The sequence below is a fragment of the Magallana gigas genome, chromosome 9 (assembly GCF_963853765.1).
Source record: "Magallana gigas chromosome 9, xbMagGiga1.1, whole genome shotgun sequence".
Classification (NCBI taxonomy): domain Eukaryota; kingdom Metazoa; phylum Mollusca; class Bivalvia; order Ostreida; family Ostreidae; genus Magallana; species Magallana gigas.
In genome coordinates, this window is record NC_088861.1 from 32,572,020 (window position 1) to 32,644,108 (window position 72,089).

A 72,089-nucleotide genomic window follows, 5' to 3' on the forward strand; every position below is an offset into this window, starting at 1 on the left:
TTACATTCATCCATTTTTGAATCACTTGTAACAGTCTGATGGAAAGTGGCTTTTTTACTGGCATCTTTATGTCTGATCTTATCTTGATCTACCTTCCTAATTGCCTTTCTTAATTCATCAAAGTCAATGCACTCTTTAAATATATGGCCAGTTATGTCCTTTAGGTTTTCTGCAAGTCTATTCCAGAACATGTTTCGCAACATCTGATCTGTATTTGTTGGAAGAATTTCACCATTTTGTATCACCTTATTCAACAGATCCTCTAATCGACAGCTCCATTCTGAAACATCTTCATTTTCTTTTTGAGATGTACTATAAAACTGGGACAAAAGATTCTCATACAATCAACAATTCCATAGACGCTGTCAAATCTCTGCAAAATTTCACCAATGTATGCTTCTGTTCCGAGTCGCATCAGGACTCTTGCTGCATTTCCTCGAAGTGATCTTCTGATGCTCTGCAGAACTGTTGATGTCTTAACACCATCTCTAATCAAACGCTCAACTTAATAACGTCACAAATCATATGACGTTTCGCCTTTCTTATCTCCAGAAAAGAATGGCAGTTTCGGAGTGTTAGTGGTATATGATGTTGTTTCTTTCGAACTAATTGATGCATCATTATCCTGAGGTATGCCCATCTGCAATGTCCTTGGTGCCGCCCAATCAACATAACTAATCAACCAGGATTTAGGTTCTTCTCCAGATTTTAGTTTTGGTTTCACTCCAAGTTCCTTGAAAGATTTAGCTAACTTTTGCAGTTCCTCCTGTGTAAAGTCCTCTTCTGACATGATGATTCAACACCTTATATAACTAAACTAACTACTTAAATAAGTTTCTATTCTAACTAAATTCTAAGCTAATAAACCTAAATAAACTGATGAATTAGCTTAATTGAATAAATAAAAGTTTCTGAAATAAATTCTGAAAAAGGAGGATATATATATATATAAATATATATATATATATATATATATATATATATATATATATATATATATATATATATATATATATATATATATATATAAAACTAATTAACTGCTATAACTTAATTAGATCAATTAATAAATCTACATCAATTAATCTACAGTTAAGAGTAGTAAGTCAAATTCAATCAATAAGTTCAAAAAGAAATTAACTAAATCTAAGTAAGTTTAAACCAGATAACTAAGTTCTAAATAAATAACTAAGTTATATCAGTACTGATTATTACTAATTACTCAAAAATAAATCCTTGATATGTGGAAAAAAAATAGCGGAATGAAATAGACACGAAATAGAAGAAACCGACACGAGTTGGTTGATATAAAGAAACCGACGCGATTACCTAAATATTGAAGTCCAATAACCTGAATATCAAAACACAATATACACAATAAATCTGTAAATATCTTACACCAATTGCATGTATACTTTATTCCAGGCATGAGAGGCACTACCTTCCATGAAGTCAAACAGACAGATTCGAGGAACTTCTATCATGTCTATGGAGAATGTCAAATAAACCGTTACTCTATAAAACCCTAATAGTCAATGATAAATGATTAAATACTCTAATAATCAATTATAAATGAGAGAGCTGAAATGAAGTGCAATGTTAGTAAACACTCTTTTCACACAGGGTATAGGGAGTAATACTAAGTTTAAGCTGCTGTAAAACAAGATATACTATTTATTGTGATATATTCAAATCAACCTGATTAATTCTTATCTGAAGAAGAAGAACAGACCAGCCAGAACTTCAATACCAATGACTGATTACCAAATATACACCAGACTTGCACCAAGAGTTGTAAACTTTGTTTTCACCGGATGTTATTACAAAGTGTAAAGGTCGAATGTCAAAGTATAATTTTTATAAAAATTAGGATTTCGGATATTTCCGAATTTTAGTTTGAGTAAAGTTTGTTTTTTTAATTTGCTATTTCGTACGTCTTTCTTTTTTTTTACAATAGCCGCGTTTCGAGTTCATCCGTAACAACGTTTTTATTCGTTTTTTAATCACGCCAGGTCAAAAATGTGCAGCAAGTAAACTTCCGGTTTTACGGCGTCTCATAACTATGACCGAACGAATTCATTTTTACGGGTTTCAAGTACCGGATCTAAATAAGTATCTGCAAGACAGAGGTATAAGTTGCAGTATATGCAAGAAAATAGACCTTGTGCGCTTGTGAGAGCTTGCAGCGGAACTTCGTCTTGAGGTAATCGTTCGTTCACTGAAGCCTGATTAAAAGCTAATTTTGACATTCGAAGTCAGAGCGACGAAAATAATAGTACCTATCATACATTTTATAAATAATTCAAATTCATATTTTTCATGGATGTTTTGTGTGTAGTATAACCGGGTTAAACACATAATCATTCTGTGCAATGATGGCTTAAGGTTTTGACATCTTCAAATGACGAAGAAGAGTACTCTGTGTTTGATGCAAGGCGCAGGACGGTGGCAGTAGGGAACGACAAAATTATTTTAGACCCTGTAATTGCCGTGACCGAGTAATAAGACTTTCATTTCCACACTTTTTATAAAATTGTTTCTATTGACCATGTTGACAAAGCTTTTTAGTATTTCAAACTAAACAATATGGGGTTAACACACACTATACCCACTTTAGTTTTCACAAAGTGAACTGAGCATTTTCATAGCATTGGAAATTTAAATACTATCTATAAAGTGTATACTACTTTTGCAGGAGTAAGGATTTGGCCAGTGTACCAGACTTTGAATCGTGTGATGTGCTGGTATACTTAATGAGATGGTGTGGGTGGACTCACGAACGACTAAGACTTTATAAGCAGGATAATGGGTATCGTTTACACATGGCTTGCCATATTGATGACGTCAAGGCTGCCTATCATCTTCATCAGGAATATATATACTTGAGGGCAACCTGCATGCCTGAGACCAGACTTATGATGTCTGGATCTTGGCAAACAAGACAACTGGGGAAATTTTGTCAGGCGGATACACTTGTGTGGCGTAAGTATATTCCAGATTGAGGTAACCTTATGTTACAGGGTTGTCTCTAAGACCCATGGATTTTCCTTCCTTATACTGACATAATACCCCAATTATTCTGGTATTCCCATTCACCCTCCTGCTAGGTGAGGAGCCCCAGACACCCTTCTACTTTTTTAAATGTTCCCTGCCATTTCAATTGTAAAGGGACAACCCTGCATTTCATTCATGGTATTCTCTGTTTCCATGAAAGCATAATCTCACAAAACTGATACGTATAGAGAAGAATTTGTAGTCACATTCTTATTATTGAATAATTCAGGTTCATATTGCATGTATTAGTAATAATTTACAAATGAAAAATAATTGAATTCTTATATATTTTTTTCAGGGACAATGGAACTTGCAAGCACTGTGTTGCTTTTATATTCTCCCTATCAAGTTTTTGTGAGAGACACAGAGACCGAGGAACAGAATTAGGTACCGACATGCAGTGTATCTAGGATAAACCTAGGAAAAAATCCAATCCCCAGAAGATCTCGGACATTGATATGAGGGTGGACCAGACGCATCCCCAAACAACATCCGCAACTACTGACTCATACAACCCGATCGTTCCCGTTCAAGGTCCAATGGCCAACCATGAAAGGGACTTCTATGAATTATGTAGAGGTACAGGGGCGCTTCTGTTACAGACACTGTATGATGAGTCTTATGTAAGTGATGATGATGATGATGATAATGTTGTACTTCCATCAATGTCAGATGCCTGCAAGAATATGCTACCACCTTATGACATTTTTTCTGTAACTGAAAAATTGAAGAATATTTTTGATAAGAAAATAATTACTGAAATTGAAGATCAAACTAAAGGACAGGATGAAAATCAAGAATGGTATGAACAAAGAATTGGTAGAATTACTGCATCACATATTTCATCAGTTTTAAATTTTAGATTTACTGAAAATGAAGAGAACTTTATTTCAAAAATGATTATGAGGAAAACTTCTAAAGCATCTATACCTTCTATGGCATTTGGCAAGCTACATGAACCAGTTGCTAGACAGCTATATTTTGATAATTATTTAAAACAGCACAAACACGCAGAGACTAAGTTATGTGGTTTATATGTAGACTCAGATTATCCATTTTTAGGGGCTTCCCCAGATGGTGTTATTAAGTGCAAGTGTTGTGGTGAATGATTACTTGAGATAAAATGTTCCTTCTTGTATCAAAATAAAATGCCCAAAGATGCTTGTATTGATGACCATTATCATGTTGTCTTCGATGAAAATGAAAATATAAGACTGAGATTTGATTCTCCATGGTATGTACAAATTCAAGGCCAGCTAGGTGTGTGCCTAAAACAGTGGTGTGATTTTGTATTTTACACAAAAAAGGGCTTTATAGTTGATCGTATATATTTTGATGAACTCGTCTTTCAGAGAATTGTTGACAAATCTCAGATGTTTTTTTTGAGAAATACCTCTTCAGAGCACTAAGAAAATTGTAAAAATAATTATATCTTAGCAGGAATGTGTTTTTAATGTCTTGCACATAAGTTTTCAACTCTTGTAAGAATGAGACATTTGCAATTTTCTTAGATTTTATTTGATTATCATTCAAGAAATTTATGTTACTTGTTACATTGAAGTTCTATTACATGTATTTTATATAACAAGTAAATACAATAAAAAATATTTCTGAACACAGATGTCATCTATAAGTAAAGTAAAACATTCCACCATGGAACATTAATTCCTTACTTTTTAACCAAAGGCTTTTGCAGATTACAAAGAAATGCACATATGACAAGCATTTGATCAGCAAGGGGTTTTAAATTTGTTGGCATGCTATTGGACAGCATATGAAATGTTTTTAATCTTCCTATAGCCCTCTCTACATGGATGCGAAATTTTGCAATGTTCCTTGTTTTTAGAATTTCAGAGGCAGACAGATATTTACCTTTACCCCAGGAACACTTCCTTGTGAATGGGGGTATTATAAGTTTAGCTCTGCGTTGAAGCAAAAGATCCCTCATCAAAAACCCCCTGTCTGCCATTATCTCATCTCCAGGTTGTATGTTGTCCAGGAATCCACTTTCCTTAGTGATGTACCTATCAGAAACATTGCCTCCCCACAAATTTGATATAAATGAAAATGCACCAGAAGGTTACACACCAACCAATGCTTTATAAGTATTATGTTGCTTATAAGAGCTAAATGTTTGAGACTGAGCAGTTGGAATTCTTGGTTTCTCAATGAAAAATTCAGTACAGTCAATAATACAATTTACATTTGGAAACTTAGCTCTGAAAGATGAAGGCATGAATTTTTTCAATACATTTCTGAAAGGCCATTTTAATAAAGGTTTGAAGATTGTAAACATGAAATTGATCCAAGTGGTGAAGACTTGAGAAACTCTGGAAGTAGATACGCCAAATAAATCTGCCATGACAAATGTAGTCAAAGCTAGTCGCAATCTGACAAAAGTTAAAACAAACTCCTGAAACCTGCTGAGCTTCCTTTTTGGGCCTGACTTTGCATTTAGACTGTCTTTCTGATATTTTTTCTTTGCAGCACTCCCTTGTCCTTCAATGTTGGTGAAGCCTTTTCCAAGATATCTTAATAGAGAGGAAAATTATTTATAAGAAAATGTTAGCTTATTATAGAACATTAGATTATGATTAAGTTTTGTGATATATTAAATAATAAACTACGATCAACTTTTTTTTCTTGTTGTAAAAAAAAAAATTAAGTATTAACATTTTTAATATCACTGAATTTTTTGTGCACCAGTCCATACCACATACATCATTTAGGATTGTCTTCGATGGTAGTCCAGTATACATTAGTACATTTTTGTCATCTTTCACAACTTTGTTGACAAAAAGTTCTCTCATGAGTTTCTCAGGATCCTCAAGTTTGGTTGATTTCTCCTCCAGAACCTTGATATCTGCAGTAGTGAGTGTTGTTTGGATTCCTATATCTCTGGTTGACATGTCATTACTGCAAAAGCTGCCACTGATGTAACAGTGGTCCATTTCTACATGAGTACCTACAGTATATTTTCAATGTAAGTTTTTGTGTAATAAGCTTACCTTTATTTAAAAAGCCAGAATCTAAAAAAAATGTTATTTTTTCAAATCAAAATTTTCACCTGTGACAGAAAGAGATCCAACTGTAGGATACTCATGATCAGTCACTTCAATTTCTTGATTAACTGGCCAACTTCCATTCAATTCTCCACTGACTCCAGCAACAAACAATGAATTATCAATATAATTCTGTGATTGCTGAAAAATAATAATACTTAAACTAGACACGATCTCGTTGCAAGCAACGAGGAGGTCTTCCGTCTGATTTTAGAACTTGAGATTTATGTTCTATCTTGATTTTGCTATTTAACAGCTAAACATGATTTAAAACAGGAAATGAGGGTCTGCATTCTAAGGGCCAGATACTATTTTGTTTCAGGTGTACGAGCTTTGTTCAACAAGTGTTTAGAAATTCGTCACCGTTCTTGAGATATCTGTTAACAAACGTTTTAGGGGCCGGTCCCTTATCTCCTTATTGGGGCTGCTTAACCAAATGTTGACGGTTGCATGTTGTTAAGTACATAATTTTAAGCATCTGTTCTTCTATAATTAATTTCAAAATATTTTTCCTTTTTTGAGATATAGGTGATCAAAGTTTTGGACTTTTGACCCCTAAAACCCCCTAATTACGTAACACATTAGATAATTATTATATTGTAAGGCTACATAACTGTAAGATAAACATATTTGCTTCTATAATTTATGACAAAATATCCCTCGGTAAAGAGCTATAGGAAAAAGACGTTAGAGCCTTCTAGGTCCCTACATTTAGGGGCCAGCCCCTTTTTTGATTTTATAGACAATTTGCTGAACATTTGTTTAAAAGTTTGTTACCATTCTTGTGATATCTGAGAAAAAATGTTTAGGGGTCAGTCCCTTATATCCTTATTGGGGCTGCTGAACCAAATTTTTAAGGTTGCATGTTGTTAAGTACACCATTTTGAGCATCTTTTCTTTTATACTGCATTTCAAAATATTTTTTCTTTTTGAGATATGGGTGATCAAAGTTTTGGACTTTTGACCCCTAAAACCCCCTAATTACGTAACACATTAGAAAAGCATTATACTGTTACGCTACATTACTGTAAGATAAACATATTTGCTTCCTCAAATCTATTACGAAATATCCCACAGTAAATACATGTAGCTATAGGAAAAGAACTTTAGAGCCCTCTAGGTCCCTAATATTAGGGGCCAGCCCCTTTTTCTTGGTATCAAATGAAAAGTTATTTCATTGTAAAGACATTTTGATAAACAATTGTTTAGAAATTTGTTACCATCTTTGAGGTATCTGAGAAAGAATGTTTTAGGGGCCGGTCCCTTATATCCTTATTGGGGCCGCTGAACCAAATTGTTAAGGTTGCATGCTGTTAAGTACATCATTCTGAGAATCTTTTCTTTTATACTGCATTTCTAAATATTTTTCCTTTTTGAGATATATGTGATCAAAGTTTTCGATTTTTCACCTCTTAAAACCCCTATTTACATAGCACATGAAAAAATCGTTATGCTGTCGGGCTTCATAACTGTAAGATAAACATGTAAGAGTATGAAAATTGTTGATTTAAATAAATAAAATTATTGTAATTAATACATCGAAACAGTACACATATAAAACGTTAGATCCACCCTTTTAATTCATACACATGTACATATACCCTTAGGGCAGTGCTTGATCATGAGTTGGTCAGTGGATATTTGTGATCTTGGTTTTTATTGGTTGTTTGTGTCAGTTTGAATTTGGTTGGTTTGTATATTTTGCTTTATGTGTTTTACCGCCAAGTTTGACAATCTTTGTCTGGACATTGACCAAAGCAGACTAAATATTTATATTGAGAAGTAATTTAATTTTGGACCAGACCTTGCTCTTTTTCTGGTAAGTTATACTTAGTATACTAATATCCTATAACACTTACTATTAATAAATTGATTATCCTATAAATTGCAGAAAACATTAATTAAGTCCATGATCACAAACTAATGAGTATGAATGAATTGGAATGAAAAGATATTTTTTATATGGAATACAGTGTTGATTATAAAGATCAATATTTGGTTTATTTATTATAGTATTAATTGATTCTCAAATCAATTGTATATAAGAATTTTATGATGATCAGATATTTGATTAAATTGGTCATTTATAAGATCAATTAGATTATACTTCAGTAATAAATATTTTTAGAATTATTCTGTTCATATTACAGAATCAGTCAATGTCAATATAATTTCACCACGCATTCGGTGTACGTATTATGAGCCTGTTCCCATAGAATGGTGAGAAAGTGTTTTTGAATATTTTTTTATCTGATTAATATATTTTATGACTTATTTTGGAGAAATGTAATTCATGTACATTATAAGAGTTACCTCCCGCTAAATGTTTAAAGTACAATTATAGTAAGATAATGTAAAAATATTATCTTGATGGAAATACATATATATTGTACTAATGTTATATTTTGATATAAATTATATTATTGTTTTATGATATTTCAGGGCTTAAATATACATTGCAAATTTTAAAGTCACTGTGTCCGGATACAAATAAAACGAACCATACAGATATCTTTGTTGTCAGTTATTTTAAACAAAGACCATAACAAACATATTTGCTTCTATAATTTATTTCAAAATATCCCTCGGTAAAGAGCTAGAGATAAAAGTTTTTAGAGCCCTCTAGGTCCCTAATATAAGGAGCCAGCCCCTTTTTCTTGGTATCAAATTTAAGGTCATTTAATTTTAAAGATATTTTACTCAGCAGTTGTTATGAAATTTGTTACCGTTTTTGAGATATCTGAGAAAACATTTTAGGGGCCGGTCCCTTATATCCTTTTTGGGGCCGCTGAACCAGAATTTTAAGGTTGCATTTTGTTAAATTATACATCATTTTGAGCATCTTTTTTTTTATACTGCATTTCAAAATATTTTTCCATTTGGAGGTAAAGGTGATCAAAGTTTTGGACTTTTGACCCCTTAAAACCCCTAATTACTTAACACATGAAAAAATCGTTATGCTGTCGGGCTTCATAACTGTAAGATAAACATATTAGCTTCTATAATATATTACAAAATATCCCTTGGTAAAGAGCTAGAGATAAAAGATTTTAGATCCCTCTAGGTCCCTAATATAAGGTGCCAGCCCCTTTTTCTTGGTATCAAATGAAAGGTCTTGTAAATTTGAACGTTTTTTACATTACATGTTTTACCAAAATATTTTCCAGAAAAGAGATAAAGAAAGAAAAGCACGAAAATTCACGACGTTTTTTTAATCTCAATTTTCGGGTCCAGGCGAGCGGAAACGGAAGACCTTAATTAAAAAATAAATGAAATCATGCTTTTAAAAGTACATTTTAAATAATCAGAAATACTAGTATTTTTATTTATCTACAATGAAAAATATTTGTGTACAAGTTTTGCTACTTAATTTTATATCAGCAAATAATCTTACATACAAGTACACTTTCACTGGCAGCCAGGGAATCCACTGGGGGAGGAACTGAGATTTCAAACTTAGTGTGTTTTACCATACACCGTTCCCTCTTAGATATTGAAGTTGTTGAACGCATCTAAATATAACAAATTATAAGCATTCAAGACTTATATATAAGCATCCTTGTCTTTATATTGTAAATGCTCAACACCTTATTAAAATGTTCAAAGCTCAAACAGTTCTCTTTTTTTATTTAATCCTACAATATACCATAAATAATTAGCATTTTCCATCTAATTTGATGCAGGTTTTTAGACAATATATCTTGATATTAACACAAGACACTCGATATACATCCATGAAATTGATGAATCATGATACCAACGTTTGGATGTTTTAGCAATCAAAACCAAAACAAACCTTCAGACTTTCCTTTAAAATTATTTTATGCAAAGAGCTCTGGGTATGGATGATTTTCTGTTGGTCTGCCTTCCTTAAAATGAAGAGAGCATACTCAGTGGTTTCTCTTTGGCTCGTAATTTTCTCTTCTCAAAAGGTCCAGCCAGCGTTTTCTTAGTGCAGGCGCTTTTTTCTGGGTTGAAATGGGGTAAAATCGTACATCTTTCATGTAACCATATCTTCCTCTTTTTCTCTCATCAGAATTACATCCCTCCGCAACACAAAAATAGGATTTTGTTTCAGACGACATTTGGTAACTATTGTAAACAATTTTTACCGGAATTACCCCTGCTGAACATTTTCTGTAAATCACGTGATCGGTGCGATAAAAAGCAAATAAAAACGGACTTTCCGGATGAAGTCGAAACGCGACTATTGATTGTATAAAAAATTACTAAAAAAATAAAGTTTATGGGCAAAGAAATTGAGAAAATATGACAAAAATACACAAGTTTTGAATTGACCTACTCAAGCAGACAACAGCTGATCGCAATCACGTGATATATATCAACACTAGTTTGTGGTGCGCAAATTAAATTTCTTACCAATCAATGATTTAGATTCCTTATGGACATATACACAACATATACACTGTATATTTCACAGCACATTTACATATTTCAACGAAAAAACCTTACTAGTGGCAGAACTTCCTTTTTCCAAGATTCAAGATTCTCAATTTTGTGAAGAGCTTATTAAGAATCAGCTGGATGATGCGAACGGAAAATAAACATTTTGCGTGAAGATAATGACCACCAAACTGCAGAAGCAAAGTTCTTCGAAAACCGCCATTTTGTAGTGCTGGCTGAATTACAGAAGCGAGACAAAGAAATTCAGCAGCTGGAAGAACAAATACAACACCTAAGCAGAATAATACGTGAAACAGAGGAAGAACTAAATGAAAATGCAAAGAAAAGTGATTCAAGGGGACACTTTCGTAAAGCTGCGGTTAATTCGACTCATGCTCACAGACGGTTCGAGTCTACCAGCAATTGGCCGAGGAGGAACAAGTACCAGGTTCCACAACACTACGCTTCTTCGGAACACGGGGACGTGTTCATTTGGGAGGAAGAGGCAAATATCACCGTGTGAAATGTTCCCCATGGACATGACACCTTTTCCCCTGTCACTGGCGTTGAGTGACTCTGATCCAGACACCCTTAATTGACTCACAGTTGATCTACGTAATCCGCAATCTAATTAAAATTAGACCTTTCATCTCGCTCTCTGTTACATATGGATACCGCTCGTGAAAGGATCTAACGCAACCCCGTTCAGGTCACGTTCTGGTGACCTTTTGCTCCAACCAATCAGCGTATCGCCTATGAAATGTTCGGTGTGACAGTCGGCTGCGTATAAACAAAGATGGCGGCGTCCATGACACCGCGAAAGGTATACAGCTCCACAAACATATGCTGCCTATGTGGATTTTCTTTTATAGTAAAAGAAATTGACGAGAACGGCAAGTCCACTGTTAAGAAGTTTTCGAAATTAAAACTCCGTTTAAGCGAAGAGAAGCGTGCTGCAATCAATCAAGTGACAACAATACCCGACAATACTGACGGTGTGTGCACGAAATGTTTCTCAAAAGTTGAAAAAATAATTAAGTACCGGAAGGAGATTTCAGCTATAATATCTCAGTTCGAAGAGAATATGAAACGGAATATGTCTAAGACACCTGGGTCTAGGAAGAAAAGGCTACTCAGATCTCCGCAGGTAACAACCACTCGTTTAAAAAAACTTTTATTCACGAAAAAGCGATTGATGATACTCATGGTAAATTCCATTTTTTGTTCCATTTAAGATATATTCATTAAATTAAAGTTTTGTAAAACATTGAATTTTCTGGTTAAGGAAGTTGTAAGCATTTTATACTTTAAATAAACATGATAAATGTGCATTTACCAAATTCTTACATTATTCAATGTACTTTGACAGGCAACTGTACCTGTGAGAAGCCAAGTCAGGTCATATTTGTGAAGGGATTGTACCGACCCATGAGATTCACACTCTATCTACATGTCAACACAGACCCTCGTTGCCAAAGCCTGAAGGTATAACAATGCAATTTATTTCTTTATTTTGTTTTCCAGATCAGGAAAGGTAAAATGTAAATTAATGTAATTGAGTAATTGTTTTTACATTTTTAATTGATTTGGCATTAGTGTCATCTTCATCGAAAGATTATTTTCATGATGATTCTGAACGGATCATTTAATTGCCATTTTAAGAATTGAGAAGTGAAAGTCTTAATTTAATGTAGTGAGTTACCATCAACAATTTTAAAAGACAGAAAGGCACTTTCGTTGGATAAGATATACTCGTAAGTTTCAAAAATGGTAGAATGACTTTAAAAAAAGATATGAAATAACTTTTCAGAGTCGTCATACATCTCTCTGAGGGAACTTCCGGGCATTGTACAGGTAAAATGCTTTGCAAGTAATATATATAATATGCTTTAATAAAGAAGAAATGTATGTCTCTAAATGAGTGATGGATAAATCATTTATAGCAGTTAAGTGAATCCTAAAAGGTAGATAAATAAAGCTTTTAAGTTTAATAGATACAAATGCAAGCAATGTTCTTTCATTTTTTTAGATTCAAGACCCACATTCCACAGGGATGTTAGCTGACAAAAGCTTGAATGCTGGTATGTATTAGGTACTTGTACAAACATAAAACTTTCAGATGAACTCATATTTCAATTCTGCACATTCCCAAGGTGTATCTAAAAGAAAGTTCTTTAGAGTTACATTATTTGATAACTTATTATGTGTGTTTGTTGGATAGTATCAGCTATAGGGCCATCTGATCAAGAAACCAAAACTGCAAGAAGATCTCTTGGCTTTAGCAAAGTTATTGAAAATGCGAACAAGGATATGAGTACTTCTGAATATGTAGACGAAGTCAAGGTGCCAAATGTTTGCATAAAGTTGGTTTTGAGTCGGTTTACATATTTTTGGTTTTTGTTTTTTGTTAACAAATGTTATTTTCAGATTTTACATGACTTATTTTTAACATTGAATTTGATTTAGTTTAAATTTAGTAGTAAGAAGAGATTACATGTCTGTTAAGGATTATAAATGATGGTAGCATTTAACCATTTGGCAATCTATCTCTGAATTGGCTTCATAACTTATAGTGAATTTTACAACCATTTTCTGCCTTACGCAGTATTGATATTTTATGACAAACATATGATTTAAAGTTAAATTGTGTTGCTCCTATTTAGATCTGCATATAGTTTGTTTCCATTGAGAAACTGTTATGACTTATCAATCAAATTTTACATTTGCATATACCGGAATATGTACAGTTACATGTATGTTTTATGTTTTTGTTTTATGTTTTGTTAATAACTTTCTTTGACTGGTATCTTGTATTTAAAAGGGCTATTATGATCTGAAGTTTACAAGTATGAATAGAATTAACTGCACATATACCAAGCAGAATCTTAAGAAAGAAGGCCAATTTTATTAAACAGTTTGTGATATTCAGGTGCATAGCTAGAATGGAAATGAAGTGTACGCATGAAATGGCCGGGGATTCTGGGGATTTACCAAAATTTTAAGTCATTTTCCTGCAAAAGATATCATGCTTCATCCCTTTTCTCTAGCAAATGCGTAGCACTGAAAAAAGTTTCCCAGTTTGAGATGGCTCAACAAAGGAGTCATTTAAATATTAGTATTGTTTATAATGGTTTATCATCAGAAAATACTTTTTTTTAAAAATTTATTAAATTGTTCTATAGTGCATGTGGTATTGTAAATGTTTCAAGGAGACCTTAAATCTTAATAAGATGTGATTTTTAAATTCTCCAAGTTGGTAATATCAGTAAAAAAAGATATTAATATACTATTTGTTTTGTTTAATATAATTTTTAGTTTTATCTCGGAGGAAATGTATTAAAAATCTTGTATAGTCGTCCACGACATAATCTTTTTATCAACTTTTTAAAAACAAAAGAATATTAGATATTTTTGCAACCCTTAGCTCATTTACTCATCAAATTTATGGTCTGGATAAACAGTATAACACGAATTAACTGCTGCACTATATATCTAGGCTAGTATGTTTTCTCTTAAATTTTGGACGATTTTTTGGCAATGATTCAATAAAAGACTTTTAATTTGATTGCACATACTTGCTGAATATAGATTTAAAATGAACAAATTCTTTTTACTCCAAATAATAATAATCTCTCTCTCTCTCTCTCTCTCTCTCTCTCTCTCTCTCTCTCTCTCTCTCTCTCTCTCTCTCTCTCTCTCTCTTCTCTGAATTCCTCTTTCTTTATGAATGACGTGTACGCACTTGTTAAAGCACCTGCGCGCCTGATATTAAATTTCAATCACTTAGTTGCTAGGAACATAGTGTATATTAATGGCCTTTTTAGGTGATGTTTGTGTTTAGTTTTTTGTTATGGAATTTAAGTTTAAGGAAACTGGGTTGTTTGCTTGTTTGAGCTTCCAGTGAACTATTGTTTCCACGAACCATATTGAAAGATACAAATGAAATTAGAAATATGTTGTTTTAATACTTTATCAAATATACAAAGAGAAAAAACATGATTTATAAAAGAATTGTGATTTAATTTAAATTTTTGTCAGTGTAGTTGACAGTGCATTACCCTAGTGGAGAAAAATCAGCATTTGTCAGAGATGATGTCATGAAACAAATCTGTAGAGAAGTTTATAGAAATCAAAATGTTATTATTAACTGTATTCTTGAAATCATATGCAGATCACATCCAACATCTATAGCAACAGTAGCATCAAAACTAATCAACAGAGAGTGTGAAGGACTGTGCAAAAGAGGAACTGGTAGTATTCTCCAAGATACAAGTTATTAAGGTTTATTCAACTTCACGTGGGACGACTTTCGCAAGGAAATTCAAATTCAGGCTCCTAACACTGCAACCCTACAATTACACCCACGCCAAAGAAACAGCTCTGCATACTTTATACTTTTGCGTCAGGAGTACATGGCAGATTCCAAGAAATGTCTAATCTACATTACCAGATAGGACTGATTTTGGCACATGGAGGATGTACAGTCAGGGTACATATCTTATCATTAGATTACTTTGTAATGTTTCCAGTGCCATGATTGAAAGCAAACAAAGTGTTATATTAAATATTGATATGTACATTATATGCATAATGCAATAACAATGTGCATCCATGCAAACAATCAGCTACATGTCTAATTAAGAAAGTAACAAAACCACAAAAGTTTATCTAAGGCTAACTATCAGATTTTAAAAATGTTATGAGTAATTAAACATTAACTATTGTAGGATATTGAGAGACTGTCCAAGATAGATATCTGTACATCACCACGCTATCCAGAACAAACTTTTGTCGTGGGAAGAACACCTTGATAGCGAGATACTGAGTTTGAAAGGGAAATGGGCAAATGGAGATACTGTAGACGTACTTTTGTCCGCGTGGTATTAATTTACGCTATGAACGCGGGAACAAATTTTTCGCGGAATTTTTTCCCAGTGTACTTAAAGTGCATTTTGGAATAGAATTTTGAAATTGCATTACATGAATAAGGATAATCGGAAGTTTCTACATTATTTAACACTTGCATATACGTGTACCCAATGTATATCGTTTTTATCCATGCAAACTGTCAAACAAATTTGTATTGAGAATTCACATAATAAATAATTTAATCTCTTAAAGAATTGAATTTTCTGTAAATTTACTTGCATGAAATTTAAAATTCTCCCAGCTTGAGATAACGGCACGTGTCAGACGACAAATAGCCTCAAGCAGGTCTGTCTTTCAATGACCAAATTAACTGAGGCTAAGACACGTGTTTTTACTGCAATTTTAGATCCCTTTGTGCTCTGACCTTTAATGGATAAAACTGATCAACTCATAATTTAAATAATTATCATGTGGTGTTTCACAAGACGATTTTAGCTGGCGTCATAACATCTTGACGGCTAACTAATGACTACCGACAAGTGCACAACCGATAATTACTGTTCACTGTGAACAGTTCTTACATTTTAAGTCCAAAGTTGGACAAAGTCTAGGTAATGAAAATCGCTCAGAACTAAATTTAATAATATTTATTCAAATGATTTTTTTTTCATTCAAAGAATCCCCGTAAATGTTTACCCGCGGATTAAATTGATATTACGATTCCGCGGAATCATGACCCCGTGGAAAAAAAATACGTCTACAGTAAACAGAAGTATGAGTTAATTGGAGATAACTGGGATAAGAACATTGTGCCATCATATAGAACCAGTCAGTGTAAGACCTTATCTCTGCATTTGTTTCATATCATAGCAGTTGTTGATAGGATTATCCCTACACCTAGACATGAAGCAGGAAAAAGACTTTCTATCAGTGATTACATACCATCCCTGAAAGAACAAGAAATCTTAATCCAGGAATTAACTTTTCTGGTTGCAACATCAGTTGTCCTGAATTTAGAACAGATCAAAAAAGCCATGGCTGACCTATATCCAATGCATTTGCAGCATGATCACAGCGATAAAGTTGGCATGAAAACTCAACAGGTAAGAGAGTATATATGAATCTTTCAGATTAAGCGTACTCTGTTAGTTGAGGTCAAATAGAATTTTCCACTCTAAAATGTCTAAGGTAATTTCAGTGATTTTTAAATATTTGAAAACTTCTTATAACACAAAACTGGGTACCAGTAATTTAAAATATAGTCAAACATAATTAAAGCCTTCTCATATTCAGTATGCACATTTAACATATAATGTTAATGTCTGTTATAGTTTCCTTTGGGTCTTTTTGACTGCAATGAGACAAAGAATCAAGAGGTGATCAAGCTGTTGAAGTTTTTGACAGAGAAATATGTACCCCTTGATGGTGATGAAGTAATTGATGAAGTCTTCTTTGGAGAATTGTGTAGTAAAATTTTCAATGCAATTTACATATCTTGAGAAAAACGCAGTGTGACCTATACATGTATAAGTTTCTATTGACTTATAATTTCTAGGAGACAGGTAACAAATGAGCGTGTTCAAGGAGCGCAACGAGCAATGGAAAATGCAGAAACTTCCAAGGGAAAACTACAAGGTTTTATATCAAAGATTGAGGATTGGCATCGCATGATGAATTTTCTTGAGGAACGTTTATGGGAATTTGATTTGTTTTGAAGTACGATTGTCATTTTTTATCATGCTGATTTCCTGTGAAATTTTTTAAAGTTAAATTGACCTCAATAAAAAACAGATTGCATTTATTTCTTGTGTGAAATCATACCTGTAATTAATAATAATGCTCAAATAATTTTATTATGATTATGCCCCTAAAATATTTCTTGCTCTCATTTATTTTATGTACATGACCGGAGTAAGACAGCTTTAATTGCAGTAAACTATATAAAATTCTTTTCTTTTTAGGCTATTTGCAAGTCAACGTTTAAGCAGGAATCGTCAGCAGAAAGAGGAACTATGTACTATTTTAAACTATTTTAAAATCCTGTTGAACGCAAAGAATGTAAAAGGAAAAGTGAAAAATTCATTCCGTGCGCACAAACTACTCTATTATGTAGTATTTGATGCATTATGTTGCTCCTTGTTCATGCAGGAAATGAATGTAGAGGATGAAGATCAATTGTTACAAAGTGATTTTCAAGAGAAGACTGATGAAGACAAAATCAGTTGGCTGAATGAAATCTGCTGCAGGATTGTGAAGAAGTACATGTTTGAAAACAAAGAAGACATGTTCGAACAACTTAGGAGTGTGCTTGATGATCCAGACCACATTGAGAACTACTTTGTAGCAAGTGATAACGATGATCGCTTTCAATGTCACTTCTGCCCAAAATCCTTTGTACAACTAAACAGCGTAAAATTGCATGAGAAACTTCTTCATCAACATACTGTGACAAGTAAGACATCTAGGAAAAGTAATCCAGAAAATGAGGATCAGCTCTACAACCACATTATGCTGATCTTCAAATTTGTGTGCTTACTGAAAAACCTGGATACTTCAATAGATATGGGAGATGGGGCAAGATCAGTTCGCTCTGCAAAGTATGAATTGCCAATCTTCAATAAAACTAACAAAACAAAATACGCCATAGGATGTGTTCATCTAACAACTCTAACAAAAGAAACGTTATCGAGTGAACAATGCCAGAGGTTAATTTACAACAGAAGCATTAATATTCAGGGAGGCAAGAACAACAATATGGCTCTAGACGAGTACCTAGAAATGCTGAACAGAGACAGCAAAGAACTTGTGAAGGGTCATCAAACCAAAACAAGCATTATATCTCAATGTTAAGAATTTCCACATCTCATTAATTTTGCAAACCAGTTTGACATTATTTCTCAAATTAATAGACGAAAATGCTTTCATCGTCTCCCAGAATACAAAGCCGACGTACGCAAAGTAATGAAGGAATTCAAGGATATTAAAGCATTTGAATATATGTTTACATTTATTAAAAACTATAAAGACGAGTCGAAAATTGGACTGCAAGGGTTTGGCGAGCAATATGGACCCTTCTTATGAAACCTATCACAATCTTCCTACCTTGATCAGGAGATATAAGCAATTGATTCCATTCAGTAGACTTAGAAATCCGAATTACTAATCCCACAATTTTTTGAGAACATACCATTTTTTCTTTCATATTTTACATTTCCTTTAAATATATATTAAATAATTGCAGCTTTACATTTTCTTGTCGGTAATTATTTTGAAAATCTGTAGTGTATTCTTTCTTTATTATACCTGAACTGTGTTTTACAAAAGAACTTACGACAAAGCCGTAAATATTTTAAGTCGCATGGAATGATCTTTGATGAGTAAGATTCATATAAAAAACATTAATTTACAATTATTTGATTTCTATAATTAACAGCCATTAAAATGACCATTGATTAGTTTGTGATTACTGAGCATTCAGTTATTTGTAGGATAAGTTCTTTTGTAAAACACAGCCCAGGCACCCAAAGACTTTTGACACAAGATGTAATCCAGTATTTCAAAATGGCAACAAAAGCATTTGAATATATGTTTACATTTATTAAAAACTATAAAGAAATCTGATTTATGACAAAATAAGATTGGAACATTTCCATTATCAAAGTTGAAAAACGATTACATATCTGAAAAATTCTTTACTTTCAATGTATCGATGAAAGTAAAAACTCAAAAGAGGCTTAGACATTTAAAAATTGTCTGTTGTTCCTTTCACAGCTAAATCATGTTTACCTATTCACATTTAATGCATTGTCAAAGTACATGTATCATGTGAACAATCCAATACAGTTAAGTCCACAGCAACAGATCATACAACATATGTATAAATGCATGAGTGAGTTAATAACACAAATGAAGTCAATTAAGACTGCATGGAACAACCAAGAAAGTTTATATTTTACAAATAAAAAAATAAATGCATGCATTCTACACAAAAGTAACATATATATGAAGTAACAAAATGGCCAAATACATTATCATAAATACCCGTATCATCTAATGAAGCATAAAAACCATCATCTGATAATTCATCTTCATTGTAATACAAAAGTATCAGTGTCACTATCTTCCACCACATCCTCACATTTAACACATTCATTAATCTCAAGTAAGGTTTCTAGCTCGATCTTTTCACACCTACCACAATTGCACTTAACCTCACATATATCGCAACAAACATGAGACTCATTTTGAATACAGTTGGTTAACTCTTCTAAAAAATGAGACAATAGATTCCTCCTTCTACAATCTTTATTATCTAAAAATTGTCTAACATCTTTGTCAACATGTCTTTTATGTTGGGAACTATACAAAATGATGGCAGATAATGGCTGACCATCTCTCCCAACCCTACCTAATTCTTGTACAAAGTCAACAATGCTTGTAGGAGGACAATACAAAATAACTGAATGACAATATGCAATATCAATACCCATTCCTAATGCTGATGTAGCGACAATTATATTCACTTCACTATCAGACCTTGAAAGTTGTTCTATAATAAATTTCTTTTTTTCAGATGGAGTCTCAGAGTGTAACATTTCTATTTGACTTTTGTTATCAAACTCAGAATGCAAATAATGAAACACATTAGCAACATCTGCAATGGATTTGCAATATATAAAATTTTTTGGTAAAATAATTGAATTAGCAGCAGATACTAACCAATACATGACAGATGCAATATCATGATCTATCTTCTTAACACATAATTTGATGTTAGGTTTGTCCGGAGACACCGAAACAAAGTTAATATCACTTGACTTCAGGCACATTACTTTCATGACCCTGTTCTTGATCTGTGTAGTGCATGTAGCACTCAACGCCAAAACGGTGGCAGATGGGTGTAAGGTGCGAAATTCCCCAACATGGCGAAACCATCTTCGGAAAACAACTTCTTCTTCATCGGTTTCATCACCACCCCTAATTTAAAGAAAAGCTATTAACAGCAATAATTCAATCATTTACTGTAACAGTTATGAAGATATGAAAGAGTTAAAAAGTTTCCTTATGAAACTATAATTTTTGTATCATCAAGATCTATTTGAATGTAACAAGCATGTTTAACTACATTTATAGGTATACACGCATTATGGTGCCTAAAGAATAGGTGCCCCATTAATTTTGTTTATGTTAAATGATTAACACAATTTACCATGGTAAGATATTATAGTTCTGGCTACAACTTAGGCATGGAAAAAAGAGCGTGATGAAATGTCTAATTTTTGTAAAAGTGTAGAGTTGTAAAAACAGGGAGTGGAAAATAATTACCACGTAGCAATTGTATGAAATTCATCTATAACCAGGAGGCCAACATTCAGCTTCTGTATATGAGAACGCCACTGGAGATCTCCAACAAGCGCTTCAGGCGAGGCAAAGATGATGTCAACGTCCCCTGCTTTTATTCTCTCATCTCCCTCTGCGGAATTACCTATTCAATAATTTATATTCAATAAGTCAAATATGTCAAATGTGTAAAAATACTACAACAACCTGTAAATCATTGCAGTGCGATTGTGAAATAAGTCAACGCTGTACATACCAAAGTATGATAGCATTTTCAGCATGTCAATGTAAAGATTTGTTACAGAGTGGGTAGAATTACCCCATGATCAGTTTTTAAAGATCTGCTATAATCAGCAAGTTTCTTCAAATTTGACAAAGAAGGACTAAAACGTTTTATTAAGTAGATGTATTGTTTTTAATGAAAAAAGTAGGGGCGAAATCTAAATTCACATACTTTTTGGCACGCAAATATCATATGTACACCATCTTAAAACTCTTGATGTACCGTCTATTGCTATCGCAAATCTACATGCTTAAATTTATGTTTGTTTTGTTTTTATAATCGGCTAATGAATGAAATCTCTCTTAAATACCTTTGTACTCTACTATGAGGCCTGCAACACCGTTCAGACGGTTGACTTGATCCTCCATCAAAGCCACAAGAGGACAGCAAACTACCACCTTCGGCGTCTCTTCGCGTTCACCAAGTCGCTCTCTCATCGCAGGAATGAACATCTGGTAGGGAAGAGACTTCCCATATCCAGTAGGAAGGACAGCTAACGTATGTCGCTTACCAAGAATCGAGTCTAGTATCTCTTTCTGCTTATCTTTTAATTCTACTTTAAACAACTGAACCACTTTCTCGTACGACGCCATTTTGGATTGATATATCGAACTGGATAAAGAAACAAGCATTTTCATTGGTCATTTTTTTATTAAGTAAGGTCATGACACGGGGTCACCAGAACGTGACCTGAACGGGGTTGCGTTAGATCCTTTCACGAGCGGTATCCATATATAACAGAGAGCGAGATGAAAGGTCTAATTTTAATTACATTGCGTAATCCCTTAATTGAAGTAACTCTCTATATTTACTTTTCTATTATTCTCTATTGTTAAAAATGTTTTGTTATCTATATGTAATTGATGGCCATGTTTAATTATACTCATAACAATCAGAAATTACTTTATTTATTATCATTTTTGACGACTTGTTGTTTTGTATGATGCCACAGTTAACATTTCCCGTGCTTTCTGGTCGGCGCGACCACGCTGCGAGGGTGACTTTTCAATTCCCACTAGAGCTATAATGAGTTCTTTAGTTTAATTTATAATCTTTTTTTTTGTGTCCGGTTTTTTATAAGGAATAAGGAATCATTCTTTGAGTATTATGAGGTGATAATTTCGGTCGGGGCGTGGTCAAATCAATTAAAGCCCGAAGGGCTTTATGATAGATTTGACCACGCTCCGACCGAAATTATCACCTCATAATATTCAAAGAATGATTCCTTATTACTTATATTTATATTATTTCTAATGTGCACGATTAAAGATCTAATAATTATAACATTTTTACCGTTGTTTTCTTTCGTATAATTATGCAAACCCCACTGGCGCCCCAGGAATACGTCATTTGACACTTGCATCACACGTGTGTTGTACATGAAAACTCACAGACATGTATTGAAGAGTCAAATTTGCAAATTTATTAAGTCGATACAACAAAATATCAAATCAAATATCATTTGATTTTTAAAAACAAATGTGTGTAGTTGCAAAATAGTAAATAACTAGAGTGTTTATTTCGTGATAGCGGAAGGTACTTTCCTCCTGCGCGGTAAGGCGGTCGATCTACACCTCAGTCGAGATTGTACTTGATGGTAATTGAACAGTTCTCAAAGCGGGAGTTATTCAAAACTCCAGATTTAATGCTCGAGTCGGACATGGTGGAACAATTAAGTTCATTTTTGACAGGTAAGTTGGAATTTTCAGAATTATAGGGAACGATTTGAAGATTCTGTGATTGTTGGCCGGAAATTACACATGAATCTTCAGATGGATCATTTATTTTGACACTTGCGGTGGTTATTGTAGATAAAGTTGCACTCGCACTTTTTTTTGGGGTAGAAGACAGTTCACGATTATAGCTACGTATGGAAGCTTCGTTGCGATGCCCGGAGAAGTACATGATGTGTCTTGCTTCAAATCCAGCGTCGTTCATGGCCTGAATTGCTGTCGCTCTTAGACAGTGAGCTGTGTAACCTTTGCACCCGGCGGCCTTGCAAATATCCGGAAGGAAATTAACATATGATCGCTTTTTCATGGGATCGGCTGTGTACCATATGTTGCAATCTTTCGGGTAAGAAATGGCATCTTTCACGCATTTATTGAAAAGATGAGACGCATTTGGGTCCGTTTTAGACAAGAAGAACTTCAACATCTTCACAGGACAAGTTTCGTTTCCAGTTTCATACATTCTTTTGTCGTTCAGTGCTTCAAGTTTGTGAATGCCCCCTTGATAGTTTTTTTGTTTTGTTTCATGCTTCAAACAAGCATATATGGAGCCTTCTTCGTCAACTTTGAAATCGAAGGAATCTACCCGAAGCTGATGATGGAATTCAAGACCACGAGACACAAAATGTATCGCGATGATGTACCACATTGCAAGTCGCAGATTGACTGGAGAAGAATATGCACTCTCCAGGTAAGCAGAAATTTTCTGTAAATCTGATTTGTGAATGATCTCCTTATGAGTTGTAGGGCGAGAAGTTCCAGTGACCATTCTATGCTTCATGAGACCGGTCAAACTTTTATTTGCAGTTTTGAATGCTTTATCGTTTACAATGTCTATATTTCGACCGATGTCGGATAAATGCCTGTTTATGGCGGCTCTGATTGCTTTCATGGTATTTTTATGATATTCGGAGGTATGCTCCTTTTTCGGGTTTTGGGGTTTTGCTTCACAGTAAAAGCGACTGAGTTTTTTCGCCAGATCCTCCTCGCAAATCTCAGCCATATCTAGAGGGACTCCAAACGTTTCAATATGCCAATCTGTAATAGAAAACGCACAATGATATCCATGTTTTGACAGTCATTTGAGAAAGAACTGTAACTGCATAATATGGGCTGTTTTTGTTTGCGTTTAATTGCTGCTTACTAATATTCACTTTTTAAAAAAAAAAGAAGCGTACCTGTAAGAATCTTTAAACCCCATTTGGTGCTTTGTTTTGTAGCCTTTGATTGTGTGAGTTCCTGAAATCCTTTAATTTCGTCGTCGGAAAGCTTGGCAAAACGAGTACTTGTTGGCGTTTCTGGGGCTGGCAACCCGGGATCATCGGATTTTTTCAAATCGGCAAATGCCTGTTGGGTTAATGTTATATCGAAGTCCGAATCGATTATTTCGGATAGAAAATTGTCAAAATCAGAATCAAAACCTTCTAATTTTAATTCTGGCAGGAGGGCTTCATAATTATCCCCACTAAATACTTCAAAATCGCCATATTTTAATGCATCTGATATATCGTCGTTCATGGTGGCTGCATTCGATCGAAATAAAAAATGAAGTGATCAGCAGACGATCATTATAAGAAATCTATTCATCAGCAGACGAGCCGTTTATATAAAATATTTAAATTGCATATTAAGATATTTTTCTATAAATTTTATTTTAAATGGTAACCTTTACATGCTCATTTTAATATTCAATCATTTTGTGTGCGAAAAGAAAACATTTCAAAACCACTACTTTTTTTATTTAGCACATGCAATGTATTACTACGCGCGCCGTGCAGCCATTACCGTTTTTCGGTTTTGCTATAAGACACGCCCATTTTGTGTCACTCATATTTTTTGATGTTATTCGGTTTTAGGGTTCAAAATTGATTTGTAATGTTATCACAGACAAAGACAGGTGAAAATGAAAATATTTTTAAATATTCAATGCACAAATTTCCAAGTACACGCCCCGCGCTTGTTTATTTCATTTGTTGATAAAAGAAGCCTTTTGAGAGAGACTTTTAGAATAACTTTTCAAAGCTGTACAGATTGACAGACATATGGCTTCACAGGTATGGAAGTTGAAAGATAAGTATTGCTAATATATACTGTGGAATCATTAGATTTCGTGGTGGCTCAATTGTCATGGATTTCGTGGGTACCTCTCATCCACGAATTAACATCCTCCACGAATTATATATTAGGGCTATAAAGTCATACAATTGTACTTCGTTTTGTAGGTATAAGAAAATACACGAAATTACGTCCCCACGAACCTATAAAATTTCAGGAATCCACGAAAATTGGCCCCCACGAAAATTGATTATTCCACAGTACACCCTTGAATAGATAATAATAAAAGTAGGGCTGAAAACCAGACTACGGGAGTTCTGTAATTGATAGCCGTTCGATATCAGGAAAGTTCATATTCAATTGTTTGGCTAGGATTGCACATAAAAAAAGGACAAATATGAAAAGGAATGGATCTTATATACGGAGGTAAGATATGAACATTGTAACAAAAAATCAATCAGCTTTTTACATTTTAGGGGTTTCTTTAAATGCGTGATATACAATCTAGGCCGATCGATTGGCAATCCGGACAAACATGTTTTTCACCACCATAGTGTCCTTTCTGATATATTTCATTTTATCAAATCAAATATACAACATGACTACCAAATCAAATGAAATATATCAGAAAGGACAATAGGAACAAAAATTATCATAAATTTGTATATCATGAGATCTATACCTTCATATCTATATATTTCGTCCATGCAAAAAGACTTTATCAAAATATCCATTCCAAAGGTTGTAAAATGCATATTTATGATACATAGGTAAATATCAAATCTCTGTAAATTACACAATACATGTACTTGTACTACTGATTTACAGCTGTCTGCCAAGGCCGGGTCAATGAACGTATCGTTTCCTGATAAGAATGTGCCGGTCTCAAATAGCTTAACTTACTTATAATGCTAGCTTGGGATAGGCAATATTTTTTAATGAATGCACACGGACATATATTATGGAAAGTTTAAAAGTCTATTGCGCATATTTATATATGTCGGTCATACAGCAATGCAAGATGACACGTTTAACCTTGAAAAGTTTAACTTCGCCACGATTGCCTTCTCTGGAATTTTGGAATTTAACAATACAACATCTGTATTTAGGCTGTCATCAACAAATCTCACGTACGTGTATTCATTGTGACATAAGGTTTGAAGAAGCACATGTATATGCTGGAAAAAAACCCCGCAGATTTACAGACCTTCCTGAATTAGGTAAAAACGTATTGATCATTGACAATATATTAAAACTTTTCTATAACCTAAGTATAATTGATCAATGTGCAAGATTTTGTTGATGAGGCAGAATTCAGGATTTAGAAAATTTTTAGAACGTCGGATGCATAAGTTGAAAATGTACTTATTTTTCTTAGTTTTGACATTAATTCCACGTGCGCGTTAAAATCAATGATCGAGATGATAGAAAATCGAAAGTCAATTTTGCAGAGTTTTGTGACAAAAGCTACATTATTTATCGAGTAAAAACTGTATGAAAGTTCTAGGTAGGCGGAATGCAAATGTATATATTTAACACCAGCATCATGAATTGAAATTATATATCTAGTTTATTTAACAGGGAATGCGATTTGACTGAACTGGTACGTATATTATATATAAAATCCTATAGCTTGCAATGTCATTTTATCAAGGAAAATTCTCAAGGACTTGTCATACTGTTTATTCTGCAAAAATACGCCGGAAAATCACACATAATTGGGTATGTATGAAACAGTTACAGTTAGTAATTGCGAACTCGGAAGACAAAAATGCATTTCATATACAGGTTGGGCACAGTAACCATATTGAGGAATGAATCCGAATGATTACGCCAAACGGGAACTATATATTCCCCTTTTCAGTACAAAAAAAAAATAAAAATAAGAAATAGATAAAGTATAACTTCCGATACTGCACCAATACCGTCCCAAGAAGTTTTAGATATACTAAGGGATACATCTCCGTAACAGTACGGTTCAAGAAAAAGTTGTTTGCCAAAAGTTGTTGCATTACATGTATTCTAATGCGGATTTATATTAAAAAAATATTTTTTGCACTTAAAATTTGTATCCTATTTAAACTATTATATCCCAAAAAGGATATTACATCCCATTTGGGCGATTGGTCCCAACCTGTTAAACTTTGTTTATGAAAATATTTGGGCTTATTTGATTTGCACGAACACCAGTGTACATTTTTGTATTGTATATCATGTACACTTGCATGTACATTTTAATGGTGCTGTTTAAGGAAGTACATGTATAATATGGCAGAAGAAGCAAAATTTAGTAAAGGATCTAATATTCAGCGACGACATGAGGCTTTTTTCTCAATATAAATGTTAATACAATATATAAAAGACAACTTGTATGTTACTCAGTCTTTACCCTTATTAATATTACCTAAAATTATTTGTCAAGTTACTCATCCACCATTTTGGTGTCCGTGCTACATCTGCAGCACACGCCCCTCGCTTAATATAGAAATATACCTGATGTACACCAAAAAAAACCGCTACACTAGTGTAATTGAGTTTCAAAGTGTAGACACGGTGTAAACTTATTTGAAAAATCAAGCGCGCCTATCATGAATGCGTGCACATACGAAACCGAAACTAACACTTGTACGTCACAACGGTAGTAGAGTGAATTTTCTCCACACTATTCCGCCCTATCATGGATGTTGTTTCATTGAACTCAAGTAGACGTTTGCGTCGTATAAAAATTTGCTGTAGTCACTGGTCAAAAAATTTAATAATTCATTATGTAAAAAGAGTTCATCGGTTAAGGTTCAGGTACATATGTAACATTTTTTTCTATTTTTGAGCTCAAACAACTACTGCATCTTGTGGAGGGGGTGGCAGGGGATGCAGCAGGTTCAGGAAAAATTGTTTAGAAACACCCTTGCCTGGCTCTCACCGTTGGTTGAATGATCTTGGAACTCATAAGCAACTGTTTACAGTTACACATCTTTGTCGCACCATCACAACTTTAAGGTGGTATGGGACACGTTGTGACGTACCATTTATCAAAATGAAATAAAGTGTAGTTTTACAAAACGTTTCTTTCCTAAAGTTTTCACCTAACAGCGTGGCGCTGTGGGTTAGCGGGTTCATCACGAATATGTAAGTCATGATTACGAATCCCGCTGGTAATTTTAACATTTTTACCCTTTTAAACGTATTTAGTTAATTATTATAAAATTTAAAATTCTTATCCAGTGAAAATATTTTTTAAATGCACGTTAATTCACATTTATATCGACAGATGTCCCATATCACCTTAAACAACTCACATTAGGCGAAAGCACGAAATCGCGAAAACACAAATTCCTACTTCCCTCCTTTGCATTACCATACACATCATCGTCAGCTTTCGTAACTCCAAATAATGTTATTCAATCATGAATTAGGACAGCTTTTGAAGATATTCTATCTTACAAATTCAGATACTTTTTCAGATACATATATCATTTCAAGACTTGCTTATATTCATACATGTACATTAAAATTTTGTATACCTGACAGTGTTGAAATCAGTAGGAGAGGCAATGTTGTCAAAAAACTCTTTATATAATTTTATTTCACTGATATTAATTTTTCTCGATAAAAAAATGTAAATGTGTTTGGTAATAAAAAACACCTATTTTAAGTAAACAAATATGCTACAATCTTAACACAAACTTTATTAAAATTGTCAGATTTTTGTCGATTTCAATTTTCGCATAGTAAAACACAAATGCAATTTTCTAAGTAAAATACTAAAATAAAAAACAAGTCACAAATCCTGAGTAACTCCATTTGATTAGTCAATTTTAAGGCCTTCACAAAATGTTTTACTGTGCCAAGGTTTATATAAAGTTATTGTTATTTTATATACAGGAAAACTATGGATGTATGTAGAAAGATGTTTTGATGGATCCCGCTATGTTATTCTCTGGGAAAACTAACTTCACTGCTTTTGAGGCTTGAAGAAACTCCGTTTAAGGAGCTGCAGAATCGTGTACAGGTAGCGCCACAGCAAGGTTGACAGATAGTTTATGTACATGCATGTACATAAAACCACAAAAAAAAAATACTTTTAATTTACGGAGCACAAAATATTGCTCAACTTTCGGATAACTATAACTAACTATCTAAAGGTTGTTAAAGTAAATACTGTGTACTGTTGAAATATTTGACATAAATTTTAATAGTTTTGCATATGATGATCGTCACTGTTTTTTTGCTTAAAGCTTTCTAAAAAAACTGTGCTAATTGTAACTTTATAATAGATTTGACCACGCTCCGACCGAAATTATCACCTCATAATCTTCAGAGAATGATTACTTATATTTATATTATTTCCAGTTTGTATATATTTGAAACAACATTATTTTAGAACCACTATTTTTTATGTAGCCCATGCTATGTGTTACTACGCAGCGCAGCCAGTACCGTTTTTTCGGTTATGCTATAAGACACGCCCATTTTGTGTCAATCATACTTTTTGAAGTTATTGGATTTAAACTTCTTATGCAACTACACAACGTCTTCAGTGACTGTCGGTGAGAAGTAATCGTCACCACACTGTCTTCATCTTCGAGGAGCAGCTATATACAGCAATTTGCGACATATTTCTTTAAAAGGACCTCAAAGTTGACCATTTATTTCAAGACATGTGTAACTTCTTTTTCATAACTTAACATATGGTTAGAGAGAAGAAACTCAGAAAGTATAGAAGAACGATTGACTGCCAGACTGCTTAAACCGTGACGGGAACACAACTAAAGAGTTATTAATATCAACCGCCTTGCGAAAGATGTACGCATTGTAAGGATGGGAATGACTAATGCAGGGAATTTGAAATTATTGATGTTGAATCTGAAATGAATGTAAATGTATTGTGTGAATTGGTTGTACTAATGTCTATTTACGATACTTACAGTCTGTCACAAGATATTGTTTCCGAAACATTCGGACTATTTTTACCAAAAATACACATGCTTGTCAAGAAAGTATAATTAAAAAATATTGACACAATATAATACTGGTATTTTACTTGGAAACATTCACAGGAACTGAAACATATTTGTTACAAAGATTTATATAATAGGAAAATCAGACATCTTTAATCCTTCGAAAGCCACTTTAAAACCTCGCGCACCCTCTGAACATTTTCATGTTTGTTGCAATTCAAATTTTAAACAGACTTTTATTTTTAGCTGTGATTGAAACCATGAAAGCTAAAGGGGTACTTCAAATGAAAAATCTTGGAATTTTTTCATACTTTTGTGTAAACTTGAAACCTGGGTTATTTTTTAAAAAAGAGCAATTAAGCAAATTGTGCTGCGATGATATCTTGGAACATTGTTTAGGTGTCGACAAAAAGTGTTTTGATTTGCTACTGAAGAGCATATTTTAAAAAATGGAAAATCGATGAAAATCGAATGGTTTTATAAAAAACATATTGATACATCTAATTGGCTCATGAATGAACATGTAAATCATATGCTTTCTTTTTAAATTAGAAATAGTTTTGAATTATAAAAAAGGAATATAAATTAGTTCAGAACAACCCACCTAATGTGTAATCATTTTTGCGTTTTCATCAATGTCCGCTAATTGCTCTACACCATATTAATGTTATAATAAACATTAATAAATCACAATTTTTTTTCTATGAATTTGAATTCGATTTTTTTCCTCAAATGTACTTTAGTTAATTCTTAGATTTTTTCCTCAATAGATGTTCATGACAATGCTTAAAGAAGCACGTATATATAGATGTAGCTGATTAAGTTGTTTTGTTTGTGTAACATTAGTGTTATTGTGATGTTAAGTGTACGCATGAAGTGATTGTAATGATTGGAAATCATAAACATGAAAAACTACACTTTAAAGAAAGTCTTATATTTTGTTGATGAGCAGTCTACAATGCGTAGGTTTTTAAAACACAGAGCACAAACACTGGGAGCGAATTCATGTGGCAAGAAATATTAAATCGATCCGGCGGACGCATTACTAAAGGTACAGACAAAGGGTAATAATACACAACTTTAGAACTCATATTCTCCATTTTAACGTTAGGATTTAGTATAAAATTATGCTAAACTATGTCTAGAAATGTTGTATTTTTAGTTAACATGAGTACATGTTATAGAAATTATCCGTTGAGCGTTACACTCAAAAATGCATATTATATCTACTTTAAGCTATTTTAAGATATGCTTCCATACGTTTATAGGAAGGCTATATTTCCAAAAAGTTTATATGCTATAGTATGTACAACATGAAAAACAAACAATAGTGAGGTAATTGAATTTTAAAAAAAAGACACTTTAACCCTTCCGTCATCAGTTTGATATATAAATCCGCTACACATTATAAATTAGCTATGCTAATATACATGAAGCATTTGTAAATAAGAAAAAATGTATACAGATGTAAAAGGATGTATACTGCTTGTTACAACGTACTCTGAAAGAAATGTTCAAAGCGCGTTGATAAATTTGAAAGCAAAACTTGAGTACAGTTTGGACAAATTCCTTGAACATTTAAAAAATGAAATTAATTTTATGAATTTAATTTTGATGCGATGTTAAACAGAGAACGCATGGAAATTTAGCTAATCTGCTCTGCAGTTATTCTAAAATGAATGTAGTTTAACAAGTTATACACTAATAGCAACACTTAAAAAGTGACATTAATATGTGAAGTAAAAATAGGTCATAACCCACATCGCTTTGTAACAGATGTTCTTCCATTGTTTAATTGTGTTATGTTTTGTGAATGTGTATGCAGCAAATTTACCGTAGACTAGTCTTTTAAGGAAAATCTCTTATTTTTTCTTCAAACCATTGAGCTATGCCAGAAACGATCTACATCTTATAATTCAATTTGGCTTCTGATGTTATACTGACAGTAGTTTATGTAATTTATGTATATCAAAGACAATACAAAATTTTAATGGAAATTAATGCAAAGACAGTGCATACCCCAATGTTTACTTTTATTGCAATGTTTTAATGACTGTATATGTGAACTCTTCGTTATAATGGTCAAAATATTTTTTTATTACTAGAAATTTGAAAAAGTTAGTTTATGCTAGATACCTTCACATTTTGCATCATGAAGGACAGAGGTAGGTCTCTTTTATAATAAATTCTTACATTTATACTGGTAACTGGACATTCTTTACATGCCCTCCCTACTTTTAATGCACACTGAAAAAAATATTCAATGTGCGTTGATTTAGTCAAACATTTAATTCACTTTCAATAAAAATATATTCGTACGTACTTCTTCCAAAGTGCACTGCCAAAATGTGTTATATATTAAAAAGTAACGTTTTTGATTTTTTTAAAGAAATATTGTGTGTTTTAAAAATCTCCTAGTATTTAAATGTGAAATGCAAGCGATAAAGATACACAAAACTCACTGTTTTGTAATTGAACATGCAAACATGTACCATATAATCAATACAATCTTACAGCCAAGGAAGATGTCTCCAAATTATTATGGCTAATATTTAGTGCAAAGTGGTACATGTAATTGTTTTAGCAATACATGTAAATTCATTGAATATGTTAAAATAAAGATTGCCAAGGTAAACGTTTACTCAGGGACACACAATTCCACAAATAAGAAAGAAAAACCACCAATTGTAAATTGTAGTTCTATTATTGTGGCGCGATTATTCACATTCAAATAGTTTGTCCAATGATAAACTTTTCATGGTATTAAAGAGGCATGGTCACGATTTTGGTCAAATTTTTATTTTTCTGTTTTTATTATTTACAATGCTTAAGGAATGCATTTCTAATGATCAAACGAAATTTGGTTGCAAGTCGTTGAGTTTTAAGCAAGATACATGGCTTACAATTCTTCGTCATGTAAACAAGGCTCGTGCCCTGTTTTTGTTTACATAGGTTCAATATACCAGAAAAAATCTTTTTAAAGCTGGTTTGTCTATCTAATTATTCATTTTAAGCATAAAAAGACAGTTCCTAACGATTAACACATTCATTTTAGGTCTAAAACTGGAATTTTTACTTCAACATTCAAAATGTAAACAAACGTTTTGTTTACAAAGCGAAGAATTGTAAGCTCTGTAACTCGCTTATAACTCATCCAATGACACTCAAATTTTGGTTGCCTATTTAAAATGCCTGACTGAAGCATTGTAAACATTAAAATCAAAAAAAATAATTTTTAACCAAAATCGTGACAATGCCCCTTTAAACTCTGAATGTTTATAAAAATTCGTCAAAATTGAGCACTCTGTCCATGGTTCCTTTATTTTGAAAAAAAACACAAATGCTAATTATAAAAAAATGTTGAGTGTTGAACACGTTGAGAAATGGATTGTTTTACTAATTATATAATTCTTCATCTTATGTTTTTAAAAATAAAACTTTCAATTTAAATTATAACCTCTTTAAATTTTCTTAAGCTTGACTAATTTTTTAATGTTACAAAAACTAACTAATGGGAGTTTTGAACCACTGATCGTTTAAAACTACTAATATTGTCTATGGTTTGTTGATATTCAACTACAATAATACATGTATATGTTGTAAATTAACATTATATTTTTATTTTTAGACGTGCTATGTATACTTTGTTTTTGCTTTGCATTATTTTGCGTTTCATCTATTTATCTGAAATAAGAGACGTTATTTGAAATTAAACACAAATTATGAAAAATTGTAGGAAAAATCATTAAGAATCTTAACGTTGCAGTTATGTTTCTACGAAAAACTTTCAGCGAAAATTTTAAGCGAAATATAGGAAATCAAAAACTGTAATACGAATTTCACTAGTTCTTTTATTAGTTATCCTTTGTCATTGCATATCTTCCTCAAATAAAAAAAACATTATTATCGAAATCTACATTTGTTACATTTGCTACATTGTATCCAAACATATGACTTCGAATGTTTAACTTTGTAAATTATTATTTTACTTTATAAAGTTTTTTTTTAAATTTCAAACTTTGACAAATTTAGCAAAAAAATTCATTTTTCATATGACATTTAGGTTTCTTCTTTACATCACAACAGCGCAATGAGTTACTCCTTATAAGCAAGTTGAGTTTAATGGATTGTTGAATAAATCGCATATGCCAGCTGGGATGTCTGACAAGAACTAGATGATGAGATTTTACACAATCATTGGTATATTCGTAACAGTGAAGGTAACATTGTTTGACTTACTTATTGCAGACTAATTTTTATCATGTCATGTGACTTAAGCCTCAGTCACAACTGGCCATACGTGTTTAGTGATCGTGCGTGTGCTACGGGTTTTGCCAGTCCTTGCTCCCGTGGGTGATCGTAGCGTTAAAATCGTGTTAAAGTGATTGATAGTGCATCGTAAGTAAGCTCGCAACGTGCGATCCCAGTAGGAATCGTACTCGTGTCCTACGATTATCACGTAACAGACGTACATTTACCTTGCGGACGGCAGTAATATCATCCACGTGTTAAGTCACTTGCAAGTCAATCGTATTGACGTCTTTCTGTACCTCACAACAGCTGCACGGACAACTGTAAGTTTTCCCCATTAAACATTGTTTTTTTCTTAAGACAGGTGCTGAGTAAAATCTACATACAGTAAGTAAATGAATATTTAAACGTGAAAAGAATATAAATAAAAAGAAGACTTTTATTACGTAATTGCTGCTCTGGTCATTATACTAGCTACATGTAAATGGGTGGACACAAATGAATACTGTTTAGAAATATAATTTATCTTTCCTATCTTATACCATAAAAGCTTGAAAATTTCTCTGAAATCTAGAAGAGAGTCGGCGTAAAAATCTCATTTCAGCGAATTATTTATCATATAATAATTTTCTGGTCGATATCATATCTTTGAATGCTGTTACATTTTGGTTAACTACTTGTTGATCTTTAAATGCTGTTAGATTTATGTTACTTTTTATTGAACTTATCTTCGGAAAAGCTCTAAAGAAACTTACAATTGAAGGAAAAAACCTACTTCGAATTACTTTTATAAATGTTATTATTAAAAAAGAGACGCCATTTACCATTTAATCATCTTATAAATCAAAGTCTACACACTATTTTCTAGTTTTCTGATTTTGATATCACTTTGAAACATGTTTCAAAAACTTTTAATAATCATAAGAGAGGATAAGCAGTATTTTCAAAATGGATAAAAAAACTGTTTACAAAGAAAAATTTTCATACTCACAAAAATTACGAGTATCATATTTATCTGAAATTTTTATTATAAAACAGTATGCACAGATTTTGTGCAAAGTCCTACAACAACTTCTTCTGGTAGTATGTGTTGGAGCTGTGTAGATGGTTTTAGTTAAAATATCGTTATACGCGTACTATGTATATGATTCTATCAAAGCACGCTTCGAAGTCAAAGTGATTGAGGAATCTTTTGCCTTTTCTCTACAGTCTACTTCAATATCTTATTCCTTTTTGTCCTGTTTCCTCTTTGCCTTCCAATTTTTTGTCAAACAGAACATATTCGTTTGTTTGGTTTTTAATTTTAGAGGGAGATTAATTCTAGGAACTTTGATTTGATTTTGATAAATAGTAAAACTGTCGATTCTCTTAACATGGAATTTTTTATAACCATTTTCCCCTCACCGAGACGAGGTGGGGGGGGGGGGGGTATGCAATACCGTCCAGCGTCGGCGTCCAGACCTGATTAAAGTTCATTCGCAGGTCCTATATCTAAGTTATTACATGTATTTGTCCTATCTTCACCAAACTTGCACAGATGAGGCTTCTGGACCTATTTCTGGACTTGAACGACTTGGATGCTGAATCTGGGTTATGAATTTAAGATGCTGGAGGAGATTAAAGTTTTTGGAGCAGGTTAAAATTTTTGGAGCAAGTTCCCTTTGGTGGTCATTTCTAAGTTACTACTGGTTCTAACTTCACCAGAATTGCATGGATGATGCCTCGCATGATACTGATACACCTGGCAGGCTTGAATGCTGAATCTTAGCCAAAGGTTTTGGATGCTGGATGATGTTAAGGTTTTTAGCTCACCTGAGCTCATTTAGAGAGATCTTCTGATCACATTTTTTCTGTCGTCCGTCTGTCTGTCCGTCTGTAAACTTTTAACATTTTCAACATATTTAGAACCACTAGGCTAATTTCAACCAAACTTGGTACAAAGCACCCTTAGGCAAAAATGATTCAAAATTTGTGAAAATTAAGGACCTTTTACAAGCGGAGATAATTAGGAATTAATGAAAATTTTCGTGAAATTTTCAAAAATCTTCTTCTCAAGAACCATTCAGCCAGAAAAGCTGATACCTATGTGCAAGAAATCTCAGCTAGTGTAAATTCAAAGTGGTGAAAAGCATGACTACCAAGGGTACGGGGGGCCACAAGGGGAAGGGGGGGGTGTCGATCTTTAACATAGAAACATATTGAGTAAATCTTTAAAAATCTTCATCTCAGCAACAAATCAGCCAGAAAAGCTGAAACTTATGTGCAAGCATTTTCAGGTAGTGTAGATTCAATGTTGTGGAGATCATGACCCCCAGGGGTTGGATGGGGCCACAAATGGGGAGGTTCGACATTTTACATAGGAGTATATTGAGTAAATTTTTAAAAATCTTCTTCTCAAAAACCAATCAGCCAGAAAAGTTGAAACTTTTGTGCAAGCATTCTCAGGTAGTGTAGATTCAAAATTGTGAAAATCATGATCCCCAGGGGAAGGATGGGGCCACAATGGAGGGTCAAATTTTTTCATAGAAAAATATAGAATAAGTCTTTAAAAATCTTCTTCTCAGAGACCAATCAGCCAGGAAGCTGAAGCTTGTGTGGAAGCATGTTTAAATCATGATCCTCGAGGTCAGGATGGGTTCACAACGGTGGGAACGGGGCAGATTTACATAAATTTGCTTAGAAAGCTGTAACTTTAATAAAAGGAACTTCGGATAATGTAGATTCAAATTCGTTCAAATCAAAATATTTAGGGGTAGGGTGGGGCCACATTGGGGGTCCAATTTTACAAAAGAAAACATTTTAATTATTAAAAAAAAATGTTATTATACATATGTATATATTTTTACTTATATGCAAGCATTTTGACATATTGCTGAGTCTTTAAAATTGTTTAAACTCCTGGATGATTCTTGGGCCTCACAAGGGGTTCAGAGTTTTGATGTAGGTTTATATCCAATATATAAAAAAACTTGCTGAGGATCTCTTTGAAAACTGCAATGCTCAACATGTGGTATGGCTTTAAGATCATCCTGTTTAAAAAGGAACTTGATTATAAACAAAAGAATATCTGGGGGGGGGGTGTGAATTTTGATTTATACAGGATCTACATGATTGTATTATAGCACACTGTCCAGATATTTAGTATAATGACTCCATTAAGCTGATTTTATCATGCTTATTGCTGCTCAAGTGAGCAATGTGGCCAATGACCCACTTGTTAGATCTGATTAAAGTTTTTGGAGGTGTCCTTTGATGATTATATGTTAATTATTACTGGACCTAACTTCACTAAACTTGCATGGATAATTTGTCTTATGATACTGATGCACCTGACAGGCTTGAATGCTGAATCTTTGCCATAGGTTTCTGATGCTGGAGGAGATTAAGGATTTTAGTGCTGGTTAAGTTTTTGAAGCAGTTGCTCTCTGATGGGTATATCTAATGGGTATACTGGTCCTAACTTCAATAATGTTCATGAATGGTGTATAATATAATGTTGTATTATATTTCATATTTTGATATTTTTTCATATTGTAATATATTAAATTGTATTATCTAATATATATTGTATAATATACACTATTGTATCATATGATACTATATTGTGTATTATGATTTTGTATTATATGATTTATAAAAATATTGCATAAATTGTATTATAAAATATTATGATCTTTAATATTGTATCATATGATATTGTATATATGATATATCATTTCATCACATGGCATTGTTTTATATGATGAACTACAGAATTGTATCAAATGATACTGTATTGCATACGATATCATTTTATATGTAATATACAGTATTGTGATATATTATTTGATATGCAATTGTATCATATGATACTATATTGTATAATATATTATATATTATGATATTTTTGTGATGAAATACAATGATGTATTACACAAAACATTATCGTATCATACTATATGATATTATATCATATATTGATACAACATCATATAATGTGTACCAATATTATATTGTATTATTATATATTCCAGTATTTTACTGCATTATATGATTTATATTGTAAAGTATTATAGGATGCAATTTCATGTTTTACATTATGGTATTGAGAAACACATATGATTACATGCATCAAACATTTTTATAACATATGATATACAATATGGTGTCCATTCCCTATTCCAGTTGTTTATGATTCTACTCTAGTTCTATTCAAGTATTTGTAGAATGTAGTCACTGTGCATCCAAACATAACCGTGATTAAGATGGCTCTACTAACAAATACATCACAATCCTAGGCATGTCACATTCACCAGTCTTTCCTAGAACTCTTATGGCTCCTGACCTTATTTTTTCATTAAGAGTCTGGCATACAAATTCTTTGTGGTCCCTATAACTAACACTATTTTCCAAAAAAAAAACACTTCGAGGTTCATCACTGTCATAAAAAAAGACAGCAACTTACATATTTTTGAGGTTTTTATATCCTAAATATCAGTAGATATTGAATCAATATATTCAATGTGTATTTTTTACTTGACAAGATTTTGACTTCCATTCAAATTGTAACAATCAATCATATCTAATTTATAAATTACATGCATGCATATATTTAGAATGAAATACGGAACTTGGTCTTCAGTGAAAAAAAAATATATTATACCTTTATTTACTTCTTTTATTAAATGCATTGAAACTATTAGGGTATTAGTTCTACGCAATTTTCCCGGTTTTCGTGATCACGGCGCCGTTCCAGTATGTTTAAACACTTAATTGTATACATGATTTTTAGACTATCAATTCTATAACAAACAATATTACCAATTACGGGTGACGTATTTACTGCATGTGGCAATTGCAAATGATGTATACATATACTTGTACATACAATTGTATATCATGTACCAGGCCGGGTATGTGACATATTTACTCTTATACATATATTTAAACAATTAACCCATATATATTATCACCGGTACAGGAATTAATTAGCCTCTAGATTTTACTCTTACATACATGTGTCTTTAATTTGTAGATGTAACATTTTTAAAACCCAGAGTTAGGAAATAATACTTTGAAAATGAATTGCAAATGCAAGTAACATTTTATTCACTAGACTTATCGTATACCAGTACATACTAAGATTTCAACGCCTTTAGAAACCCTGACTTGCACCTGGGCACACGACACACCTGTTGTGTATATCTTGTATATTCTGTGTTAGTTCCAGGGGTTTTCTTAAGTTGGACAAACAATAGACTCTAATTAGATATACACAAACGTTTTTCTAGTTTTCTGTTTTTGATATCACTTTGAAACATGTTTCAAAAACTTTTAATAATCATAAGAGAGGATATTAAGCAGTATTTTCAAAATGGATAAAAAAACTGTTTACAAAGAAAAATTTTCATACTCACAAAAATTACGAGTATCATATTTATCTGAAATTTTTATTATAAAACAGTATGCACAGATTTTGTGCAAAGTCCTACAACAACTTCTTCTGGTAGTATGTGTTGGAGCTGTGTAGATGGTTTTAGTTAAAATATCGTTATACGCGTACTATGTATATGATTCTATCAAAGCACGCTTCGAAGTCAAAGTGATTGAGGAATCTTTTGCCTTTTCTCTACAGTCTACTTTAATATCTTATTCCTTTTTGTCCTGTTTCCTCTTTGCCTTCCAATTTTTTGTCAAACAGAACATATTCGTTTGTTTGGTTTTTAATTTTAGAGGGAGATTAATTCTAGGAACTTTGATTTGATTTTGATAAATAGTAAAACTGTCGATTCTCTTAACATGGAATTTTTTATAACCATTTTCCCCTCACCGAGACGAGGTGGGGGGGGGGGGGTATGCAATACCGTCCAGCGTCGGCGTCCAGACCTGATTAAAGTTCATTCGCAGGTCCTATATCTAAGTTATTACATGTATTTGTCCTATCTTCACCAAACTTGCACAGATGAGGCTTCTGGACCTATTTCTGGACTTGAACGACTTGGATGCTGAATCTGGGTTATGAATTTAAGATGCTGGAGGAGATTAAAGTTTTTGGAGCAGGTTAAAATTTTTGGAGCAAGTTCCCTTTGGTGGTCATTTCTAAGTTACTACTGGTTCTAACTTCACCAGAATTGCATGGATGATGCCTCGCATGATACTGATACACCTGGCAGGCTTGAATGCTGAATCTTAGCCAAAGGTTTTGGATGCTGGATGATGTTAAGGTTTTTAGCTCACCTGAGCTCATTTAGAGAGATCTTCTGATCACATTTTTTCTGTCGTCCGTCTGTCTGTCCGTCTGTAAACTTTTAACATTTTCAACATATTTAGAACCACTAGGCTAATTTCAACCAAACTTGGTACAAAGCACCCTTAGGCAAAAATGATTCAAAATTTGTGAAAATTAAGGACCTTTTACAAGCGGAGATAATTAGGAATTAATGAAAATTTTCGTGAAATTTTCAAAAATCTTCTTCTCAAGAACCATTCAGCCAGAAAAGCTGATACCTATGTGCAAGAAATCTCAGCTAGTGTAAATTCAAAGTGGTGAAAAGCATGACTACCAAGGGTACGGGGGGCCACAAGGGGAAGGGGGGGTGTCGATCTTTAACATAGAAACATATTGAGTAAATCTTTAAAAATCTTCATCTCAGCAACAAATCAGCCAGAAAAGCTGAAACTTATGTGCAAGCATTTTCAGGTAGTGTAGATTCAATGTTGTGGAGATCATGACCCCCAGGGGTTGGATGGGGCCACAAATGGGGAGGTTCGACATTTTACATAGGAGTATATTGAGTAAATTTTTAAAAATCTTCTTCTCAAAAACCAATCAGCCAGAAAAGTTGAAACTTTTGTGCAAGCATTCTCAGGTAGTGTAGATTCAAAATTGTGAAAATCATGATCCCCAGGGGAAGGATGGGGCCACAATGGAGGGTCAAATTTGTTCATAGAAAAATATAGAATAAGTCTTTAAAAATCTTCTTCTCAGAGACCAATCAGCCAGGAAGCTGAAGCTTGTGTGGAAGCATGTTTAAATCATGATCCTCGAGGTCAGGATGGGTTCACAACGGTGGGAACGGGGCAGATTTACATAAATTTGCTTAGAAAGCTGTAACTTTAATAAAAGGAACTTCGGATAATGTAGATTCAAATTCGTTCAAATCAAAATATTTAGGGGTAGGGTGGGGCCACATTGGGGGTCCAATTTTACAAAAGAAAACATTTTAATTATTAAAAAAAAAATGTTATTATACATATGTATATATTTTTACTTATATGCAAGCATTTTGACATATTGCTGAGTCTTTAAAAGTGTTTAAACTCCTGGATGATTCTTGGGCCTCACAAGGGGTTCAGAGTTTTGATGTAGGTTTATATCCAATATATAAAAAAACTTGCTGAGGATCTCTTTGAAAACTGCAATGCTCAACATGTGGTATGGCTTTAAGATCATCCTGTTTAAAAAGGAACTTGATTATAAACAAAAGAATATCTGGGGGGGGGGGTGAATGTTGATTTATACAGGATCTACATGATTGTATTATAGCACACTGTCCAGATATTTAGTATAATGACTCCATTAAGCTGATTTTATCATGCTTATTGCTGCTCAAGTGAGCAATGTGGCCAATGACCCACTTGTTAGATCTGATTAAAGTTTTTGGAGGTGTCCTTTGATGATTATATGTTAAATATTACTGGACCTAACTTCACTAAACTTGCATGGATAATTTGTCTTATGATACTGATGCACCTGACAGGCTTGAATGCTGAATCTTTGCCATAGGTTTCTGATGCTGGAGGAGATTAAGGATTTTAGTGCTGGTTAAGTTTTTGAAGCAGTTGCTCTCTGATGGGTATATCTAATGGGTATACTGGTCCTAACTTCAATAATGTTCATGAATGGTGTATAATATAATGTTGTATTATATTTCATATTTTGATATTTTTTCATATTGTAATATATTAAATTGTATTATCTAATATATATCATATGATACTATATTGTATATTATGATTTTGTATTATATGATTTATAAAAATATTGCATAAATTGTATTATAAAATATTATGATCTTTAATATTGTATCATATGATATTGTATATATGATATATCATTTCATCACATGGCATTGTTTTATATGATGAACTACAGAATTGTATCAAATGATACTGTATTGCATACGATATCATTTTATATGTAATATACAGTATTGTGATATATTATTTGATATGCAATTGTATCATATGATACTATATTGTATAATATATTATATATTATGATATTTTTGTGATGAAATACAATGATGTATTACACAAAACATTATCGTATCATACTATATGATATTATATCATATATTGATACAACATCATATAATGTGTACCAATATTATATTGTATTATTATATATTCCAGTATTTTACTGCATTATATGATTTATATTGTAAAGTATTATAGGATGCAATTTCATGTTTTACATTATGGTATTGAGAAACACATATGATTACATGCATCAAACATTTTTATAACATATGATATACAATATGGTGTCCATTCCCTATTCCAGTTGTTTATGATTCTACTCTAGTTCTATTCAAGTATTTGTAGAATGTAGTCACTGTGCATCCAAACATAACCGTGATTAAGATGGCTCTACTAACAAATACATCACAATCCTAGGCATGTCACATTCACCAGTCTTTCCTAGAACTCTTATGGCTCCTGACCTTATTTTTTCATTAAGAGTCTGGCATACAAATTCTTTGTGGTCCCTATAACTAACACTATTTTCCAAAAAAAAAAACACTTCGAGGTTCATCACTGTCATAAAAAAAGACAGCAACTTACATATTTTTGAGGTTTTTATATCCTAAATATCAGTGGATATTGAATCAATATATTCAATGTGTATTTTTTACTTGACAAGATTTTGACTTCCATTCAAATTGTAACAATCAATCATATCTAATTTATAAATTACATGCATGCATATATTTAGAATGAAATACGGAACTTGGTCTTCAGTGAAAAAAAAATATATTATACCTTTATTTACTTCTTTTATTAAATGCATTGAAACTATTAGGGTATTAGTTCTACGCAATTTTCCCGGTTTTCGTGATCACGGCGCCGTTCCAGTATGTTTAAACACTTAATTGTATACATGATTTTTAGACTATCAATTCTATAACAAACAATATTACCAATTACGGGTGACGTATTTACTGCATGTGGCAATTGCAAATGATGTATACATATACTTGTACATACAATTGTATATCATGTACCAGGCCGGGTATGTGACATATTTACTCTTATACATATATTTAAACAATTAACCCATATATATTATCACCGGTACAGGAATTAATTAGCCTCTAGATTTTACTCTTACATACATGTGTCTTTAATTTGTAGATGTAACATTTTTAAAACCCAGAGTTAGGAAATAATACTTTGAAAATGAATTGCAAATGCAAGTAACATTTTATTCACTAGACTTATCGTATACCAGTACATACTAAGATTTCAACGCCTTTAGAAACCCTGACTTGCACCTGGGCACACGACACACCTGTTGTGTATATCTTGTATATTCTGTGTTAGTTCCAGGGGTTTTCTTAAGTTGGACAAACAATAGACTCTAATTAGATATACACAAACGTGCACCTAGGCACACGACACAACTGTTGTGTATACCTTGTTTATTCTGTGTTAGTTCCAGGGTTTTTTTTTAAGTTGGTCAAACAATAGACTCTAATTAGATATACACAAACGAACAAAACTATGTCTAGACAAACAAAGCAGTAATATCCTGCCCGATATAACAAAGGCAGTTGAGAGTCTTTTCTACTTAATTTTAACATGTACATGTATCTAGCAGATCTAGAATTAGACCTAGAAATAATTAAAATCGAAAAAAAATACATACCTTCAACCGATTATTAAATTAAATCATGCAGTTTTGGTTCATTATCTTTATTTTGTTAAATAACCGGATCAACTGAGAGAGAGAGAGAGAGAGAGAGAGAGAGAGAGAGAGAGAGATTTCACCGAACAATTTATAATAGGAAACAAACATACTTAAATATAATTTCATGCGCAAATTTAGATAAAGAGACTGCGCTCACCCCTACAATAATTTTGAAAAAAAAAATTATAAAGAATTTTATAACGGCAATCTGTGTCTATCGGAGCGTTGTTGATGTGTTTAATGGAGCGACAATCAAAAACCGTCTGGAACACTCCCCCTTCCTTGGAAATTATATCATCACTCGGATCACCCCCTCCCCTCCTATAAAAGAGCTTTTGCATTTAATATATGTTTTTATTGTTCAGTTTGATCAAACTCGACTTAAAGATAACTTAAAGATGGTTTAAAGACAACTTAAAGGGAGCGTAAATACCACTTAAAGATGCTTAAAGGTAGCTAAAAGATGGCTTAAAGGTGACTTAAAGAAGTTTGGACATTAAGGACCTATAAGCTCAGCTTAAAGGTGGCTTAAAGATTGTATATCCTTTAAGCCACCTTTACGCCACCTTTAAGCCACCTTTAAGGACTTGCTTAAAGATTGTTTTTCGCCCTGTGACATCTACACCTTGTGTAAGCCACCCTCTTATTCTAAACTGAACATCTTCATTTACCACTACCTTACTCAAAACTTCATTCCAATGCTCCATATTATGATGTATCTGACCTGACTTAAATAACGTTCGATCATGCAACAGTAAATTTTTAATGTCAAAATCAACCCTTTGAAGAACCGACTCAGCTGTAGGATGCTTTCTTATAAATGGGGGGAGTCCTACCCTCTAATGTCACCTATGATGAATTTTGTTTTAGTTTTACACGAGTTGGATCAACCTATCTGACTAATTACCCATTCTTTCCACTTTAAACTCTCTACTTTCTCTTTGCTTGTTTTATATGTTGACAATCCTTTGCGTAGTGGCTTGATGATTCACAAAACAAGCATGTTCCCCTGCCAATATTCTGTTTCCTAGCTCCCTTGATCCTGGGGTCTGACTGACATATACATGTACATGTATCCCACTCCACATTGAGGTGCATATGAATAAGGCTGAGGGAATCCCATTGAATACTTGTGCATTGGTGTATTCAAGTTTGCTTAAACAGACTTCTGTTTTGTTTTAGTGGCTTAATATCCTCCTTTCAGAAAGTGTTATCCCTCTTAACTTAAGAAATCACATTCTCTTTTAAGCATTTATTCATGGCCTCAATGAATGTACCTGCACCTTCCTCCAATAACCGTTAAACATACATGTCCTATTTTAATCTTGCCCTGCATCCTACAACATTGTCTATTCAGTTCTTCATACACATCCATGTCCTCATGGTTAACTTTACTAGTTAACTTAGATAATTAATTTCAACTTTATAAAATCATTTCTTCACAGGACTAGGAGTGGGTACAGAGAACTGTAATCTTGTCCTTCGCCTGCTGAATCTGTGTACCATCCTTGTCCTTGACTTCAGTTGTTGAATCGTGTAGATTCCTACGTTCTCCACCATTCGAATCCTAAAATGCATAAATCAAATTGAAATGATTATAAGCATAACAAGTAGTACCTGGTTGAGGTGAATATCGTTTAACCATTTATTCATAATAATTAATTCATATCATGTAATAAATCTATCATTCTTACCTGTAACTTTTTTACATTGTAAGTATTAAACCTGATAGTTCAAGTAACTTAATCCCGTTTTTGTAGTTATATCCTCTACAGCCTTCAAAACATCCTCATTAGAGATATGTTCGATCCGCCTTGCAGAAGAAGTCCTAGCTAAGTGTTTAATGTCATAAGCATCTTAAACATCCTTCAACTTTTTTATGTCAGATAATAATTGTTTTTCTTTCAGGGAATGTTTTCTTTTTTAAACAGTAGGTAACACCATTTACAACATAAAACCGGAAGTTAACCTAAGAGCTAAATAAATTGATTCATACATATCTACAAATTCCGGTCACTAGGACGACAAATCAAAATGATTTAATTGATTTACACCATTCGTATGCTTGTTTCTATTTACTCCTTATAATACATTTTTTTTAAATTATCCTATTTTTCGTCGCATACATTTTATCTGCGATTCTCACCTACATAGAATCCACATTAAATCAGTGCAATCATCCATCGTCAGTCTCACTAAACCTTACCATTTATTCTCATTACCAATATCCATCTGACAAGGCCCTCAATAGTGATAAACAAACTAAAACCATCTCGAGATGAGTAAGCGAAGCGGCGGTCAATGACGGCCATATTGACTAATATTGATTCTCAACGCACCTATATATAGAGATATATAAGGCAGTCACATGCCATGTTTAAACCAATGAAAGTGTGCCATTTCAGTTCGAGGGAAAACAAAAACCCTAATCGGCAATGTCTTCATCGGCAACAGACAGCTCTACTGTCTAAAAATAAGGAATAAGGAATCATTCTTTGAGTATTATGAGGTGATAATTTCGGTCGGGGCGTGATCAAATCCAATAAAGCCCGAAGGGCTTTATGATAGATTTGATCACACCCCGACCGAAATTATCATCTCATAATATTCAAAGAATGTTTCCTTATTACTTATATTTATATAATTTTAAGCCATCGTACCATTATATATTTAAATGATAGATAAGCAAACCCCACTGGCGCCTCGATTTGGCGTCATTTGTATTATGGGTTATATAGTACAAAATCGATACGTAGTGCTATCACAGGCGAAGACACTGGAAAATGTAAATATTAGGAAAATATTACCTTGCCGCTTCTCAATACGTCTTTCTCATTCGTACAGCTCTGAGAGAGATGACGTCATCACTTTCGCGGTGACGTATTACATTTGGGAAAAAACAGAATTCATGAATATTTAAGATCATTAACTTACTATGATTTTCATATATTATGATAAAGGTTGTCTCATAAAGGTTATGCCTTATAAAGGTGATATCTTGTTTTGGTGAGCTTTGTAATCTGTGATTACCTCTGTTTGATATATGTCTTGTTTATGGGCGATTCGCACGCCCCAAGAGCAATTGATGTACACATGATGTAAGTATGACGTAAGTTTTACTTTGTGGTTAATTTATATCTTAATGGTGAGCACATGCGACTTGTAGTAAACGTACATGCAACGCAAGGGACAGGTGATATTTCCTAACGTCATTCGTGCAAGTCAACTCGTACAATTATTTTGCGGGTTCTTTGAGTAAAGTGCAACTGCAGCGTACGATTTCAGACCTCGTAAAGGAACTTTAGTGATTGTTGTGCATGTTCAACAGCCACCGTATGTGTTAACGGGAAGTGTACGTCCTTCCAAAATCGTGAGATGTCTGGCAAGATTGTCATTAAAATCCGCCCATAGACCTTTCGTAGAAGTACGCACGACCATTTGTGACTGAGGCTTTTTCAAAAAAGTTTATATGCCAAATTTTGCTATTAAACTAACTTTTAAGTATGCAACACTATTCTTATATATACGATTAGTGATATCATTATTTGATTTTATACATATTTAAACAATTTATCTTGGCACGTCGTTAATCCATCTTTTATGTGAAGATAAAAGAAAAAAAATCGCAATACTACAAAAAAAAAAAAACACTCCTGAGAATATTATAATAACGCAGGCAAAATTAACGCAGATAAAATAGGGTAATAAGTCTGTTCAGATGTATGCCTAGACGAATTTTGATCAGAAGAGACAAAAACAATATAGCAAAGAGGTAAAAGCTATTCAGCACTAAGCAAAGAGTAAAGTAATTCGGACTTATGCAATAGCCAGAACAACAGTTTTTACATCTACATTTCAGTTGTTCTTGACATGAAGCCGCAATTGGTGGTAAGGATGTCCAGTATGAAACCAATAATCCGCATTTTTTCCCCAACCCCATCTGGAAGGGGATAGTTAGGTTTGTACCTTGCATGTGATTGCTGTAGACTGCGGTTTTGGGGTTGCACATTGGACATCCTTCCCACCAAATGCGGCTTCATGTCAAGAACTACTGCAATTTAGATTTATTAATAAATTTTGATTGTAACACGCATTTGATTGGACAGAAAAATTCAGATAAATGTGTATAACCTGGTTTGCACGTCAAAAGACACGTCACAATGCACCAACGTCAACAACGTACTAATCCGCTTGACGTTACGTTTGAATTTTGAACAGACTAATATGGTTTTTAAAAGTAAAACGGACTCAATTTGTATAGCAAATTACAGAAAATTAAATTATAAGGAATGAAATCAATATCTTCCTAAGCTATACTCGTATAATCTGGGTAAGAGCAAATTACGCTTTTTTATAATCCGCTCCACCCGAACCCAGGTTGTACTCGTATAACTTGGGTAAATATAAACATTGAGTTTATTTCTTATGTAGATATCAGTTGTTCTGGGAATTGCACATGTTTCAAGTCCGAGTTACTTTGCACTGCTCTTTGCAGCTGCAACTGCTTAGACGATTAGATCATGAACGTTAAAAAAAGAACTGCAGCATGTTTTTAAACTCATGCGCAGAGTGTTCATATATGTAATGAACCTCAAGTTATATCATACAACAAATTATTTTCACAATTTCACAGAAATTTAAAATATTACCCAGACATATTTGAAATATCGGGAAAACATTATGAAAAAGACGCCATTTTGAAACAAGAGGCGGCCATCTCGACAATGACCAAAACTTGAATAGCCAACGATATTTTTGATTTAAGTAATGTTCAAGGAATCTTTATGCAAAATTTGGTGCTTGTCTCAGCAGGTGAAATATTATCACCACTATTTGCTACACTAACACAATATATACGGGATCTAACCTTTAAACTATAAATTATTCAAGTAAATAAAAGCTAGTGATGTTAATTTAATGGTTTAGTGAATTCGGGAAGGCGTTTGAGTGTAGAATACACACCAATCATTAGATTCACTCTCTATTTGAATATTATGTAATTGCATGAATACGGAAATGTAGGAGGGCATGTATAGTCTCAGGAAACTACATGTAATGACACAGTTATTTTGTTAGAAAATAAGAAATATTCCCATGAAATGTAGCTATGAATGCTTTATTTACGCATCTAGTTAGACTTGTAAATCCAATCCTTTACGATATGCTAAAGTTGTGCATGTGTATTGTGTATCGTAGAGGAGCAGATGTACAAATTTTATATTTATTTGATCGCATAACGCGAGGAAGAACCAATACCATAATACTATTTCTATTGGAAGGATTGTATGATCACACGTAGCACCAAACCTACCAGAAAATAAACAAAACAAAAACCGTCATCAAGGAGTAGTAATATTCTCAAGGAGAAGGACTTATTCTCATCCAAGATAAATTGCGGATAAACCTCTGTTTATCACGCAATACAGATTATCGAATAAATGAATAACTACATGTATTTCAATTGAAATAAAACGTAATTGCAATGCCCTTTAATGGAAATTATTTATTAGGTGAAAGTCTACACCCATTCAAACTTAATTTTTCAATTTATCACAATATGTACGAAGAAAAGTCGGGAGCACTAACTAAATAAGTATCTGTCATGATAACAAAACAAAGGGACGCACTTAATTTGCACCAAGAAACTCATCTATAAACAAAAATACATTTACCAGTCAAAATTATGAAAGCCCATTGAGCTTAATTTCGTAAGAAAAAAATATTTTTGTCGCATATAAAAGCGAATATTTCGCAAATAAACGCATAAAATGTGTCAAATTTATAATTATAACCATTTTACCCTTAGTTATCAACATCCTTTAGTAACTCCTGTCCAGTATCTCCATTAACTGCGCAACTCGTTGAAGACTGTCCCGACAGTGAGCAGAAATGGATGGAGCATGCAAGGAGGAAGAACTGTACAGCTTATGCTAGTCAATGTCATGAACCTCAGAGACTTGTGTACCACTGTGTAATTAATGAATATGCCAACCAGATATTAGAAGTTTGTGCTTATGGAAGGATCATAGTGTCAGGTAGGTATTGGGAAATAAAGGGGGAAGAAGTCAAGTTGGTCAGACTTATTATTATTAATAAGTATTTAGTTTACATTATAAATTCAACATGAATATTGTCATATTTATTTCCAAATATCTTAAGTTTAAATAGTTAATTAGCAATTGACACTATGGGGACTGTAATTGTGCAATAACTATTTCAACTTAGCTAGATTTCATACATTTAAACAAAAAGATGAAGCTGAAATGAAAAGAAATGAATGAATGAATGAATATGGCCTAGGATTAATGTAAGACCAGTGTTGGGTCGACATCGAATCCAAAGAATTTTAGGTGAAAATTACATTGATTTCTGCAATTTGTCAAAGTATTATAACTCAATTATTGTTCAAGTCTGAACTTTCCAACAAATCCCGATCCAATTTAGTCTGATCCTGATTTTTAAGTACGTGTATCTAGAAATACGTTTTAACGGCAACTCATTATTATTTGGCCCAGCATGGTGTTTTTATCATAATTTAAGTATGCTGAGTCTTAAAAATACCCTGGCCTTCATGAAAATGCGTTAGGTTAGTAATCAAAGTACTGAAGTACTGACGGGAGTTGATTTTATCGATTATCATTTATTCAAAATCATCGATATGTGATTTTGCATGGCAAGTAGTATCAGTAATCGAAATATTTCTGAGAAATTGTATGGATCCAGGCAAGATTGAACTCTTGTCTCGTTCAACCAAACGCTCGGCTGTCTCCGTTTATCTCCGACAAGTTAGAGAGACTCTGTTTTGTCGGATATTAACGGAGACAGCCAAGCTTCTGGTTGAACGAGACTACATTGAACTCTAGCGTAGGAATACATAAGACTAAAAAAAATATCTAAACTGTTTGTACAATTTAAAATCTTATTATTTTCATGGTATTCATAAATAAGTTTTCTTGAAAAACAATGCTTCAGAATACATAGAATCGAATTTATCGATTATTTTAGTGTTGTCAGCGGTATTGATTTGTGCTTAGGTCCAAACACTGTTTCACTTTCGCTTTGGCCGAGTAAGTGCATAGGAGAGTTGCTTAAAATCAACTCCCAGAAATGGCCATTCAATATGACAGGCAGCCAACTTTTAAAATTTCTCTTAAAGTCTCTCAAAAAGGGAAAAAAGATACAAACTAATAAATTGGCCTAACAAAACATTTCATCATATCCACAGTGTTTGGATTCTTAAAATATGATGGCTTTCCAATAATGGCGTTAATAAGGGCTATTCAAAAGAGCGGATAACCAAATCATGTAATTTCTTCATATATTTCTAAAATGGAGAAAAAGCGACAGACAAACATTGACTTTTCAGTCAAGAAAAGTTTTTATTCATAATGAAGGTTTGATTAGTCGCAAAAAATTTGCTCTCCTTCCTAGCCGTCCCTCGCTTTAACCGCAGACCTTTAACTGTTTAAAAGGATTTTGACTGTAAAATTTTTCCCGTTTTTTTTTTAATTTGGGAAAAAAGTTTACTCCCACACGTAGCATGTATTGTAATGGCAAATAATATCAAAGAATTCGTATATTGTTCAACCTTTTATGAAATATTATTTTATACCCTCCAGTATTGAATAAGTATGTATACATTATACTAAATGCGTATTGCAATAAAAAAAAGAATGTATAAAAAACATTGTGGCCTACCTTTTCACAGCATGACAGCAGAAACAAACCATTATTGTTTTAGGCATCCTAACACAGAAGAAAGTATGTTACAAATAAGGACATTAACTTTGCTCCACAATTTGTCACAAATGGCAATTAGAGATTTGGTATCATTTTTGGATGCATCTCGGATTTTACTACAGTTTGTTATGGGATCATTTTTTTATGGGATTTGATCACTTGAGTAGTTCTAATATAGTTAATATTACGTGATTGGTAAAACACTTTATGAATTGGGCCATATAAAAATGTTCATTGCTAAATGATATTGTTGTTATACACTCATATTGTTTAGATGACATTTCACACTCAGATAACATTTTCTAAAAAAGAATTGTTAAACAAAGATAAATAAAGAAGATTATTACGTTTTAGATTCAGGTCTAACTCGAATATAACTATTATTGTTTTGAAGGACGAATTAAGAATTTCTGTTTTTATCTTGCTGATCATTTATTTATCTGATTTTTCTTATTTTGATAATGCTGACAATAAAAAATGGAACTTTTTCCTTTATCTTAGAGAATGATATATTGAATCTTAGTAGCAAATAAAGCTTGTTTGTTGATTTGTCATCATATAAACCATGTATCTGCATATGTTTAGGTTGATTAAAGTTAACTTAATGCTTGAAGTTAGCATTTTGAAATATTAATTGTGATTAACATATAATTTTCAGGTTATTGCACAGAATACAATTATATTGGAAACAGAATTCAACAAAACTTTAGAACAAATTGTTCTTCATTTACACAAAATCCATGTCCGAGTGTATATCCTTCAAATGAATCCTACAAATGTAAGTTTTTTTTAAAGATCATTGTGTGTGTTTGTGTGTTTGTGTGTGTTTTACGGGGTCAATCTATCTTGGCGTGCTTATATTTTTTCTAATTTTTCAAAACTACTTTCATTTGATGATAATATTAATTACAACTTGTTATGCTTAATGAGATTTATTTCAGTTTTGGATTTAAGTTTGTTGTGTTCAGTAGTTGTTTTTCGAGAGTGTTCGTAGTACGACTTTTTGAGCATACATGTAACAAGTTTGGTCAGTTAGATAGTCGTGACTGCTTGTCAAGTGCGCGGCAAGATTGCTAACTTAAACCTACAGTTTCACTTGTATTGGCAAATTTCAAAAGTCAACCAAAAGTGTTTTGTATATATTTGAAAGTTTAATGGTATATTTACGGGAGTGTTGTCTGTTATTTTGTTGTATCAGTAAATATATCTACTGGTTTCAGACAGTAAAAAAATGTTTCAATGCATAAAGGGCAATATTTATGAACCCAGAGTATATGTTTCGGACGTCTGTTGAACTCTGAGTACGGGTCAAACTTGGTGAAACACTGACGGAACAGGACGAGACGCAAGTTTGTTTTGTGTGTTATGGAAGCCCAGGCTTAGAAATTACCCAGGGTAGGCCTGCCACCCCCCCCCCCCCCCCCCCACAAAAAAAGGTATTTTGATAGGTTTTGCTCAAAGGAATACATTAAGACAGCATTTTTTAGGGACACCCCTGCTCTGATGTCAAAAATTGCATTAATCCTACAAAAAATTATAACATTTTTGTAATACAGTTGTTTACTTATACGTGTTACTTTGTACACCTGTAAGGTTTAAAAAGCTCAGTTGGTTTCACCGATGTCACCGCATATCGAAAGGTTTTATATCCTGGTTCGATTTTACCTGTTGGCATGATTTTACTTTTCTTAAAATCAACGGTTTATATAAACACCTTTTTTATACCGGATTGTGCAATTGGTATTTTACCTCGATTTTCTTTTTTTCAATGCAGGTTTGCTTTTTGCTCTTAAAATTGAAAACATTTCTGAAAAAGTAATTACTGAACTGAAAGCAATCAACCGTAACTAAACCTTACTGTAAGCACCCTTTGTTTGAAAACAAGAATTCATCATTCACTCGAGACAAGTGCCACGTAAAAAAAAATTTGTGAAATAAATAATTTCAAATAAATTATGATCCTATACGGAAAGGAAAGAAAATAACATATACCTTATTTTTTAAGTGTTTCATGTTAATGTTTTCAATAGAATAGAAGAATATTGATGCATAAAACTACCTTAGAAATTTTGTCACGCGAGACTTATAATCTTATGATAGTTACTAATATGTCCCTGGTTGTAATTAAATGCATATAAAGTACACGTATTATATCTCCTACTAAATTGTACGGAAATCATTGGTTAACAAAAGTCACGTGGACACCACGTGTATCCCATACATAGTCAGTATGAAATATATCCCCCATTATGACGTCATTATCAGAGTATTATGACGTCAGATTTCGTATTTAACGAGGCCGGGTCTAATTTTTTCTGCCCTAGATTTTTTAATGAAATTGTTTACATGAATTTCTACTGATATAATTATTATTTTAAGAAAAAAAAATAAGACATTTACCACACCGTTTGTTCAAGGGGTCATCTCAAAGTTTGTTAATCTTTAACATGGGACCCTATGGGATTTTGCCTGAAATGTATCAATTTTGCACATTTTTTACATTTTTTTTAAACTTCTGCCCTAGGGATTTCTTTTTCTGTTTTACATATTAAAGTTATTGCTTAAAGACATCAAATGGTCAAATAAAAAAAACACTTTTACCTCCCGGTTTGATCCAGGGGTCTTATCAAAGTTGTTTTTTGTGTGCCCAATTTCCCAGTGTGCCAGATAATGGCTATTTTTTTTATTTGACAACGACGGAAATGGTGATCTTTATAGTATTATTAAAACATTCAGACACATTTAAGTACTAAATAAATATATAACATCGCATATCAAGGGTCATTAATATAAAATACATGGTTACTGTCTTGAAATATAGAAATCAAGCTATATTTAGGCGGGTAAAGAAAACGTGACAGAGGGCTATGCTTGCTGAACCCTCTTCACGTTTTCGAACCGAGCCCAAATATAGCTTATACTTCGAGACATTTATGTTTATTCCACAATATAATATCAATTTTACGCATCAATCGAGCTATTTTCAACAAATTTCGCTGAATATCTGCAGTTGAAACTATTACGCCATGGCGTCAACAAAGCAAAACGATGACGTCACAATACAAATGAAACGCTGCGCGAAAGCGTGCGTACTCGTTCTGTACTCGGCCTCGTTAAATTGAAACTTGTAATTTTGTTTAAAAACGTGAGGCAGTCAGTAAAATATGATCGTTACATGGTTTGTAGATGACCTAATATGGTTTATACATGGTCAAAAATATCTATTTGGAATTCACTGACCATGTATAAACCATATTAGGTCAACTACAAACCATGTGACTTATAATACCTGTAGATAGTAAATTGACAATTTAATTTAAAGATTATAAAGTAAAATAAAGCGCCTGTAACTCACACTAATCGGACAATGACTTTATAACATTTTTTTTCAATTTCTATTCATTATGAGAAATAGTACCAAATAATTTACTGTGTATGGACTAAAGTTAAGAAATGGAACAACAATTGAGTCAAGTTCAGTATGAAACAAAAAGAATTCCCTTGAAATTATAATGAGTAAATCGGTTTATTATATACATTAAATACAATGTTTATCAAAATATGAAATATTATTTAGATCAATTTTAAATAAAGTCAATATAAATAAATCATTAATTATGTATCAATACAGGTCGACTAGTCGAAGGGTTAACAGGTCAACGATTGACAGGTCGACCTGCCAACCCATCAAACTCTTAAATCGTCGACCTATCAATCTGTCAACCCGTCGACGCGTCCACCTGTCTACCCGTCGACCTGGCAAACAATCGACCTGTCAACTCTTTAATCTGTCAAGCTGTCTATAATTATCCGTTCTATTTTTTTATCCTTTATTTGCCAAAACATAAAAATTACTTGTCTATCCTTTTATGAATAAAAATAACTATAACGAAATTTAATTTTAATTTGCTAAAAGAACTTCCGTCAACACGCCACTATTATGATTATATATCTGTGCACTGTTTATTCAAATTTCAATTACGTTTTCAAGGAATAAAAAGAGGCATTTTATTTTTTATGATGTAGACGAAGTCGAATGTATATTCTATTTTTATATTTGAAAGCTTAAAAGGATGCTGCATAATAAATTGTGGGAGTAAGCTATTATGTTTCTTCTTTTTTTCAATTAAAATCATTAGATTATTTTTTAAACAAGGTGTTTGGATTATTGTTATACAGATCCGGGATGCTTCAAGTTAGCAAAAGGTACATCAAAGAAACCAGGGATGGAAACGACACAAATTACATTCACCATTGTTTCCAGTAATAGCCCAAATCAGACAAATGGGTATGTTGAATTACATTCTCAGATTTTGACCAAAGATAAATAGTGTTAGCAAAATTTCTCTAAAAGTATATACGCCATTCTTCTCAGGTAGAGAGCAAGGAAAAAAAGCCTGACATCTCAAACGACAGCCCATTTGAGTTTTGACCAATTTCCCAGTTTATTTTGATGTTTCTTGCTCAGGTGATTTGAAATAGCCATTAACATTACTATAGGCTTATAACTTATATTGATGTCTTCAATTATTTTTCTAAACATATCATGCAACACTGTTGTACCTACTTATTTGGAAACTAGTTATTTTATGCATATTTCCTCAACAAATGAACACCGAAAAAGAAAGAGATCGCAGATGATGGGATAAACATTTCAAGACTTGATCTATTATAATAAGTCTATCAAATTTGGTTTTATCTGTCAATCTTTATAGTTAACAATTCTAAAATTTAATTTCTAATCGGTGATAATATTTTAATAATAATCCAAATGAAAATATATCAACACTGGGAAAAATACTTTAATTATAAACTATGTTCAAAAGTATAATGAATCTAATTGAAATCAGAATTGTAAAACTGCTCTTCTACGATGGGCTAATAACATCCTGCGCGGGGCCATCCCAGAGCAATCTTTCATAAAGACCATGAAATAACTGATGTTAAAAAAAATTGGTTATAGTTCGGACGTGTGTTTCTTTATCACCAAAGATTCTAAATTCCCGAGGTACTTCGTGGAGTAAACAAAGTCATAGCTAAGTGTATGTGTCGATTCTAAGTTTGTTTTATTCTTTCTTTTTTTTATGAATCGTTGCTGAATGTGAGATCAGAACGATATTGCACATTTTGGGCAGGCAAAAATAAACTTTGAAAAATAAGCAGGTTAGCGTTAGAAGAGATAAATTTATCAAACTATTTTGAAACTCGTTTTTTGTGCTTAAATGTGATAGGCTAACATTTTATGTATAATCACGCACTCGAAAGTTCGTTAAGCATTTTAACATTGGGGAATAGCGGGTTTATAGTCTAATTTTGATTAGATTGAAGTATGAAAAATTGGATTTCATGACTTCAAGGTTATTTGTTGAACACTCGTATCATATAATCTTATATGTTTCAACTTATGTTGATTATTTTAAACAATAAAATGCTTTCTTTATTTGGTGATTCATGCTAAATATGTAATTTTATTACGCAATGGTGTCTTTCTTTATTTAAGCATTGAGCAGTTTTTTGGGGGAATATCGCCTATCTATCAACATGCCAGGCCGTGCAGACAAATTGAATTATACAATAATATGATATGATAATCAAAGACATACCCGTATAACGGGTATTTTTTACGTGCTGCTAATTTTTACTAATTTTTACGAGTTTTATAAATCCGTAAAAATTAAACGCGTAAATTTTCACAGAAGTAAAAAAACACCGCACGTAAATATCTACATCCTACGTATGAGAGTAATGTTCAGCTCAGTTCCTGACGGCTGTTCGTGTACATGTAGGTATATTTGAGCGTTTTTGAACACGACGTGATAACAGTTCAGATCTTTTATTCAGTTTGAGTATTTTTTAAACTACGTATAATGCCACGTTAGTAGCTCGATGTCTTTTTTGGTTGGGAGAGAAAGAAAGAGAGAGAGAAAAAAAATTGAAATGGAGTTGTCTTTCTTTTTTTCCCGGTAAATCGAACTGAGACGAGCACATGGTGGACATCAATGATGATACCCAGATAAATAGGAATAAGTAAAGTGTATATCACATATGAAATAAAGTTAAATGTATGAGGTAAGAATGTCACTTGTACATACAGTAATTAGGATTTCCTACGCCTCTAAATATGCTAAATGACCGTTATCGCCTGTGGCAGTGTTTATATAGTAATTATCGTAACCAAGCACCTGTTACCTTTGGCTGTCTTCTACCCTTATTTTCGGCTTACTTTAATGATTTGTTTTTCACAGAACATCGTTTATATAGTCTATTATATAAATTAGATAGCAGACAGTAGAGAAATAGAACAGACCTAAAATGCCGCCACCGACTTCAAAGGTCTGGAAATATTTTAAAAGAACTGAAGTTTCAAAAAACGTAAAATGTCAGCTGTGCGAAAAAAAACTTATCCTAAACGGGGGGAACGACAAACATGTTAAATCACATTCGTCTTAAACATAAGGAGGAATTTCTACAAAAGTGACCAAGGTTTAACAGTTATCAATGTACTTGTTCATATTTATTTACACTCTTACCGAGTACCCGGGTGCTCGGTCGGAAAAATGTCTGAGTAACCGAGTACTTAAAATTGACCGATTTACATCCCTAGTATAAACACAATCATAAATATAAGGAATCGTTAACAGAAAAACGATTTTCTGAATTGTATGTGTGATAACTGTATACGTAACAAAGTCACTGTGAAATTTTCCCCCTTTTACCACAGATGATTTTAATTTTTACAGACTTGTCCAATTCGTAAAAATATAACGCGTAAAAATTCAAATCAACCTATTTTATGACAAATTCGTAAAAAATCACAGCAGTAAAAATTACCCGTTATACGGTATAATTGTTAATCTATATATTAAAATGGAACGTCCCCGATTTCTAATTCTAACAAAAGGGGAATAGGCATCAATTGTATATATAAGCCGCATAAATCATCAAAGGAGGCATTTTATTGTTTATATGTTTTTATTGTATTTATAGATCTGTGATTCATAAGAGTTTTTCTTAAGAATAGAGGATACATTACCCGATAGATGTAAAATATATACTAAAAATACACGGAAAAGTTTATTTGAAATGCTGCACATGTATACTTACACGCTGCAATTAAACTCTTTTATTAGCTCACGGCCAAATGCAGATGATGATCAACCTACATCTATGATTTTTGTTGCAACTGGAGTTGCTATGCTGATAGCTGTAATAACAGCCGCCACCATATTTGTTTACATGAAGTCTAGGCGGTCTCCAAGTGGTAATAAATAGTTGTTGATCCCTTCATTGTCAAACAGCTCATCTACAAATTAACCATATCTAATCACCGTAAAAAGTTTTACGACCCGTAATGCACTCATTATCTAAAATTGCCAATAACAATTTCAATGTGCTATTATGAAAGTCTTAGTTACAAAACCCATAAACCGTATTGGGTATAAAGTAGCTAATTTCGTAGCAATCGGCTGTGGCTTATGTTTTATAAATACTTTTTAGAGACTATGTAATGCATATTTTTGTACATAAACTAAGGGACCTTTTGTTAAACGTCCAAAGTTCTGTTTTAACCCTTTAAAATAAGGGGTGGGGGGGGCATATTTTATTGAAAAGTTCTTAAAATACCGGTTTCTGTTTAATAGCATTTTGTAAATTCTGTATCATATAAGTGTGAAATTCATTTGATATTCTGTAAAAATATGCTCAAAGAAACAAAAAAGTAATAACGAATCGATTAAGACCAGATGTCACAATTTCATGAAGACACTTCTTAGCATCGAATCTGAGTATCGACATCAAATATAAACATTTTTATTCATTAATGATATTTTATACCTGATAAGTGTGAAGCGATATATAAATTCGATTTTATGATATGATAAATGAGCAAATGTTGTTTATGTCTACTGAAATTTGAAAAATACATGTATAACATATACGTATAACATATTTTTATTACAGAGTCCAACATACCCCTGAATAGCCCTTGCTAACAGAGCGTTGAGAAAATATTGAAGTTTTAATTATATCATTCTTATTTATATAACGTTTTATACTATTTTGGTATAATTGTCGATGAACCATATATTGCGATATTTTCAATAAATTTGATCTGAATCCTAAGATCTCATTTCTAATCCTTTTACAGAATATAATATTTTCTCAAATTGTGTGCTATATGTTTTTCAACTGAGCTATTGCTATGCATTATGCATTCATCTCTTAATTTACGTACATGTTTATTTTCTTGGATTAAATCACGTAGATCTTGAAGTAAATAATAGTGTGCATGTTGTACAGTAATAAAGTTGTGAAAACAGTCAAATAATTCATCGTAACGTTGTCTAAAATCATGTTTTACTAATACTATAATATAATATTTTCTTAACAAAACTAATGGTATATATATATATATATATATATATATATATATATATATATATATATATATATATATATATATATATATATATATATATATAAACTACACACATCTACACATTTGTCAATTTGTAATGTATATATCTTTAGACACTTGAACAACAGGATTTATATGGATATGTAGGTACATTTTATTTATATTTCAGGCTACCGGGAATTTTAATGTAAACCGATGATAAGTAATAATATCATTTTTAGCATTTGCATCTGTTTGGAACTCGTAGCCTTGAAATCTTTGAGGTTAACAGAACACCGTCTCCTTTCTTTCATAACTCATGATTTTATCTGTCATGTTTTCTATACAATGTATTTTAAGAAAAATGATTTATTAAATATGGTCACAGCGAGGCGTCGCCTTAACGTTTATTTGTGTTAATTATTTTAATGTAGAATGCAAACACTAAAGTCTTTTGGACACTTGTATATTAACACAAATTATGATATTACATTACAATAAAAAGGTAAATATAAGAACAGGGAATTATTGAATTTGATGGTTTACAATTGTCATATTCAGTGTTATGTACATACAAATACACAATGATTCCAAAAACGTTTCGTTTGTCTGACTTCAGTGGAAACTTTACCAAATGATTAACACACCGAAATATTAGAATCATAAAATTCCAGACGTGGATGCCTGTTCCAATGAAAAAAAACACATCGACATTTTCATAACTTGAATTATTTCCGGGCATGATGACATACGTGTTTGTTGCTCCATTAGATCGTATTTGCCTGTCGAACATGCATATACCAATATAAAGGAAAGACAGAAATACATCGACACCTCCAACAATTTTGATGTATAATAGCAACGCATCGTTGGTTGAACTTGACTCTAGCTTTTTATTATTATAATACCTGCTATTTTCTGTTGAGACGGTATCGTTATCTAAAGTAAGAGAACCTTTTCCAGAGGTTGTGGTCGTATCTTGATTAAAAAAAATAGAAAAAAATATGTATAAATATTGATTACAAATATCACTTCGAGTTAGAGAGTAAAATGGTCGTTGCTATTCATTCATTATATTAAATTTTCTGAAAAATATAAGCTCTAGGAACATTTTCAAAGGTAATTTTGCTTTAGCATAATAGTATGTAACTGATATTATCATTATTCATTTTTTATTATCATATTATTATTACAGATTTTTTCTTAACATGTTGAAAATTGTACAAGAAATGCTGGAACAGATGTAATTTTTCAGGAATTTGCTTAATGTACGTAAAATGCTGTTCATATGGCGTAAGTGTTCCATTGTCTCTGTTTACTATAAAATAGATACATTTGACCAAAATAATTAATTACATTTTTTTTTATTCAAAATGCAAACTTTTTTTTTTTTTTTTTTTTTTTTTTTTTACATATATATTTTTTATTCAATAAATTACATTACAAGCGAGGCAACATCTCCGCAGAGACCCTCAGGTATATCGTCACCTGGGGTGCCAGGGGCCCCCTGGATCCGATAAGTTATAACTAATATCAATAATATATATATATATATATATATATATATATATATATATATATATATATATATATATATATATATATATATATATATATATATATATATATATATATTCAGTTTGAGTTGTGTCATTAATACAAGCATATAAAGAAAAATATTAATAATACACAGAAATAGTAGTTTTTCTAAATCATTTAAGTATTTATAATAGTAACAATAGAACAGAAAGAAAAATATATAATGTAATGTTTGGCATATTATAGAAAATATAAAAGTATACGTATATAACGAAAAGACTATCTCATTTAAACAAATATAATATGATGGATGATTTTCGTCCTTGAATTAAATAATGACGTTCATATAATGAAATACATGTACATATGTTTGCTGCCACAGGGGATATCATCACACATCTTACAGAGTCCTCGTTTTCCCCTAGAGCAGCTCCACTGGAGAGACAGAAACCCTCCAGTAGCGTGGAATATGAAATTAATTTATAATTGGAAAATAAATACATGCATAAGGGAAAAAAAAGAAGATACATGAAGACGAGACATCCAGAAGATGTATACATGTACTCATATTAAACATAAGCCCATATCAGTTTTGTGATACATTGTTAATCATAGTTCAAAAATAACATTTCAGCTTCTCAAATAAAAGCTTAAGCATATCTATGTTAAAATTACTATATTTTGATTTTTTCAGGGCTAAGTAAAACATTTTTGTGGACGTTTTCACGTGCGAAATTATGTCTTCTGGTTTTTCAATATCATCATTTATTCTACACCACATCTTGTATTTATAAATTCTAAGTGCTACAAACGATATATAATTATTATAAACGATAACTTTGTTATCGATTTCTTTATATAGTCCAACAATTACATATTTCCATGAAACAACAAAATGTAAGATAATGCTAACAATATTCCATATTTTTTTTTACATTTGTACAATCATATAGTAAATGTTTAATTGTTTCATTAGAGTGCTTACAATACAAGCATGTACTAGAATCGTTTTTCCATTTACTGAGATAGTCTCTACTTATAAGTATGTTGTTTAATAGTTTATAGTTAAATTCTGCGATTTGTTTGTCAAACATGTTAAGGACTTTGTTTATATAAATGTTTTTTATCCATTCTAATCCTTCAATATTAAGGTCCTTAAGTATTTTCTTGATATAGTATGGCTTTTCAAATTTGTGATCTCTAAAAATCTTATAGTAAAATTTACATTTTTTATCACCTATCGATTCATATATGTTACCATGAAATAGAAACTGCGGTCTGTGAATAACAGTCGTATGTTTAGCCAGACCTAGGACAAACTGTTTTTTAAATTTATGAAATACATTTTTCATTATAAAATATTCACAGATTAAATTGTTCTTTTGGGCTAATATATTCGAAAAGAATTCCAGTGGTTTTAGCCCATTTTCGTCAACAATATCTTTGACATATTTAAAACCTTTATTAAACCAGTTTTGAAAATAAAGTGTTTTGTTTTTAAACATGAACATTTTATTGCCCCAAATATGCTGTTGTAAAAATTCAGGGGTTGACATAGCATTTGCCTCTTTAGTGGTTATAGAATAGCTAAATGCTTCAAATATCTCTCTGTAAAATATCGGTAGCTTTTTTTAGAAGAAAGTGGTTTTGCAGATCTATCTTATTTGTATGTAATATATAAAGTATGTCATCATCTTTCAGTTTGAAATTTTCTAGAAAATAGAGCAAGTTATTTTCACCGTTTAATATATAAGATATCCAAGATGATTTAATAGCTTTGATTTTTGATTCTATATCTACTATTCCTATTCCGCCATATTTTACATTTCCGATAAGTGTTTTTCGTTTTATTCGATCCTTTTTATTCCAGATAAAATTGAAAATCAATTTATTTATAGATTTAATAATATCAGAACTTGGGGATGGTAATATTGATATATTGTAGATTAATCTGGAAATAGCTAGACTATTCATAATACATGTTTTTCCGAATATAGTTAATTTTCTTTTTTTCCACGATTCAAAAAGTCTCTCTAGTTCTTTCAGTTTATCTCCCCAATTTTTTTCAATGCACTTTTCTTTGTTGTGTCCAATATATGTACCTAGTACTTTTGTACATTCAAAGTTGATTTTAATTCCATGTATTGTGTTTTCTGTTCCTTTCAAATCACCAAGAAGCATACATTCTGTTTTGTCTATATTTAACGACATGCCAGATATCGTACCAAAACTATTTATACATTTTCGCGCAGCCTTTAGTGATTGTTTGTCTCTAAGCGGTAATGTAGCGTCGTCTGCATGTTGAATCAATTTTATTTCTTTTGTCATATATTGGGTTTTGAAACCAGCAATTTCTTTGTTTTCCACAATGGTTAAAGATAGTATTTCCGTCACAAAAAGAAATATTATAGCGGAGACAGGACATCCCTGCCTAATGCCTCTATTCATAGAGCATGTTTTTGTAATCCATCCGTTATTTTTTAATCTAAATTTTGGTTCGTTATAGAGTATGAATATCCAGCTGAGGAAGTTATCACCAAAGTTAAATCTTTTGAGAGTTTCAAAAATAAAATTCCATTCAACCGAATAAAATGCTTTTTTAAAATCAAGGAAAAGAAGAATTTCGTTATAATTTTCATTTTCGCAAAAGTCAAATATATCATGTATGGTTCGAGCATTTATCCCGATGTTTCTCCCTTTGATATAAGCAGATTGATGTTTACTTATAAGACGGTCTATTACTTTTTGAAGCCTATTTGCTAAGATAATAGCAATAATTTTATAATCCGTGTCTGTGAGACTAATAGGTCGATAATTTGCAAGATTTGATTTGTCCCCCTTTTTAAATATAAGCGTGATTAAGGAGAGCTTTTGTGAAGAAGTCATATTTTTATCATTAAAAGTTTGGAGTAGACAATTATAAAAGCGAGTTCTAAGTTCTGGCCAAAAGGTTTGATAAAATTCCCCTGGTAAACCATCAAGTCCAGTGGATTTATTCAACTTTAACATTGTAACTGCTATATCACATTCATTTATTGTAGGGAATTGTTCCAAAGATTGTTTTTCTTCATCGTTAAGAATATTTACACAGTGTACTTTATCGAGATAGGTCTTGATATTATTTTCATGAATGCCTATAGATTGATAGAGTTCTGTATAGAAATTACATAGTTTCCCTAAAATGTCATTACTATTAGTTATGAATTCTTGTCCTTTTTTTATGGATTTGATATTGTTGCTATTCTGATGTGTTGCCTCTAGCTTTAGAAAATAAGAAGAGTTAATCTCTCCTTCATCGATCCACTTTGCGCGTGAACGTATTTGAGCACCTTTTGCTTTCTTATCGATAAGATCTTTTAGTTCCTTTTCTAATTGCCGTTTTTTGTTTATATCTATTGAATTTGTGTTTGATCCATCTATTTCACTCAGTTTATTTTCAATTTCCTTAATCTTAATTTTGCAGGATTTATTTATCATTTTACTTTGATTTATTGAATATTCTTTAATTTTGCTTTTTAGAGTATCCCAGTCTGCGTGAGCATTGTTACTAAATTTGTTTTAAAAGGGAGGTGTTCAATTTCCAATACCCGGGTCCTCTTTGGTTAGAATTGATATCAAAAGTTACTTTAATACATTTATGATCAGACATTCTAGTTCCCCCAGAGTGCGTACCAGGTATCTCCCGGAGTACAATGTTTTTTACTTGATATGCATAGGAATCTGAGACGAGAGCATAGTCGATGCGGCTTTTGGGTATGTTTTCCCCATTACACCAGGTGTATCCTATATCCCCTGGTCTCAGGTTTGACCATGTATCAATTAAACTGTTACCTGTAAGTACTTTTTTAAATGCCTTTATATTTTGATCATCATTAATATTTTCTAGGTTGCAATTAAAATCCCCTGATATAAAGATATTTTTCACTATTTATAGAGAATTTTCGAATCCATGAATTTATTTTTTCAAAAAATTTTTTTCGATCATTTTGATCATTTTGGGGCGTAAACATTTATTATTGAAAAAGTTTTGTCATCAAAAATATAGTTCAAAGAAAGTATCCTTCCATCATTTGATTTGTGAGTATCAAGAATTTCTATTTCCATATTTTTCTTAAACAAAATCGAAGTGCCTCTGCTAAATGGCGAATCAGAAAAATTGTGTATCGAGTTTCCAAACCACCTTGTATTATACTTAAATTCATGTTTATCGATAAAATGCGTTTCCTGTAATAATATTATATCAGCATCAATGTCATTTAACCATGTGTATAATTTTGTTCTTTTTTCTCAGGAGTTAAGCCCTCTACAATTAAGTGACAAAATATTTAAGAACTCCATTGATTACATGTCTGCATTTCTGACATTTAACATACAATATAATTACATAATAATGCAATATTATAATTAGGATCTGTTCTTCTGGTTTCTTACCGACTGTTTCCGCTGCGGTGCATTCGGACGTCGTGATCGGCCAATGTCGGTAAGTATTTGGCCCATAATGTTTTTGCCTGGCCACGCCTTCATCGCGGTGTACATTGTGCCTTTTTTGTCGAGCCTGGATCCCCAGTAGTCGTCAAAAGCGGCTTCTACGAGTAAAGTGGATGACCCAGTTGCAGAGATCTTGTCTCTGAATTCAATTACTTGATCGAATTTGGCCTCTAACACCTTGCGCATAATGTCTTCGCGTTGTTGTATCCAGTGATCCGGAACGGTGACTTGGGCGCCTATGCGTTTAGCTTCGAGTTCGGTGGCGGCGTTACGGACAGACGACGCCCTTATGAGATCCCCAAAATGCAAACTTAATAGGTATCGACACTAAAAAATCTGCAATGCCTTAGTAAATTCAATACATTTGGTATTTAGTTAAGGATATTGCCTGGTACTAATGTTAGCTCTAGAAAATCAGCAACCTATCAGTTGTCTAATTAATCGGGGATCACACTAAGTATTATGCAAATTGGCATTTACTCTATTGTTTCACATAGAATAATACATGTTTTTAGAAATATCTTAATATAATAATCGATGCATTGTTTTATCACTACTGAATTCAAAATCCACTGATATTCCCAAAAATTGACTGACATTGTCTGACATCTACTGTATAACCACTGTACCCTACTGTAAATCCACTGTACACCCACTGTACAGAGCTACTGTACCACACTGTATCCCACTGTACCCCACTGTACAGAGCCACTGTACTCCACTGGACAGCACAGTACCTACCCACTGACCAGCACTGTACCTCACTGTACCCCACTGTACGGGGCACTGACCAGCACTGTACCCCACTGTACACCACTGTACAGGGTACTGACAAATACTGTACACCACTGTAACCCACTGTACCTAGTATGTTTTTATTATGTTTAAACAATGAATTGAATATTTACTTTATTTGAGACCAAAATCTGGATTTGTTTTGATCCTTTCCTATTGCTTACAAAAGAGAAAATGGGCTTCTATTTCTTTAAGTTCATATATAATTACATGCGCGGTCAGAATTCTTTCCCGGGAAAGGGCAGGGATTCTTGTTTTCCGGGGGAGCTTAGACAAATTTTGGATAGTTGTACTATGTAAGTTTAAAAAACTCTGACCCCCCCCCCCCCCCCAATCCTTCGATCCACGCATGTATTTATCTAAAAACTCGGAATCCAATTATCATACAAAATATAGCAACTTATTCAATAAAAAGGTGAAAATATTTTTATATATTTCAAAATCAATGTTTTAGTAACTAAATATCTAGTTGTCATGATTTGTTTTACAATGAATTTCATTTAATCAATATTGTCAAATAAATATTAGTATAAATGTTACATTAAAGTTTTAAAATTAAGAGAATTACAATTTATAGATAGTTTTAAATTATCTGAATTTTAAAACTTTAATGTAACATATATGTGGAGGAGGGACAACTTTTTTAACGATAAAAAAAATTCCACCATATTGCTCAACATACTGACTTTTTTTCAAAAGAGAGAAGATAACTGGTCTGGACTTTAAAATGTCTTTGAAGTTTTACTTCACAGGAAGATCAGCGAGTCAGTATCTGTGTATAGTATACATACTTTCAGTAGATCAAAAGGTGTGAATGTCCCAATATTCAACCTTGTAAATTGTCCGTCTGACACCTTGTTCAAGAAATTATGTAATTCCCTTATAAGGGTATTTGTGGTCTTTTGATTATTAAATCCATTTGAAATATATATTTTTAAAAACATAACATGTATGAATAAACGAAATACTCCTTATTTTAATCATTTTAGATGCGTTTTTTTATTATTTAAATCAAGTCGAATATTAAACATGTTAAACATTTATAAATCCCCCCCCCCCACCAGTCGCTGATATCAAAATAAGTATTGTGTTAAATTAAAAATGAAATATGGTGATAACGAACAGTGTTCAAATAATATTTCACCCTATTACGGTACTTTTAAATATATACTATTGAAATTAAACACTGTTCATTATCAACACATGTAATACATCTGCATGTATCTTCTCTTGCACAGCTAAGAATGTTGCCATAATATACATGTAGTAATAGTTTTTAATAAGAACAAATATACCCCCTCCTTCCCTCCTCTCTCTCTCTCTCTCTCTCATGTTGTAACTCTTCTCCTCCAAAGTCAGGAAGGCATACATAAGCCCCCGACCCCCCCCCCCCCCGCAATATTTTTGCTGCATCACAATTTAATTTTAGCACCTCTTCAATTATAAGCGACACCTTCATTAATTGTCAAACATGTTTATTTTCTCTTTCCGTAATAAGTGAATTGTGTAAGGGTCGGATAAATGAGAAAAATAGTTTTATTATTCATTAATTGAAAATACGCAATTTATTTTTGAATCATGTTTAATGTATATGACTTAATAAATTTCACGACGATGAATGAGCATGCAGCCCAAAACATGCATACACACTTTTCTTTTTTAAAACAAACTTATGAGCTATTAAAGCTGTATTTACTGATTATACACTCCATTGGAACTTGTTGCACGTAAAGGTCACTACATGGAAAACGAACTCCATTAGTTGTCATCGTATAATGGCTGCCTTTACATTCAAGTGAATATTTTTACTGATCGTATGGTTTTCTCATACAATTATATTTGTTAAAATTAACGTCTTATACAATGTCAAGTGGGTGTCAAGTGCTAAACACAATGAACTGACTTAAATCTTCAAAGCAGAATTAGTTTACTGAATTTTTTTAATTGTGCTTTACACACGTGCTCGGACGACATTTGCGTATGAAATCGCTTCGTATGGTCATTAAAACAAAAAGATATTCAAACTATGACGAATTCTGACTAATTATTTATATCTTGCGTAATATTTGCTTCCTGTGTATAGTCATTAGCAGCGTTCACGATCGCGGGTAGACTTCCAGCCCCGGAGGCTTTCACACCTCTAGAAATTAAGCCCTGCTCTCACCTGAGATTTACCACCCGGTAAAAAAAAGTTCGGCCTTTAAAACGATCTTTCGTTTTTTCTTCTGTTTTTTCTTCATTTACTGAACCCAGTATATTGTATCATAGCAAACATTTCAAATCTCTCTCTCTCTCTCTCTCTCCTCTCTCTCTCTCTCTCTCCATGCTAACTTACGAATATTTTAGTATTTAAATAAAGTACTACCGGTAACATGTAGTAATGTTGACAGCGGCTAAATCTACATATTGGCATTAAAAAAATTAAAGTATACATGTATTTATCTTTAGTTTCGGGATAATGTCCATGGATTCAAATGATTTGAAGTTCGTTATTCAATGATTGTCTTGAATTTTTTTTATATCGACAGTGTACTGTCTCCTTCTTTGTGTATGTCTACAGAAAAAAATCTTTTGTCTGTCTGGGAACAACGAAAAACCCGGAACTAACAGAAAGGCTCAGACTATACACACGGCCGGGTGACTGTGTCAAGGTGTGAAAACTGACCACATGTGTATATGTGTTGGGGCCTAGGAATAAAGAGAGGTAAACGTCGGGAAAATACACTGTTAAAACAAAAAAATCTAAATTTTCACTTTTGATTAAAAAAAATCATTATGGTTGCCGGGTGCATTGGGATCATAATCATTTAAAATCTGTCTTAAAAGATTATTATAATTTACTTACATGTAGGACTAGTTTCATGTAATGTTTGCACAAAAGTGGGATTTATTATATCTATTTAATAGTGATTACACATCGAGGTCAAAATTTAAAAAACATGCATTAATTTTTATAACCGATTGCTTAACATGAATCGTTTCGACATAACACAGTACTGCAAGGGGTATCAAGTGGATTCGGGAAGAAAAAGGGGGGGGGGGGGGGGTGATTACATTTCATTTTTCGACTTAAAGTTTGCAGATATTTTTCTAAAACCACGGAGTTGGTTGGCAAAAATAAACGTAAGACATAAAGAAAAATAATCGATTTATAAAAGAAGCAGATTAATAGATTTCTTATTATTTTAATCGATTTCTGATAAATGGATCTCTCTCTCTCTCTCTTTCTCTCTCTCTCTCTCTCTCATGAATTTTCTAGTGCTAAAACTTGAGGCCCCGAGTCAGAAAGGTAAAAGCACGTTAAAATCCCCTTACGGCATCACAGCCTCCAATTCCAACATAGATTTTATTGTGAACTACGCTTGCAAATGACACCAATACAATATTGTCAGAAAGTGATATACCTGTAATCTCTCTCTCTCTCTCTCTCTCTCTCTCTCTCTCTCTCTTTCATTATACAAAAAAGTGTGTAGCGTAGGGCATTTTATCTTATTTCTTAAACATTTAAAAGTAAATCATATATTAAGAAAACTGTACAGCTACGCATATTACAACATGTTACAACCTTCCTTGATTTAAATCCTTCCTTTTATTTCTTGCTGAAATTAATGATACAGTTGATTACCGCTTAATATGTCACTGATTATGTTTAAAATTTATAATGTATTCTGCAGTAGGTGTTATTATGTAAAATTAAAACCCAACATTTGCAATGTATATTTAAATATTTTAATCAAAAGAAATCAATTAACAAATGAGCTAGAAACTCGCACGCTACCTTCAAAATGTACCTGTGTAGTCAAGCGGGCAGTCATGATATTTGGACATGTGTAAAAAAAAAAAACAACAAGCATGGATATATTTTGTGGATTCTGTGTTTCATTGACTGTTTCTAGTGGCTAAAACACAGCTTATGAGACACAGAGAATTAACAACCCAATCATTTAAATGGGGGCTTGTCATATATCATCAATAAGAAATGATTATGTAACCTTGCTGGTGGGGGGGGGGGGGGGGGGGGGGGGGGTTATTTTCGAATGACTGGCAGAATGAACATAATGACATGTACTTTTTTAATAATTAGATTCAACATGTAAAATTCAATACTTTCACCTTATAGCTAGGGAAATTATCATAATTTTATGATCGTAACATTCAATAACAATAGACATTTATTTATAAAGAAAATACCTGTTACTTCTTCTGTCAAGTTATCTGTATACATAATGATAATGCTACATGTATATACAGCATAATAAAAATAAAATTCGAAGAAAAAAAATATATTGAAGATTTAAAAGTCTGATTTTTTTCTTAAATTAATAGTACAGTGCCGTACAGTGGGGTACAGTGATGGTCAGTGCCCGGTACAGTGGCGTACAGTGGGGTACAGTGCTGGTCAGTGCCCTGTACAGTGGCGTACAGTGGGGTACAGTGGAAGTCAGTAGGACTGTACAGTGGTGTACAGTGGGATACAGTGCTGTTCAGTAGAAATGTACAGTGGGGTACAGTGGAAGTCAGTGAAATGTACAGTGAGGTACAGTCAATGTACAGTGGATGTCAGACAATGTCAGTCAATTTTTGGGAATATCAGTGGATTTTGAATTCAGTAGTGTATGCTTAAATAATGCACAAGATTGAAAGTACCTCTGGTTAAATGTTGGCATCCTGAAGTAATATCACACAAGTCTTTCATACAGATACATGTTTGTTGACATTGGTTTCCAAACTGAGGATAAGGACATGGTATTGAGCAGTTGACTCCATTGTAACCTGGCATACATGCTAGAAAGTAAAAGGCAAAAATAAATGTCTTTAGTTTGGTTATATATAAGATAACCCGACGCCTCTCATGTTTTAATCGTTTTCAAAACAAACTGATTAAATTCTAAAGAAATTATATGATGACATATTCAAGCTAGTGACAAGATACATGTCATGAAAACGTGATTCTATCAAAATTTGTTACATTAATATACATCAACTGTGATACCTAAACTAACAAAAAATCGGTAAAGTCCAAATTTGGTTCAACAAACATATTTATCGTTTTCTAGTTAAACACAAAATTAGAAGGCGTTAACCTACGTTCGCATAACTGAGTCCGGCTATTCCAAAATGAATCTGGACAGCAACCTTGGTAATAGCTGCAATTAAAAAAAGGTTTTGTGTGG

The 72,089-nt window shown here is 32.6% G+C and overlaps 3 protein-coding genes, 1 long non-coding RNA gene and 1 pseudogene across 10 annotated transcripts in view; 2 read left to right on the forward strand and 3 right to left on the reverse strand.

Annotated features, from left to right (window-relative positions):
- The first annotated feature begins 2,401 nt into the window (after positions 1–2,401).
- Positions 2,402–4,474, forward strand: LOC136271890 (uncharacterized; annotated as a pseudogene).
- Positions 4,475–19,044: 14,570 nt separating this feature from the next.
- LOC136271756 (ATP-dependent DNA helicase RecQ-like) lies at positions 19,045–21,765 on the reverse strand. Its single transcript, XM_066072190.1, has 3 exons — positions 21,323–21,765; positions 20,715–20,874; positions 19,045–20,366 (listed from the first exon to the last, which is right to left on the reverse strand). The coding sequence occupies exons 1-3, from the start codon at positions 21,648–21,650 to the stop codon at positions 19,478–19,480; spliced, it is 1,377 nt and encodes a 458-aa protein (XP_065928262.1). The 5' UTR covers positions 21,651–21,765; the 3' UTR covers positions 19,045–19,477.
- A 574-nt stretch (positions 21,766–22,339) lies between these two features.
- On the reverse strand, positions 22,340–24,260 carry LOC105323495 (uncharacterized). The gene is made up of 2 exons (XM_034464324.2): positions 23,921–24,260; positions 22,340–23,780 (listed from the first exon to the last, which is right to left on the reverse strand). Exons 1-2 carry the CDS (start codon positions 24,258–24,260, stop codon positions 22,588–22,590), a joined length of 1,533 nt encoding a protein of 510 aa, XP_034320215.2. The 3' UTR covers positions 22,340–22,587.
- Positions 24,261–30,766: 6,506 nt separating this feature from the next.
- LOC136271554 (uncharacterized) lies at positions 30,767–60,028 on the forward strand. 6 transcript variants are annotated; one of them, XM_066071791.1, is made up of 7 exons: positions 30,768–30,819; positions 33,819–33,975; positions 49,765–49,993; positions 52,357–52,476; positions 55,878–55,986; positions 58,829–58,959; positions 59,658–60,017. In XM_066071791.1, the coding sequence occupies exons 2-7, from the start codon at positions 33,931–33,933 to the stop codon at positions 59,687–59,689; spliced, it is 666 nt and encodes a 221-aa protein (XP_065927863.1). In that variant the 5' UTR covers positions 30,768–30,819; positions 33,819–33,930; the 3' UTR covers positions 59,690–60,017. The 6 variants fall into 6 exon arrangements, with proteins under 6 accessions (XP_065927868.1, XP_065927863.1, XP_065927865.1 ...); XM_066071793.1 differs by having other exon boundaries at positions 30,771–30,819; positions 33,842–33,975; positions 59,658–60,018; XM_066071794.1 differs by lacking the exon at positions 30,768–30,819 and adding an exon at positions 31,859–31,920 and having other exon boundaries at positions 33,842–33,975; positions 59,658–60,018.
- An 11,516-nt stretch (positions 60,029–71,544) lies between these two features.
- LOC136271601 (uncharacterized) overlaps positions 71,545–72,089 on the reverse strand; it is a 7,319-nt gene continuing 6,774 nt past the window's right edge. For both annotated transcript variants that reach the window (XR_010709544.1, XR_010709543.1), the window contains 2 exons: positions 72,004–72,062; positions 71,545–71,700 (listed from right to left, as the gene is read on the reverse strand). This is a non-coding gene — a long non-coding RNA (uncharacterized lncRNA). The remainder of the gene's footprint in view (positions 71,701–72,003; positions 72,063–72,089) is intronic.

What these genes read in the sequence shown, in the direction of transcription:
- LOC105323495 (XM_034464324.2), bottom strand. Translation starts at nt 24,260, where the DNA reads ATGAACGACGATATATCAGATGCATTAAAATATGGCGATTTTGAAGTA. An exon ending in GGGTTTAAAGATTCTTACAG is followed by an intron (nt 23,781 to 23,920) that starts GTACGCTTCTTT and finishes TTTCTATTACAG; the next exon opens with ATTGGCATATTGAAACGTTT.
- LOC136271554 (XM_066071791.1), top strand. Translation starts at nt 33,931, where the DNA reads ATGATGAGATTTTACACAATCATTGGTATATTCGTAACAGTGAAG. An exon ending in GTATATTCGTAACAGTGAAG is followed by an intron (nt 33,976 to 49,764) that starts GTAACATTGTTT and finishes TTTTACCCTTAG; the next exon opens with TTATCAACATCCTTTAGTAA. An exon ending in TTCAAATGAATCCTACAAAT is followed by an intron (nt 52,477 to 55,877) that starts GTAAGTTTTTTT and finishes ATTGTTATACAG; the next exon opens with ATCCGGGATGCTTCAAGTTA.
- LOC136271756 (XM_066072190.1), bottom strand. Translation starts at nt 21,650, where the DNA reads ATGAAAATGCTTGTTTCTTTATCCAGTTCGATATATCAATCCAAAATG. An exon ending in CCTCATAGTAGAGTACAAAG is followed by an intron (nt 20,875 to 21,322) that starts GTATTTAAGAGA and finishes ATTATTGAATAG; the next exon opens with GTAATTCCGCAGAGGGAGAT. An exon ending in TTTCATACAATTGCTACGTG is followed by an intron (nt 20,367 to 20,714) that starts GTAATTATTTTC and finishes TCTTTAAATTAG; the next exon opens with GGGTGGTGATGAAACCGATG.